Raw genomic sequence first — 72,089 nt, forward strand, 5'->3', positions numbered from 1 at the left:
GCAAGACCAACCCCAAGCTTTGCCTTCTCGGAGTTTAGCACACGAGACACAACAAGAGCATGATCAAGATCTTTCTTTAACTTAGCATGATCATCGTTGTATGACTCCTCAAGAGCCAAACGAAGACCACGCTCTTCGTCAAGAGCATTGGAGAGATCCAAAATCTCATCGGCATAGTCATGACTATGCCCCTCCATCTTAGAGATGGTGTCTTCGTGAGCCTCGATCATGTCATTGGCTTCACCAAGTTGTTCCAAGAGAGCAACGAAGTGCTTCTTGGATTTGCCCTTGAGTTTACCCATAAAGGTCTCAAACTCATTTTCCTCCACATTTGTCCCCTCATGTTCATCAATGCTATCCGTCGAAGAAGGATGATTAATGATGGTAGTTTTGATGTTGGGGGTTACCTTGTTGGCGGCTTTAGCCATGAGGCACTTGGCGGCGATGTTCTCATTGGGTGAGTCGAAGAGAGACATCCGTGGAGTCATCGCAATGGCCACAGAGGCCATGGCAACCGACTCACCATCTTCATCATCGTCATCATCCTCGTTGTACTCTTCTTGTACGACTAATGCCTTGGGAGGAGTCTTCTTGGTGAAGTTGCTCTTGTTGGGGAACGACTTGGCCTTGTCCTTTCGGATGAGCTTGCCACCATTGTCTTCCCTCTTCTCGTAAGGGCACTCCGCAACAAAGTGGCTCACATTGCCACAATTGAAGCAAGTCCTCACCCATTGCTTGCCCTTTGCGCCACTTGAATTGTTCTTGTTGAAGTTTGGCCTTGAGTTCTTCTTGCTCCAAAATTGCCTTGAAGCAAGAGCCATGTGTTCATGATAGGCATACTTCGTATCTTCGAGGTTACCCTCCTCTTCTTCCTCTTCATCCTCTTACTCCATACTAACCTTGGCCTTTAGAGCAAGGTTGGGCTTCTTTACTCTTTGAAAGCGAAGGACCGCATTGTCGGCGGTCTTGTCCAAGATGCTCATAGCAACGAACTCATCCAACACTTCACTTGAGGACAAGGTGTGGAAGTCCGGCCTTTGACGAATGACGGAGGACATGGCTTTGTGGTAGGGCATCATTGCCTTGAGGAATTTGTGCTTGATCCAATTGTCATCCGTGTCTTTACTTCCATGATCTCGGAGAGATACCTCGAGTTTGGTTACTCTCCGAAAAAGCTCACGAGGTTCTTCATCTTCTTTCATTGCAAACTCATCGGCTTCATCTTGCACCACTTCATAGTTGGAGCATTGAATGCTTGCGCTTCCCCGATAGAGGGAAACAACTTGGAGCCAAGCATCTTTGGCCACGGTGTAGGGCCGGAGATGAGGAAGATCTTCGGGTGGGATTGCTTCTTGGATGATGAAGAGAGCATTCTCATTGAATTGATGATCCACAACTTCTCTAGGAGTGAAGTTACTTCGGTCATGCGGATAAAAACCTTCTTCAATGATTCTCCAAAGGTTAGTGTTCACATGATTTAAATGACGCTTAAAACGATAGACCCAAGAATCAAAATCTACATTCTTCTCAATCTTCGGAGCCGGGCCGGCATGATTCAAATGAGTGGAAGGGAGCGGTCCACCATAGACAAGTGGAGGCTCCACATGGGCAAAGATGCCGGTGCCATTTTTACCACTAGAAGAAGGAGCTTTCTCGCTAGTAGCTTCCCCTTTGTCGGAGGTAGCATCCGTCACCTTGTTGGCGGGATCACCCACTTTCAACGGTGCGGTGGAAAGTTTAAGCCCTTCTAAGTATTTATTAAACATGCTTTCGACCTCGGTAGTCATGGAGGTTTTCAATGTCTCCAACGCCACATTTAATTCCTCACGAGAGACCGCGGTTCCCCCATCTCCCGTAGACGAGACCGGATTCACACCGGAGTGCTCCTCCACACCGTCTACGACGTCAACCATACTCTTCGGACGGCAAAGTCCTTAATAAAGAGACGAGGCTCTGATACCAATTGAAATGATCGATATAGTTGACTAGAGGGGGGTGAATAGGCAACTAACAATTTTTAGCTTTTCTTAACCAATTTAAACTTTGCATCAAAGTAGGTTGTCTAGATATGCCACTAGGTGAGCAACCTATATGATGCAACAACAATAAGCATAGACGCAAGCAAGAGATAAGGCACAAATAAACTTGCACAAGTAAAGGCACGAGATAATCAAGAGTGGAGCCGGTGAAGACGAGGATGTGTTACCGAAGTTCCTTCCCTTTGAGAGGAAGTACGTCTCCGTTGGAGCGGTGTGGAGGCACAATGCTCCCCAAGAAGCCACTAGGGCCACCGTATTCTCCTCACGCCCTCACACAATGCGAGATGCCGTGATTCCACTATTGGTGCCCTTGAAGGCGGCGACCGAACCTTTACAAACAAGGTTGGGGCAATCTCCACATCTTAATTGGAGGCTCCCAACGACACCACGAAGCTTCACCACAATGGACTATGGCTCCACGGTGACCTCAACCGTCTAGGGTGCTCAACACCCAAGAGTAACAAGATCCACAAGGGATTAGTGGGGGGGATTCAAATATCTCTTGGTGGAAGTGTAGATCGGGGCCTCCTCAACCAATCCCTAGAGAATCAACAAGTTTGATTGGCTAGGGAAGGAGATCGGGCGAAAATGGAGCTTAGAGCAACAATGGAGCTTGGAGGTGGAAGAGGTGGTCAACTAGAGGAGGAAGACATCCCTTATATACTGGGAGAACAAATCCAACCGTTATCCACCAACTCAGCCTGCGCAGCGCGGTACTACCGCACCTGAGACGTGGTACTACCGCAGGGGCACGCGGTACTACCGCACCTGAGGCGCGGTACTACCGCAGGGGTACGCGGTACTACCTCAGAGCCCCGCGGTACTACCGCCCACGCAGCAGAGACCAGAACAGCCACACAGCACTACGGCAGAGGGCAGTAGTACTGCTGGCGCGGTACTACCGCTCCCCATTGCGGTACTACCGCAAGGCAGGGGCTGTCCAGGGATGGGAAGGCACGGATATAAAAAATTACATCTGTGGCTACTTCCGCAGAGTTGGAGTCGATGCAAAAACCCGACGCGGTAGTACCGTAAGCCAGCCGCGGTACTACCTCGCGAGGTGCGGATGTAAAAAATTACATCCGCCCCTTACAGCCGCATAGTTGCGGAACTAAGCAGGGACCACGGTACTACCGCTTACCAGAAGCGGTACTACCGTGGGGCCTTGCGGTACTACCGCACCAGCGGGCGGTACTACCGCAAGGTCCTGTGGTACTACTGCTCTGACGAGCAGTACTACCGCACTTCCTAGTTCGGCAGACAAGAGCTATAATTGCATAGACAAGGAAAACTTAGGATGCTCCAAAGGCAAGAGGAAAGGAGGTGCAAGGGACGATGTGTACGTGATGAATCCACCCAACCTTTCCAAAGCGGACCCCCTCTTAATAGTACGGCTTCCCTACGACTCAATACCACCGAAAAGAACCGAAGAGAAATGCCGTTTCTATAGCCTTTGAGGGGAACCCAATCATCTTGTGCCTAGTCAATATATCTGAAATATTTGATGCACATGATTAGTCCGCAAAAGCATTGTCATCAATCACCAAAACCAACTAAGGGATAAAAATGCCCTTACATTTGGGTATTTGATCTGAGTTTATCGTTTGCCATATACGCACTAACCGCCACGTGGGATGAGATATGGGCAACCGGCATCGTAGTATCAGCCGAAGCTTTCTAGACGTGAGCGACTGAGCGGCGCGCGCCCGGGTGGTCCGTGTAAAGCACCTGTCTTTGTAATGGAGGTTGCCAGGACTGATCCCGGCCGCCCTGACAACGTGTCGGAGTGCAATGGGCGATGGGCCCTACACCCCTGCGCACTTAGGATTTAGACCAGTGTGCTGGCCTCTCTGTTGAGCCTAGGTAGGGTTGCGATGTGTTGATCTTTTGAGGCTGGGCATGATCCAGGAAAGTGTGTCCGGCCAGAGTGATCGAGCGTGTTGGGTAATGTGGTGCACCCCCGCAGGGAAGTTTATCTATTCGAATAGTCGTGTCCACAGTAACAGGACGACTTGGAGTTGTATCCCGACCTATACAGCTATAACTGGATACTAAGATGTGAAATGGATATAATGGCTCTGGGGTTTCTTTCTCGCGGGGAGTCGAGAAAGGATCTCTGGGTGTTAGTGTTGTATCATACTTGTTAAATATAATATGCTACTCTTACCTCTTCTGATGCTGCAAGATGCATGAAGATGCTAATCTTCGATAGGCTAGGATTTCCCTCCTTTTCTGGCATTCTGCAGTTCAGTCCACAGATACAGCTCATTCCTTTTGATACTGATGCATACTTAGTTTAGATCTGATGTAAGTCTTGCGAGTACTTTGGATGAGTACTCACGATTGCTTTGCTGCCTCTTTTTTTCCTCATACCCGATTGTTGCGATCAGATGACGGATCCCAGGAGCCAGATGCCACCGTCGACGGCTACTACTTCCCCGAGGGTGCCTACTACTACGTGGAGACGCCGACAACCAAGAGTAGTTAGGAGGCTCCCAGGCAGGAGGCCTTTCCTTTTCGATCGTTGTTACTTTTGTGCTAGCCTTCTTAAGGCAAACTTGTTTAACTTATGTCTGTACTCAGATATTGTTACTTCCGCTGCTCGTTTGTATTTGAGGTAATGTATTTGAGCCCTCGAGGCCCCCTGGTGTGACACCCCGGTTGTTAAGCTACAGTAAACCCTTGCTAATCATGCCAGGTCATCATAATTAAACTTTTGTTAAACCTCACTTGTGCAAACTAAGGACAAATTTAAATTCCAAAAAAACAAGTCTAAATTTATTTCTTCAAACTATTAAGGAAAAATGTTCGATGTATTGAAAATATTCCCTAACTATTTTTCATGAAGAAACCATGTTTTTATATAAGGCCTATATCTTTAAACTGAGCAAAAACAGAAAAGTAAATAAAGAAAAGAAAAGAAAATACAAAAGAGAAAAACTAAACTAACAAAAAAACAAAGAGGAAGCACCCCCCCACTGGGCTCATGCCCAGCTCGCCTGCCCAACTGGGCCAAGGTCCACCCCCCACTCCATAACCCCCCCACTCCTCCCGTACCCCGAACCACCGACACTCCCCCCCCTCTCCAAAATATCTCCCCCTCTCCCCCGATTGGATCGGGATCGAGGAAGGAGACCGCCGACGCCGCCGCCCGGATCGTCCATCGCCGCCCGGACCCCCTCGCCGGCCAGCTTCCGCTCCGCCCCGTCGTCCTCCTCCCGAAGTCGCTCCCCGGGCACCGCTGCCCCGTGCCCTACAAACCCCCTCGTGAGGCCCTCCCCTTCCTTCTCCTCTGTCGCGCTCCCACCGCGCCCACCGTTGCTCCGCTCCGGCCGCGACCACGCCTCGCGCGCTCCGGCCCCCCGCTCACCGCGGTCGGGCCGCGCCCTGGCCACGCGCTGCACCGACCGGCCGTGCCCGTCGTCCCGCGCCCACTACCACCCCGGGGCCGCGGCCTCCTCCCCATGCGCGCCCACCGTGGCCGCGCCTCGCACGCGCCCCGCCCCGTGCGCGCCCACCGTGGTCGCCTCCCCCGCTCTGCTGCGGCCTCATTGGCCCGCGCGCCCGCCCCCTCTGCTCACTGGCCGCAGTGCCGCTCCGGCGCCCAGTCGGGATCCGCCCGTTAACGGCGCCCAGCACCCGCACCTGTCTACCCACGCGCCTGTTTGGCCCCCTGGGGCCAATGACAGGGGGCCCCACGCCCAGAACGGTTTAATAAAAAAAGAATTAAATTAAATTAAATAATAATAATATGATTAATCAATTAAGATAATTAATTAAATTAATTAATCCCTTTAATTAATCTAAATTAAGCCTAATTAATTAACCTAATCACTTTAATTAATTTAACTAAACCTATTTAGTTAACTAAGTCAATGACCAGTGGGACCCACACATCAGCGACCCAGTCGACACCTCTGTTGACTGCTGATGTCATGCTGACGTCATGATGATGTCAGCAAATACTATTCTGGATAATGTTGAATTAAATTAATTAAATAAATTCTAAAATGATTTAAAACTTTAGAAAATCATATAAAATAAACCGTAGCTCAGATGAAAATACTTTCTACATGAAAGTTGCTCAGAACGACGAGACGAATTCGGATACGCAGCCCGTTCGTCCGCCACACATTCCTAGCATTGCAAACACGCAACTTTCCCCCTCCGGTTCATTTGTCCGAAAACGCGAAACACCGGGAATACCTTCCCGGATGTTTCCCCCCTTCGCCAGTAGCACCTACTACTACGTTAGGTAACCTCTAGCACCGCGTAATGCCATGTTACACTTTGTGATGCTTTGATTGCTCTGTTGTTTATTGTGTTTCCCCTCCGTTACTTCTTTCCGGTAGACACCGAGACCGACGGCGCTGCTACCCAGTACGACTACGGTGTTGACGACCCCTCCTTCTTGCCAGAGCAACCAGGCAAGCCCCCCCTTGATCACCAGATATCGCCTATTCTTCTCTATACTGCTTGCATTAGAAGAGTGTAGCATGTTACTGCTTTCGGTTAATCCTATTCTGCTGCATAGCCTGTCATTGTTGCTACAGTTGTTACCCTTACCTGCTATCCTACTGCTTAGTATAGGATGCTAGTGTTCCATCAGTGGCCCTACACTCTTGTCCGTCTGCCATGCTATACTATCGGGCCGTGATCACTAGGGAGGTGATCACGGGTATATACTATATACTTTATATACATGACACATGTGGTGACTAAAGTCGGGTCAGCTCGTTGAGTACCCGCAAGTGATTCTGATGAGGGGGCTGAAAGGACAGGTGGCTCCATCCCGGTAGAGGTGGGCCTGGGTTCCTGACGGCCCCCGACTATTACTTTGTGGCGGAGCGACAGGGCAGGTTGAGACCACCTAGGAGAGAGGTGGGCCTGGCCCTGGTCGGCGTCCGCGGATACTTAAAATAACACGCTTAACGAGTTCTTGGTATTTGATCTGAGTCTGGACACTTGGTCTATACGCACTAACCAACTACGCGGGAACAGTTATGGGCACTCAACGTCGTGGTATCAGCCGAAGCCTTCGTGACGTCAGCGACGGAGCGGCGCGCGCCGGATTGGACTGGAACGCCTGCTAGGCTAGGTCTGCTTCCGGCCGCCCTCGCAACGTGCAGGTGTGCAATGGGCGATGGGCCCAGACCCCTGCGCCATAGGATTTAGACCGGCGTGCTGACCTCTCTATTGTGCCTAGGTGGGGCTGCGACGTGTTGATCTTACAAGGCCGGGCATGACCCAGGAAAGTGTGTCCGGCCAAATGGGATCAAGCGTGTTGTTTATGTGGTGCACCCCTGCAGGGAAGTTTATCTATTCGAATAGCCGTGTCCCTCGGTAAAAGGACGAACCGGAGTTGTACCTTGACCTTATGACAACTAGAACTAGATACTTAATAAAACACACCCTTCCAAGTGCCAGATATAACCCGGTAATCGCTCTCTAACAGGGCGACGAGGAGGGGATCGCCGGGTAGGATTATGCTATGCGATGCTACTTGGTGAACTTACCATCTACTCTCTTCTACATGCTGCAAGATGGAGGTGGCCAGAAGCGTAGTCTTCGACAGGATTAGCTATCCCCCTCTTATTCTGGCATTCTGCAGTTCAGTCCACCGATATGGCCCTTTACACATATACCCATGCATATGTAGTGTAGCTCTTTGCTTGCGAGTACTTTGGATGAGTACTCACGGTTGCTTTTCTCCCTCTTTTCCCCTTTCTATACCTGGTTGTCGCAACCAGATGCTGGAGTCCAGGAGCTAGAGATCCCGAGGATGATTCTACACGGAGTTCGGCTTCGAGGAGTAGTTAGGAGGTCCCAGGCAGGAGGCCTTGCCTTTTCGATCGTTGCTACTTTTGTGCTAGCCTTCTTAAGGCAAACTTGTTTAACTTATGTCTGTACTCAGATAATGTTGCTTCCGCTGACTCGCCTATGATCGAGCACTTGTATTCGAGCCCTCGAGGCCCCTGGCTTGTATTATGATGCTTGTATGACTTATTTATGTTTTAGAGTTGTGTTGTGATATCTTCCCGTGAGTCCCTGATCTTGATCGTACACGTTTGCGTGCATGATTAGTGTATGATTGAATCGGGGGCGTCACAAGTTGGTATCAGAGCCAACTGCCTGTAGGAATCCCCCTTCCACACTCCTTGGCCGACGTCGAGTCTAGACATTGCAAAAACTTTTACTAACATGGCTGTGTGTCTTACGGGCCCACGTCGCCATTGGGTGGTATTAGGATCTTTTATTCCTCGACCTATACTCTGGGACTCTGACCTCTCTTCTATTCGGGTTAAATGAGTTTGCTAACTCTAACTCTAGGTTCTCGTAACTATTTCTCTTGAAGAGCCCTCATTCCGGAAGATCACTTGCTTCGTTAGAAGATTCTGAGGATATCCCTCGATATTTTCCCGAGACCCTTGTGCTCCTCCCCTTTGCAATCCACTGTCACCGATATATCCCTATGGATATCTATATGCACTTGTCATTCTCTTGATCATCCCTCGTCGCTCTTGTTGTTACAAGATTCCTTGAAATGTTCGTCGTTGTCCCGAAAATCCTTGGAGTTTACTGTCTTGCAGTTTTATTTCGCATGAAAACCCTGACGGGTTTTTCCTCACATTTAGCGAGGATCTGTTCTTCTCAATTGTTCATGTATCTCACATAATTCTTCAGAATACTTTTCGATCTTTCGAAAATCCTCTACACCCGGTTATTCTTGAAATTCTTGCCTGCTTGCATTATGGTTAATTCCATATGACTAGTAGTCCTCGATAACATCCCTTGTCTTAGTCATTTTGAGCCTATTGATTCATTATGTGCATACGCACGCAGTCATCAGATTATCCTTTTAAAATTTTCTTCCCGACTCAGACGTCATTCCGGAAATGAGTTGGTTCTCGGCAATTCAAGCCTTTATTGATTGTCCAACTAAGTGTTTTCAACTTATCCATCCTTGATCAGAGCGTCTGCTTCTGATTCTTCGTTTTGGAAACCATAAATTCTTTATATTTAAGCATCAGACTAATCAGGTGATTCTTGAATCTGATGCCTCTGCATTCTTTCTTCCTCTGAGTGAGTACCGATACTCACATTAGCTCCGTTGCGGATCGCTCGATCCATTGTTGGATTGTTATCCGACAGTGTCATTCATATTCGATCACCTTGTGAGTTCTTCCCCTGATACATAGTGCCTTTGGTAAAATTGTATCCTTTGCTTGGCCAACCATGCTTTGCTTTCGAGCTTGTGTATTTACTTTTGAAACTTGTGGTATATGTTTCTAAGATGCCCCGATGGGTTGAACCTACGCCTTCCCTAATCTGTGTGAACCCGAAAGATTTCACGGGTCATACTTATCTGGTATTGCATCAGGTAAAAACTTTCAACAACTAATGTCATTTTCGAATACGAGAGGTGAATGAAAGGTTATGCGTTGAACAAGTGGGAGTCAACCTTGAACCCTGTGTTCATGCCCATGGACACGCTGTATACCTTATCATGGAAGCTTCTCCTAAAATAATTATCCCCTTGTTATAAGTTCATCTTGTATCTGTGGACGTGGTTCCGACCATGTTTCTCCTTGATTCCATTTCTCGTGCTAGTTTGAGCACTTGTCTTCTGCAGAGCAATACCCTAGTCCAACCTCTACTTTGATCTGTCGCCGAGTATTACCCCCTGGTATCTCGAGATTATCATGGAACTGCATAACTTCTTATGAGTTCTTCATCAAGTGCTACATTCTCACTGATTCCAATATTTCACGGGCTCTGAGTTATTAAACACTCAAAGACACCGATAACTGAATCGAGTTCGCACCACGATTAAACAACTCTTGGTAACCTTCATTACTTACAAATTTTAACTCGATCACGTAAGTCCTAGCCTGCTCGGCTATATCATTATTGTGCTAAATTTTAACTGTGCTACCTGGTCCTTCTTTCCGGAGCACAATTTTCGACGATGAGCTAACCTTATGTCAATCTTCCTCGTCATATCATTTCTCCTTGAACAGCAAACTTGATTTCTTGTTTGTGTCGTACCCATGGTTCCAATAACCTTTTTGCTTCATCATTCCTTTGACTTGGTGTCATCGCCGATCGATTACATCTTCATGAAATCTCTTGACAAATGTGTCGTGATCATCATCATCATCATTCTGAGCTCTTCCAGGATATCAATTGAATTCATGATGAGAAAGACCATCCTTGCCCTCAATGATTAGTGTTATCATCGACCACTCTACTGCCTTCCCTCCAACACAAACTTGTTCGTGTTTTGTGTTATACCTTGAGATCCATGCTATCCAGCAATTGTTCTTCTTTACCTTGGAGTATTACAATCTTTTATGTCAATAATGTCGTGAGAATTTCACCACCTCTTATGCATTCTTGGTACAAGTGATACTTCCTGCCATCTCCGATCATTCCTTGGTCCCCGTGTTGTTTCTAACCGAAAAACCGACAATTGAACTATGCTGTGCGACTTCAAAATTCTAGCAACCCTATTGCTTTGAAGTTAATGGTCGACATTTCATTCTTAGACCATTTGCTATCGAATCACCATTCTAACATCGGTCATGCTACATAAGCCCATATTTCGGGTGCACCTTTCAACTGATGTTTAATTGGGTATGTTTTCCTCGAGCATATCTCATTATATCATTGATCTGACAAATGTTATCTCCTTGTTCACATAATTGTGGAAATCCATCCTTTGAAATTCTGATGAATTATTGTTGAGTCCATCAGCCACCTCGTCATCCTCTCATTGGTTTACTGATGAACTCTTGTGTCAGAACTCGCTTCCATAGTTCATTTCCCGAGAATCTTATAATGTCTTCTCGTCAATTTGTCACACCTTTTTCTTCTCAGGCATCCCGAGTCTGAGGTATCCTGACACCAATCAGATCTGAATCTCAGTTAGATATGATGGTTGGAACATACTTTCAAGAGTTATAACATTGGTCCTCTTATGACTCGGTAAGGTGATGTCATGCCTAGCACACCTGGCCGGAGGACCTAGTGTTATAGTTCCTTTTTAACAAGGTTAACCATTCTTCCATGAGGAAATTGAATGACTTGTTTAATAAGTTTTTCCTGATGGATCCTTTGTGTATCCAAGGTCTGACCTTTGCTTGAAGACCATGTCAATGCTATCTCGAAGCATGTCTGTGGTAATCCGATTTTCAATAAGAGCATTTGAAGCACAATGCTAATTTTCTTTATCATTTATCCTAACACCGTTGTATGGGTAATATCATGAGGTTCCTCCCCCTTACCAAAATGGTTTTCTACTTTCTATCCTGTCATGGATATCATGCTCCGCTTGTCCTTGGGAAGGATATACCCCCGAAATATGTCTGTATACACATTTTCCCTTCCATTGTTCTGTTTAAACCTGATAACCACTTTTCCTTTCCGTTGGTTTGTTTAAACCTTCTTGTGATCTAAGCAGTAATATTCTCCTGCTTATGTAAACACCTCGGTGTGCAATTCTGTCAGTAAGACCCTGTTACTATTGTTGATGACATTCCGGTAACCACCGATGGACGAGTACTTTGCCTATTGGTCCGCCTCGTTCAACGAGCAGGAAGATGGTTCTCTTCGTCCCTCGCCCTTGGTACCGATGTTGTTGCCGACATAACCGACAGACAATCCTCTGACATGCCTTGCTTACATGATCGTGCAAGACGACGCCGCCCTTCCTGCTTTTAACCCACATTGTGGGCCCATAACACACAGGTCCACTGGATCGAAACCTGACTCTTCTTTACAACCCGGATTCTAATGTATCCTTTGCACTTGGCTTTGTATGTGATTCCCGAGCTAAATGCTATACCATTATTCATCCTGGAATCAAATACCATGTTAGTCTCGTTGTTCAAACCCCATTCCAGCTTCTATCTAGTCATCAAATGATTGCCTACCCATTTGAAACTTTGGTACCATCGTATATTGCACTCAACGAATTCACTGAAATACAACTCGTGGGGTACCTTTTGTATTTCCCATTGAGTTCACCGTCAGATGCCCAACTTTGTGGAGATGCGTTCTTCCGGAGTTTTCCCCCTTGGTCGCGTTCGTAGGAAGATGGAGATCCCGAAGGAAGGATGACGACTTGATCATGGTGACTTGAAGCAGAGAAATGAAGACATGAACGAAAGGGATCAACCTCTTCGAAAGGGCATCCAAGACCGAGAAGACTCGTTAGGTTTTTCACTACCAGCACCTCCCCCCCCCTTACTCCACCGCTTAAATCTCGGGACGAGATTTCTTGTAGTGGAGGAGATTTGTGACACCCCGGTTGTTAAGCTACAGTAAAGCCTTGCTAATCATGCCAGGTCATCATAATTAAACTTTTGTTAAACCTCACTTGTTCAAACTAAGGTCAAATTTAAATTCCAAAAAAAACAAGTCTAAATTTATTTCTTCAAACTATTAAGGAAAAATGTTCGATGTATTGAAAATATTCCCTAACTATTTTTTATGAAGAAACCATGTTTTTATATAAGGCCTATATCTTTAAACTGAGCAAAAACAGAAAAGTAAATAAATAAAAGAAAAGAAAATACAAAAGAGAAAAACTAAACTAACAAAAAAACAAAGAGGAAGCACCCCCCCCCCACACTGGGCTCCGGCCCAGCTGGCTTGCCCAACTGGGCCAAGGTCCACCCCCACTCCATAACCCCCCCCCCCACTCCTCCCATACCCCGAACCCACCGACACTCCCCCCTCTTCAAAATATCTCCCTCCTCTCCCCCGATTCGATCGGGATCGAGGGAGGAGACCGCCGCCGCCAGCCGGACCCCCTCGCCGGCCTGCTTCCGCTCCACCCCATCGTCCTCGTCCTCCTCCCCAAGTCGCTCCCCGCGCACCGCTGCCCCGTGCCCTACAAACCCCCTCGTGAGGCCCTCCCCTTCCTTCTCCTCTGCCGCTCTCCCACCGCGCCCACCGTTGCTCCGCTCCGACCGCGACCACGCCTCGCGCGCTCCGGCCCCGCGCTCACCGCGGTCGGGCCGCGCCCTGGCCACGCGCTGCACCGACCGGCCGTGCGCGTCGTCCCACGCCCACTACCGCCCCGGGGCCGCGGCCTCCTCCCCGTGCGCGCCCACCGTGGCCGCGCCTTGCACGCGCCCCGCCCCGTGCGCGCCCACCGTAGTCGCCTCCCCCGCTCTGCTGTGGCCTCGTTGGCCCACGCGCCCGCCCCCTCTGCTCGCTGGCCGCAGTGCCGCTCCGGCGCCCAGTCGTGCTCCGCCCGTTAACGGCGCCCAGCACCCGCACCTGTCTGCCCACGCGCAGAACGGTTTAATAAAAAAAGAATTAAATAAAATTAAATAATAATAATATGATTAATCAATTAAGATAATTAATTAAATTAATTAATCCATTTAATTAATCTAAATTAAGCCTAATTAATTAACCTAATCACTTTAATTAATTTAACTAAACCTATTTAGTTAACTAAGTCAATGACCAGTGGGACCCACACGTCAGCGACCCAGTCAACACCTCTGTTGACTGCTGATGTCATGCTGACGTCAGCAAATACTATTCTGGATAATGTTGAATTAAATTAATTAAATAAATTCTAAAATGATTTAAAACTTTAGAAAATCATATAAAATAAACCGTAGCTCAGATGAAAATACTTTCTACATGAGTTGCTCAGAACGACGAGACGAATTCGGATACGCAGCCCGTTCGTCCACCACACATTCCTAGCATTGCAAACACGCAACTTTCCCCCTCCGGTTCATTTGTCCGAAAACGCGAAACACCGGGAATACCTTCCCGGATGTTCCCCCCTTCGCCAGTAGCACCTACTACTACGTTAGGTCACCTCTAGCACCGCGTAATGCCATGTTACACTTTGTGATGCTTTGATTGCTCTGTTGTTTATTGTGTTTCCCCTCCGTTACTTCTTTCCGGTAGACACCGAGACCGACGGCGCTGCTACCCAGTACGACTACGGTGTTGACGACCCCTCCTTCTTGCCAGAGCAACCAGGCAAGCCCCTCCTTGATCACCATATATCGCCTATTCTTCTCTATACTGCTTACATTAGAAGAGTGTAGCATGTTACTGCTTTCGGTTAATCCTATTCTGCTGCATAGCCTGTCATTGTTGCTACAGTTGTTACCCTTACCTGCTATCCTACTGCTTAGTATAGGATGCTAGTGTTCCATCAGTGGCCCTACACTCTTGTCCGTCTACCATGCTATACTATCGGGTCGTGATCACTAGGGAGGTGATCACGGGAATATACTATATACTTTATATACATGACACATGTGGTGACTAAAGTTGGGTCAGCTCGTTGAGTACCCGCAAGTGATTCTGATGAGGGGGCTGAAAGGACAGGTGGCTCCATCCCGGTAGAGGTGGGCCTGGGTTCCTGATGGCCCCCGACTATTACTTTGTGGCGGAGCGACAGGGCAGGTTGAGACCACCTAGGAGAGAGGTGGGCCTGGCCCTGGTCGGCGTCCGCGGATACTTAAAATAACACGCTTAACAAGTTCTTGGTATTTGATCTGAGTCTGCGCACTAACCAACTACGCGGGAACAGTTATGGGCACTCGACGTCGTGGGATCAGCCGAAGCCTTCGTGACGTCAGCGATGGAGCGGCGCGCGCCGGATTGGACTTGAACACCTGCTAGGCTGGGTCTACTTTCGGCCGCCCTCGCAACGTGCAGGTGTGCAATGGGCGATGGGCCCAGACCCCTGCGCCATAGGATTTAGACCGGCGTGCTGACCTCTCTATTGTGCCTAGGTGGGGCTGGGACGTGTTGATCTTACGAGGCCGGGCATGACCCAGGAAAGTGCGTCCGGCCAAATGGGATCGAGCGTGTTGGGTTATGTGGTGCACCCCTGCAGGGAAGTTTATCTATTCGAATAGCCGTGTCCCTCGGTAAAAGGACGACCCGGAGTTGTACCTTGACCTTATGACAACTAGAACTGGATACTTAATAAAACACACCGTTCCAAGTGCCAGATATAACCCGGTGATCGCTCTCTAACAGGGCGACGAGGAGGGGATCGCCGGGTAGGATTATGCTATGCGATGCTACTTGGTGAACTTACCATCTACTCTCTTCTACATGCTTAAAGATGGAGGTGGCCAGAAGCGTAGTCTTCGACAGGATTAGCTATCCCCCTCTTATTCTGGCATTCTGCAGTTCAGTCCACCGATATGGCCCTTTACACATATACCCATGCATATGTAGTGTAGCTCTTTGCTTGCGAGTACTTTGGATAAGTACTCACGGTTGCTTTTCTCCCTCTTTTCCCCTTTCTATACCTGGTTGTCGCAACCAGATGCTGGAGTCCAGGAGCTAGAGATCCCGAGGATGATTCTACATGGAGTTCGGCTTCGAGGAGTAGTTAGGAGGTCCCAGGCAGGAGGCCTTGCCTTTTCGATCGTTGCTACTTTTGTGCTAGCCTTCTTAAGGCAAACTTGTTTAACTTATGTCTGTACTCAGATAATGTTGCTTCCGCTGACTCGTCTATGATCAAGCACTTGTATTCGAGCCCTCGAGGCCCCTGGCTTGTATTATGATGCTTGTATGACTTATTTATGTTTCAGAGTTGTGTTGTGATATCTTCCCGTGAGTCCCTGATCTTGATCGTACACGTTTGCGTGCATGATTAGTGTACGATTGAATCGGGGGCGTCACACCTGGCTTGTTTTATAAAGCTTGTATTATTTTAATTTGTGTCTAGAGTTGTGTTGTGATATCTTCCGTGAGTCCCTGATCTTGACCGTACACATTTACATGTATGATTAGTGTACGATTGAATCGGGGGCGTCACACATGGTCAAATAGAAAAGCCCAACCCTTGATCTCCCTCGTTCCATGTTCGTTCTCTTCTCTCCCATGGGTGGAAGCGGCTGCCGTTCGAAGGAGCAAGGCGTCCTATTTTTTCCAATACTAGAAATTTCCTGTGACACTTTAGCAATTTTAACACTCTCTGTCCCGTGTCTGCATGTGTGTAGAAGAAATCAATAAGCATTTGCAGGAAAATTATTTCAAACGAGAAAAAAAAATCCTAGAACATTCCCTGACAAAATGTATCGTAAAACGCTCTGTTTGGATCTTCCTGATATCCTTACTGGGCCGGGGCTCAGGGGATGGGCGTTAATAGCCACACCATTTGGACTGAGTTAAGTGAGTGGGTTGGGCCCAAAATTTGGCCGCCCCGATTTTCAGACTGGTACAGCCAAATTTTTGGGACTCACCGTATTTCGGAATTTTGAACCTTGGTAAACCACTTCAATCAACTAAATTAACTGCCAAAGTAAAAAGCTCCAAAATAAAGAATGAAGATACCACCTACGAAGTTTGCCAAAGAGAGGAGGAGAGAACGTGGCAAAGCTTGTGAATGCCACATGCATCTGTTAAAGATCACGTAGTGGTACCTACAAGCATGCGTTCCCTTTGTTCCTTTCCTTGTACTACACATAACTGCTGCCTTCATGGGGAACGCACACACATACGGCTTATAGGATTCACTGAGGGTTTTAAGCTGATGGCACGGTACTTTGTCGCCGGGCCCGCTGCCAGAAGGGTGGGGGACACAAAGTCTTCCTAATCAAGCTGCCCTGTACTCTCACCAAGTGAAAAGCTAGGCTGGTTTGCTGCACAACAAAGAAAAGGGGAGATTAAGCATCAAAACAATGAAAAATCTTTTGCTCCGGCAAGATTTTGATGTCGCCCAAGATAGAGCTAGTGATAAAACATAAACATAAAACAGTGAGGTATTACTGCATCTGCATTATGTTCTAGTTAATCGCTTATGTTGACTATGGCATGCTATTGATTTTAGTTTTCTGCTAGCTAGTTCCAAAGTTAAGTCGGCCAGGTAAAGTATGGTGCCTTTTGCGGGGAATACCCTTTGGTTCTTGGGTGTATGTAAGAAAAAAAATAAAAATATCAAAAAGGTTTACGAGTTTTTGTTGAATAAACTTGACTTTTTTTTGCACTGGCATATAAAGTTTTACGAATAAAAAATCAGCGTTTACTCAAAAGTAAAATTTATTTGCTATTATATGTCACTACTCATATTATTTTGGCCATTTTTTTGTTTTTTAAGAAGTCAACGGTTTTTTTTTCTTTTTGTGACTTTTTTCAAGTACAATGAGAGGTCAAGTTTATTTCAAATATATTATCAGAATTTTTGAAGTTTTTATATAATTACTATTTTTTCATATAGAGTGTATATGCATCCATAGACTAAACGTTTCTGACATTTTTTACGAGATCAAAGTAGTTTATTCCAACAAGATAGAGTTACAACCCAATGGCAAGAGTTCCTCAATACATGGGGGTCCTCTACCGAGCCACATAGTTATAGCTCGCTCAGAGCGACTATACCTTGCCAGACAATCTGCAACGCTATTCCGAAATCTATGTAATTTATAGGGATAAACACTCTATCGATCATGAGGCACTTAATCTCGGCTACTAAATGACCATAAACTGAACGATCTAAACTAGAACTGGAAAGACAGGAAATAGCAGATAATGAATCAAATTGAACCATGACCGGTAGCTCCGTGTGCTAACGAGCAAGCGCCATACCAATCATCAATGCATGAATCTCAGTCTTCATTGCGTCACTGTAGTTGAATAAATAGCGATACGCTGAGAAGATGACAGATCCGTCGTGTCTTCAAAGAATCATTCCCACCACCACCGTACCATTTTCCTCCAAGAATGCTCTATCAAAGGAGATAGCAGCCATATCACGTGGCGGTGCAGGCCACGGATGAACCTGCGGCGTAGTAGCTGCCTCTAGTCTTTCCCATGTTTCTCCGTCTTTTGCGGCAACGGCGGCCTCACAACGCAGTCGAACCAGTGAACCCTCGTACTCCTCTTCGCGTGGGCTTCCACTGCCGCGTCTTCCTCGGCTTCGTGTCGTCCCCTTCCTAGGCCTCGCCGTCGTCCACCGCCCTGGTGCTCTCGGCGCAGCGTGGTCAACGTGGTCAAGGAACAACTTCCATCGGAAGAGTACTGTACGTGGAGAGGCTGACAGCTGGGTCCACGGCCGCAGCAAGGAAGTGCCTCCTTATTACGCGCAAAATAATGATTCCTCCACCTGACAACAGGGACCCACCGGACGGGCCACCGTATTTTGCGAAAAATGTTTCCCCCTGACTGTTGGGACCCACCAGCCACATCTTCGCATGCAAGGAAGGCCAGACAGTCGGGACCCACCTGGTCGAAGCGTATGTAGCGTTGTCATTCTGGTCGTGAACTTGTACGTACATACTGGTCGATTGGTCTGTCTGCAGGCTGCAGCGATGAACCGTGGCCGTGTAAGGAAGGGCACGTGTCGTAGTAGAGGCGTGCATGTAGCATGTACACGTACGTACAGCCAGGGTGCAATAAAGTACATATGGCCACGTACGCACATACGGGCGGGGTCTCGAACGCCTACTCGTGCATACGTACGGCCAGGGCTCGTGTACATGGCTGAGTCGGAACAGAGAAACTGCGTCGTCGTCGTGTTCATCGGGAGCAAACCGACTTAGACAGAACAGTCGATCAAAACGAGGCCTGGCGTACCGCAGAACAGAGGAAACGGCCTTGTGTTCAACCGGCCACAGTCGAAACGGGATCCTGTTCATCGGGAGGGGTCCGGCGTACCGCAAAATGGAGGAAACAGACTTCTCTTGTACCTCCTACGGTCGAGATGGGGTCCTGTTGATCGGGATGGTTGTGGCATACTGCAAAATGGAGGAAACGGACTTGTGTTGGAGCGCTACAGTCGAAATGGGGGTCCTGTTCATCGGGAGGGGTGTGGCGTACCGCAAAACGGGACTCCATGGGATATTGTTCATCTCCACTGTCGACTGCCTCCACGGGCTACTGTTCATCCACCGTCGACCTCCTCCAGCCTCCACCTACGACTGTTCATCCACGGCGTCTCCCCTCCTGCCTCCACCAGCCACTGTTCATCCACGGGCTCCTGTTCATCCAGCCTCCACCGCTCCTCCACCGGCTACAATTCAACCAGCGATCTCCACGGGGTCCTGTTCAACCACCCCTCCATGGGCTACTGTTCATCCAGCCCTCCACGGGGTCCTGTTCATCCAGCCCTCCACATGGTCCTGTTCATCCAGCCCTCCATGGGGTCATATTCATCCACCCCCAACAGGCTCGATCGATCGGGGTCATGTTCATCTAGCGGCAACACCACGGGGTCCTGTTCATCCAACCCCCCCCCACTGGGAACTGTTCATCCAAACCCCCCCCCAACAACGCTCGCTGTTCATCAAGGGAAGGAGGAAGCAGGGTTCAATCGGCTTCAGTTAGGAGCAGTAGCGAAGGAATCGCTCGATCAGCTTCAGTTAACAGCCAGATCGACCGATCGCTCGGGTTCAGTAACGCGTAGCCTGCAGTGCAATCGCTCGGGTTCAGTAGGTGAACGCCTCGCTCGGGTTCAGTTAGAGCCCAACGCCTCGCACCCACGCGCGTACGTGTATGAGAGAAACGCGCATCACTAGGCCCCCGATCACCCACCGTAACCGGAAACTCCCCGATATTTTCCTCGCCCTCGCTTCTACCACGGTTTTTTCCGTCATGGAGCCCAAAGAATGTCATGCAGCTGCGTCTCCGGCCCGCCAAGGACGAAAAGGCCATTTTCTATCATGATTTTTTGTCATAGAAGTAGGAGCCCACCACATCTATGATGATACCTGGTTTTGTCACAATTATCGTCATAGAAGTGTCATAAGCATGACAGAAAAAAACTCGTTCGGCCCAAAATGTCACGGATGTGTCTTTTTTTGTAGTGTATCGACGGTACCCGTGGATACGGCTAGCCGTGGAATGTGAAAGAATGTTGGAAAAAGGAATAAACTTTATTTTATGTTTGGGAACCGCCTATGATATATCTAGCATGGAGTGTGTCCGAAATTAGTCGGTCGTTTTCGTTGACGGGAAAAGTATGCCTCTCAAAAAATTTACCTCTCAATTTAAGCTTTTAGCTCTGGCACCTCTACAAATCCCTACTTCCCTCGGCGAAGGGCCTTTCTTTTTTTACTTTATGCAATTTTTTTATTTGAGTCTCCATCTTCTCTTATAAAGCACCAACTAAGGGGCACCACGATCGTACTTCAGCATTGGATGTAGCTAATATGCGAGTGTGTTTCATGAATGGATCAATGATTGAGCATGATGGGCCAGGGATAACTTTATTTAGTGTTGATATTTTGAAAGACATGGTTGCTTGTTGATATGCTTGAGTATTGAAATCTTCATGTCAAACTAGACCATTGCTTTGAATCATATAAATTCCAAATGTCCATGCTACAAAAGAAAAGAATATGTGATGAACATGTTAGGCAGCATTCCACATCAAAAATTATGTTTTAATCATTTACCTACTCGAGGACGGGCAGGAATTAAGCTTGGGGATGTTGATACATCTCCAATGTATCTATAATTTTTTATTGTTCCATGTTGTTATATTATCATTCTTGGATGTTTTACAATCATTTTATAGCAACTTTATATCATTTTTTGGGACTAACCTATTGACATAGTGCCTAGTGCCAGTTGCTATATTTTGCTTGTTTTTTACATGGCAAAAAATCAATACCAAATGGAGTCCAAATGCAGCGAAACTTTTTGGAGAATTTTTCTGGACCAGAAGACACTAGATGGGCCAAAGAAGTACCAGAGGGGTGCCCCGAGGGGGACACAACCCACCTGGGCGCTTGGGGGCCCATGCGCGCCCTGGTGGGTTGTGCCCACCTCGGTGGCCTCCCGCACAGCCTCTTTTCCCTATAAATACCCAAATATTCTAGAAACCCTAGGGGAGTCGACAAAACATAATTCCAGCCACCGCAAGTTCCAGAACCATGAGATCCAATCTAGACACCATCACGGAGGGGTTCATCATCCTCATTGGTGCCTATCCGATGATGTGTGAGTAGTTCATTGTAGACCTACGGGTCCGTAGGCAGTAGCTAGATGGCTTCCTCTCTCTCTTTTGATTCTCAATACAATGGTCTCTTGGAGATATATTTGATGTAACTCTTTTTGCGGTGTGTTTGTTGGGATCCGATGAACTTTGAGTTTATGATCAGATCTATTTTATCCATGAAAGTTATTTGAGTTTTGATCTCTTATATGCAGGATTATTTATAGCATCGTATTTCTTCTTCGAATCTTTGGTTTAGTTAGGATGACTAGATCAATTTTTCTTGCCATGGGAAGAGGTGCTTTGTGATGGGTTCGGTCGTGCGTGTTCTTTCCCAGTGACAGAAGGGGCAGCAAGACACGTATTGATCGTTGTTATTAAGGATAAAAAGATGAGGTCTATTCCTTTATGAATAGATCTTGTCTACATCATGTCATAGTTCTTACTGCATTACTCCATTTTTTCATGAACTTAATACACTAGATGCATGTTGGATGGCGGTCGATGTGTGGAGTAATAGTAGTAGATGCAGGCAGGAGTCGGTCTACTAATCTTTGACGTGATGCCTATATATTGATCATTGCCTAGATATCATCATAATTATTTGATGTTCTATCAATTTCCCAACAGTAATTTGTTTACCCACCGTGTACTATTTCTTGAGAGAAGCAACGAGTGAAATCTACGGCCCTGGGTCTATTCTTTATCATATTTGCTTTCCGATCTATTATTTGCCTTTTAGATCTATTTTTATTTGCTTTTATTTTCAGATCTATTATTCCAAAAACCCAAAAATACTTTGCAACACTTTTTAATTGCATCTTTTATTTCGCATTTATTTGAGATCTATTTATCCAATCTATCACAATTTTATCCCGTCAACTTGACAATTTCCTACGTCGTTACCTGTAAGAGGGATTGATAACCCCTCATAAGCATCGGGTTGCAAGTATTTGTTCTTTGTGTGTAGGTGCCGTTTACATAGTGTTGCTTGGTTCTCCTACTGGATTGATACCTTGGTTTCATAACTGAGGGAAATACCTACAGTAGTTGTGCTGCATCATCCCTTCCTCTTTGGGGAAATACCGATGTAGTTCAAGCGACATCATGTATTAAGTTAACAAGAATGGAGTAACGCTTTAAGCAAGATGACATGATGTAGAGGGATAGATCCATTCAATATGGTAAAAACCCCATTTTTTAATACTTAATGGCAACAGTACAATATGTGCCTCGCTACCCCTACTGTCACTTGGTGAGGACACCGCAAGATTGAACCCATCACAAAGCACCTCCCCCATTGCAAGATAGATCAATCTAGTTGGCCAGACCAAATCAATAGATCGGAGAGAAATACAAAGCTATCTTAATCATGCATAAAAGAATTCAGAAAAGACTCAAATAATATTCATAGATAATCTAATCATAAATCCACAATTCATCGGATCTCAACAAACACACCGCAAAAGAAGATTACATCGAATAGATCTCCAAGAACATCGAGGTGAACATTGTATTGAAGATCAAAGAGAGAGAACAAGCCATCTAGCTACTAGCTATGGATCCATAGGTCCGTGGTAAGCTACTCAATAAGCATCATCGGAAGGGCAGCAAGGTTGTTGTAGAGCCCCTCTGTGACCAAATTCCCCTCCTGCAGAGGGCCAGAAAAGGCCCCAAGATGGGATCTCACAAGACCAAAAGCTTGCGTCGGCGGAAAAGTATTTTTGGTGTGCCCTTTGGTATACGGGGAATATTTGGATATTTATAGAGCTGGAATTAGGGTTAGGGGAGCCTCGAGGGGACCACAAGCTTGCAAGGCGCGCCCTGTGAGCTTGTGGCCCACTGGTGGCTCTCCTGGCCTCCTCCCAAAGCTTCGTGGTTGTCTTCTGGTCCAAGAAAAATCCGCAAAAAGTTTCATTCCGTTTGGACTCCGTGTGGTATTGATTTTCTGTAAAAGACAAAAACAAGGAAAAAAACAGCAACTAGCACTGGGCACTAGGTTAATAGGTTAATCCTAAAAATGATATAAAATAGCATATTAATGCATATGAAACATCCAAGATGGATAATATAATAGCATGGGACTATCAAAAATTATAGATACGTTGGAGACGTATCAATCAGCATAGTGTCGATCCTGGGGATCTATATAGAATCTTTTAGATGGTACACCTAGCATATTCTGGTGCAGTAAACAGAATATCTAACAACCAGGCCTGGCTAGATGGGCCAGCATGGCCCGCCCTGGCATAAACGGGAAATGCACGCCTAATACGCGGGCTGTGTCAGGCCGGAACTCGTGCTGTGTTCCCTGGCCCAGGCAGGACACAAGAAGGAAATGGGCCAGTCCACCGACATGTTTAGCCCACCAGACCACCCGTTTTGGGAAGTTTTGGGCTTATCTAGGCCGTTTTGGGGGCTAATACATTAAAAAAATCTGAAAAATAAAAAATAAACGGGTCGTGTTGTGCCGACACTCATGGCCTAGGTGCCGCCCTAGGCGGGCCACGTGCGGACATGGCCCGATTATAAACGTGTCGGGCCAGGCTCTCCATTGGTCGGGCATGCGAGCTTTCAGGCCGGCATGCTAAGAACGACCCATTTGGCCACCTTTGCCGGCAACCAACACTACTCGGATTAGCCACTTCTCAATTGTTGGATTGGGTTCACCCAACAACTGACATTCAAAGTTACTCACACAGACACACACACACACACACACGCACATGCATGTATGTATGTATGTATGTATGTATGTATGTATGTATGTATGTATGTATGTATGTATGTATGTATGTATGTATGTATGTATGTATGTATGTATGTGTGTGTATGTGTGTATGTATGTATGTATGTATGTAAACTACAACATGTTATTCTTGGTGTGCAATAAGTGTACATCCATGATGGTAATTGACTGGCTACAATAAGTATTTCACAGCTCCTTGATTGGAAATTTTATTAGGAATAGTAGTATAAGAATTTATAGCTTACAGATAAAGTATGTGAAGTGAGTAATTTCTAGGTTATGCATGTGAGTTGTTGCCCAGTTGTCTAGCCTTGTACGTGGAAATGTCACTCACATTCAGACCTGGCGCAAAGCAAGCGCCTCGTGGCACATAGGAGTGTCACACATGTCATACCAACCACCCGGGGGAGAAAATTCCTTCAAAATAAAAGCAATTGGTCAATTATATAATTTAATGTGCTAAAAATCCAAAACCAAAATGACATAATGTATCACTAAAGAATACACTACATAGCACTAGAAATAAATGCATTGAGATCGTAAGTGTGCATGTCGACTCCTTCTCATTGAATCGTAATCTAATATTCAAAAATTGCTCCTAATAAATGAAGGAACGCCTCAAGCTTATCTATAAAAACGCTAGACATATTTCATCAGTACCATGGGCTTGTCTTGGTGATGAGGTGAGTAGAAAATTCTCTTGTACTCTTGCCCTCTTTATAGTGTTGCTCCCGCTGGCCATGTTTCAGGAAATGTGGTCCGGGACTTTGTTCTTGGAAGTTCCCCCTCCTGATTTTTTGTGTTGTTATGCTTGATTTGTTCATGAGAAATCTATTAGATCTCATCTATTTCTTATTATGCTCTTTTGGTACGCTCTTCGCAGAAAGGTATGGGGACCCAGTGAGATTGTTCTATTTTTCCTTGCTAGTAGGTCCTTCCTTGATCCCTCTTCTTATGTATTTAATTCATGCGAGTTTGTTTATGGAGGTGAAGATTCACGGAATTTCTTTGTGAAGTTATGTTATTTTTAAAATTTTCTTCTTGGAATCGTTCTCCCATCACAATTTGTCAGAGCTCTTGATCTTGTTTACCATTCTTCCGTTGCATTTTTTGCATCTTCATATTATGCATGCGTTCATACTTTTCGTAAATGCCAAATTTGAGGTCTATTGCTGACATAGCTTATCGTTTGTCTGCTTTAGATAAAGAGGAATTGATCTAGCAGCAGACAACAACCAACTTCTTGCTGGCTAAGGACTCTAGTCTGGAGAAAACTCCATATACAACATTGCTTCGCACTGAGATCTTTGTAAGTATGTGATATCCTTTCTTGTTTTTTATCACTTGTTGATCATAATTATCCAGGTGTTTATCGAGTAATGCAATGTTTTCTGTGGTGCAAAGTCATGTTGGTTGGGTTCCTAAAGCCTTAATCACCATGGTTTAGTATGAGTGTACAATTCACACATGCATGAGTACTTCCAGAGTCCACAAGTAGAACTATTTTAATGCTTTGAATGAGAAGATATCATAATCAATAAAAAACAATAATAATACCAAGTTAATGTATTCCCATTATATATACATATATTATATATGATGATGATATTATAATAAGCCATCATTTATTTGTTTATATTTATTAGCTTTGGGAATGGAAGTTGAAGGCAAGATCTATCTTGCAGGATAATTGGCCATTACATATTCTTATGTACACTTGAAAGGCAACTGGTTATCATAACACATGGAGAACAAGCCAAGCGAGCATCTCAATAACATATTCACAATAACACCCACAAATGGATCTGGATATCTTGACAATGATACGATAAAGCAGACCATAATTGCACAAGAAGCTACATTCCGGGAACAGGTAGGTTGTGATTTTAATATGCTTTGAGTAGTCTATGGAGGAAAAAAACATTGCTTAGATATGTAAACAATGTGTGTTTTTCTTATACTTATCCATGGATGTAGTTGTTTCTCATTTCTTATAAAGTTTTGATATCTTTATAGGTCATAGAACTTCATCGTGTGTACAACGTTCAAAAGAACCTAATGGAATTAGAATGCCAAAGAGGTGAATTAAGTAAGCATTCTCAAGAGAAAATGTATTCATCACCATATGGGCGTATAAGAACAGTCAGGCAAGTTGAGCCTCCTGCTGGACATGATATGAAGAAACCATCCAAAAAATTCATGAAGGGAAAAGATTTAGTGTGTAGTTCAAACGGAGTTTCTATGAGGCATAGCAGTAGTAGGCCCACACAAGAAAAACTGGCCTTTCAGGTTTCAGATGATGCACATGCCAATAATACTGATGATGATGTGGTGATACTATCGGAGAAGCCTGCAAATAGTTCAGTAAGAAATAAAAGTTCATCTCCTGGTACAAATGTGAAGGACCTTCAGGTTCCAGCTGATGCACATGACGATGACAATGATGATGATGATGTGGTGATACTATTAGAGAAGCCTACAGATAGGTGGCCAATAACTAATGGTTCAATTCTTGGTACAAATGCGAAGGACCTTCAGGTTCAAGCTGATGCACATGCAAATGATAGTGATGATGATGTAGTAATATTGTCAGAGAAGCATGCAAAAAGTTTGCCAAGAAAGCATGGTTCAATTCTTGGTACAAATTTGAAGAACATTCTGGTTCCAATCAGTGCACATGTTTATGATTGTGATGATGATGTGGTGATACTATTAGAGAAGTCTGCAAACAATTTGCCAAGAAATAATGGTTCAATTCTTGGTATAAATGTGAAGCTTAACAGTGAGGGCTCCTCACGCGTGAATAAGGAGTGGACCAATAGTTTACAACCATCAGATGTATCAACAACGAATGTTTTGAACAAAGAAGTTGTAGGGCCATCTAGTAATATGGAAACAACAAACTTCCCAAGTGTGGGAAGTTCAAGTTCTCAGAACCAGGTCTATTCATTCGCAGGAGTGACCCTGAACCTCCCAGATGTGAAGCTTGAAATTGAGCCATCCTCGCATGTGAAAAAGAACCATGTTAGTGGTTTACAACAATCACATGTCTCAACATTGAATGCTTTCAATACAAAAGTGGTAGGGTCATCTAGTACTATGAAAATAGAAGACTTCCCAAGTGTGGGTGCCTCCAGTTCCCAAAACCAGTGTTATTCATCGCTAGGATTGGACCTGAACCTCCCAAGCTTAGAAGATACCTTGAATGGAAAGCATGTGGGTGCAGCCATTGATTCAAACTTCTTGGTTGCAAATGAGGAAACACAACATAACAATTCATACATCCACAAAAAATATGGTAAGATTTTCTTAATTTATTTTGCAACTGTAATAGCTTTATGTAAGCATCAATGCATAGTAAGTGTAACATTTTTTCCTTTTATAGATCGAAGCAATGTCATGGAATGCTTCACACATGAGAAAAAAAGTGTTGATTCCTCAACCACAAATGATATGTCCAGTTGTAGCATCCGCAATCCAAAAACATTTGTAGCATCCAGCTCCAATGCTACATCCAAATCTCTACGGAAAAGCAACACTAAAGATTACAAGAATGGTTGCCTTCCAACATTACAAGAATATTGCCGCCTTCCAACACCAAAGACTACACAACCTGGAGGGGGTCAATATCAAAAGCAATCCCGGTTCTATAATTGTGTAGAGGACATGAATCTGAGCAATGGTCCTCGAGATGCAACTGCCACTCCGGGAGAAGCAAGAGAGGATACCCCAATGGAAATCTCGTGGGTCAAAAAGAAGTTGCTAAACATGAGGAAGGGAATCTCCATGAAAAAGTCACAAGTGCCATCAAATTATGCAACTGGGCATTCCCATATTTTGCCTAGTTCCATGGCTTACTCAGAAGGTAGTTCAAAAATTCTTGGTTACCCTATTAATACAACCACTGAGAAAGATCCTCAACTCTCATGCATTATGCACAAGGGCACAGACGACATGTCCTCGAGTAAGGGTGTAGCTAACATGGAAATGCAATTCCATAAAAAGGATGACACCAATGCCAGGAATCCCATTGACCTGAATGTTGCACTACCATTCATGGATGAAATGGAGATAGATGCCCACGCGCCAGAAAGCAACACTATTCCTCAAGAACCAGATGATTCTTCTAATGAAGATCATGTTGTGACTGCTGCGAAGAATCTTATGGCCATGCATAAGGTTGAGTTCCAAGCAGGATTACCTGGAGGTAATAACAATGATGATGACTCTGAAGCTATTGAACAACATCTGTTTAAAACCAAACACCACATTAGCAGCTCAACTCTATTATCCAAAGAGAATAAGAGGAGCAAAGACCATGGTGTTGCTTCAGCTTCAACCTCGAATGTCCAATTCAAGCGCATCAACACCTCCAGAAGGACGTTATGCCAGGTACCCAGGATTCTAGATGATGCCTACCATAGGTCAAAGAGAAATTAAGATTTCTTCACTCATGAGAACTTCATAAAAGTAGTTTTTCGGTGATGAATTTACTGAGAATTAAGGAACTAGTAGCTTACAATAATTAGGAACATCGTGTATGGTTCGAAACTCTAATATGGTCTCTACAAACCTACATTGGATCAAAACATCTTGTCATGTTTACTTCAAATCGAACTCTTGTTTGAGATTTATTTTGTCAAAGAATGTTGTAAGATCACTTTTGATTGATTTGATAATTTCATTTAGAACTCATGAGCATGCTGATGTTCTTTGATGTCTTGAATTGTTTGAGAACAAAGGTCAGCAAATGCTATTTTAACTCACTGATGATGTCAAATTGTCATTTTAGTACTTTTCATGGTAAACATGCCATAGGTAAGGTCTACTGGAGGTGGTTCATTTTGAAGACACTATTTGATTCATGGGATAGCTAATTTTAGAATGGCTGGCGAGAAAGGGTGTGGAGGGATACGAGCAACCATATTCACAAATTATTCCCTAAGATTTTGTTTACGCTAGTCTGCCAAAAATTGAAGTACGAAGCCAACCACCTGAGCACATGCACCACGATAGGCTCACCCCTGGATCAAGTAGAAAACTCCAATCGTATTTTAACACACTGATGATGCCAAGTTTCCATTCTTAGTACTTTCCATCTTCATCATAGAGATACGGTTTGATACACGGACCCCCATTAGAAAAGTTTGTAGTAACCGAGACAGATCTATGGTCTAGATTAAAAACTTACATCTCACTTCAAAGGGAAAGTTATAGACGATTTACATGTTAAAAAAGTTGCATCCCCAAGCAACAAGCGCTGCTATGTAGACGATGTTTTGCTGAGAATTTGTGAACCGGCAACTTAGATCCAAGCAACTGTAGCCCGACGCAATGTCACAGAAATTCGCGTGTGGTGGTCCTTGTCCGGTTGCTGGGCGTGCTGGGAGTAAATGCCACGACCTACTAGCATGCGTCACTAGACAACCTACTGATGGTCTTGATCGATAGCCAATTCACACTCATCTAGCCATCCACCGTGAAGTGTAGTTTTTCGGCGTCGTGCTCAAGGTGGTGTTCTTATTCAAATTTAACTCTAGATTTTTCTTATATTAACTGAGACAGGAGAATTTCAATCAATTAGGAAAATAGAGAGATCATTGGTTCAAGAAAGTATTAACTTGACACCTGAATTCATGTGTAATAATCTGCTCTAGAATCTGGATGTTGTTAAAAGCAGCGCGGGGTTCTGCCTGTTTCAGAGCTTCTTGTTCTTGGCTGGAGGACTCCTGAGCCTCCTCAAGGTATTCACGGGGCCAAAGCGGCCGAGCATTGGCGCGCATGTGTGAATCCACAAGGAGAGGGTGGGTAAGGTGTGGTGGTGAGCGGGTAGGGAATGTGTCGTGCAGGGATGCGTGGGTGGCGTGTGGTGGGATGGGGTAGCAAGCCGGAAACGGGTGCAGGCCACCCGGCCGGTGGGAACCAGCAAGTACGACGTGACATCAAACTAGTAAATCACGCATGAAGGTGTGATTTTTTCTAGGAGAAGATTGTAAGCCCTGATAATTGCCTAACAAATCAAATGATTAACTGGATGGATGGAAATACCCTTTACAAGTTTTAAGGGGGAAGGGGTATGGAAGCACATCTCTTCATGGTAAACATGTCGTAGGCAAGGTCTACTCTAGGTCGTTCGTCTCGATGGCACGTTTGGGACATGGGATAGCCAATTTGGAATAGTTAGTGAGAAGGGTTGTGGCGGGGATATTGACAACCAGATTCCCATTGTATTCTCCAAGTTTTCGTTTTCACTTGTCCGCTGTAAATTCATATACGAAACCAACCACTCTTGCACGTACCCCAAGACCCTCACAATGTTTTACACCCGTCCCTCACTTGCTCACCCCATGGTGTAACACCCGAGAATCTTGCTACAGTAATCTTCCACTAATATGCCATGTCAGCAAGTTTAGCTAAGCCAAATTGCCACCTGATAAAAAAATCAAAGCCTTTTTCAATTTGAAAATAAAGTAAAATAACCTTTCTTCAACCAGTAAAACTAAAATGTTTGTAATATTGAACAAATTTCTAAAGATATTATAAAAACAAAACCAACATTAACTGAGACTCCAAAAATGCCCCTAGCTATTTTTGAATGACCCAACAACACCCTTCCATCACTTTTAAATTCAAACCAAAAATCAAATGAATTCAAATGAGGTTCAAACCTTTTGTGGCAGTGCCATTTAATGCAATTTGAAATATGTGGCAAGTTAATTTTTTTTACAAAAACCAATTGGTGGCTCTACTTAATGCAAAACAGTGTAGAAAAACTAAACAGAAAAAGAAAAGATAAAGAGGTAGAACCTACTGTGCACTTGGGCTTAATTCTACAGTATAAGGCCCAGCCTACCATCACCCTTGTCTTCTCCCCCGCTACAGTGGGGGTGCAGGAGGCAGCCGTGGCGGGCATCCATGGTGCCCCCGCCCACGTGCGGCCATCCCCCCGGCTCCCCTGCTGGATAAGGGTGATTCCCCCTGCCCCTCTCATCCTCCCCCGAAGCTCTAGCACCCCAGATCCCCTCTCCCTCGCTCGATTTCTTCTCCCCGAGCTCGTCCGCCCGCTACACCCACCGTGTCGTCGCCGTTGCCGTGACCTCGTCCACTCTCTCGCCTCGTCTTCATGTCGGGAAGCACCACCGTCACCTGCTTCGCCTCCCTCGTCGCTGGATCGGAGACGGGAAGCCTCTACGCGGACGCCCGCGTTCGTTCCCCTCCGTCGGTGTCCGCCTCGGCCACCACTCCGACCTGCTGCTCCGTCGCATCCCCGGCCCCCCTCGACCTCGTTGTTGACTCCCCGGTGAGCCCCTTATCCTCTCCCCTGCCTTATATGTTCGCTCGCGCCCCCTGCGCCATTTTTCCCCCGTGGCCGAGCTCCCTGGAGCTCGCGCTCACGACCCCGCGCCCGAGCTCCGGCCCCGTGCTCCGCCACGCCCTGGTCGCGCCCGTAGCTCGCTTTGCCCGCCCCTGGACACGCCCTCTCGCACCAGCCCTGTCCCGCGCCGCGCCCACCCTCCCTGGCCTCCCCCCGGCCGCCGCTTCCGCGCTTTTCCACCCGCAGTCGCTGCCGCCTCACGCGCGCTCGCCTTGGTCTCGCCTCCTCCCGCACCCGTCACCGTCACCTGCCGCTGAGCTCGCCGCGTCCGTGCAGCCGCTCGAGCTCCTGCTACCGCGCCCTGGCTGCGCCCCGCCCGTGCCGTCGCGCCTTTCCCTTGCGTACTGCCTCCCTTGCCGACGCGCGCTATTGCTCGCCGCCGCCTGATGTGCTGCCGCTCGCGGCCACCGCCCGCTGCCGCTGCCGTGCCGACGGCCGGCCCTCCCGCTCGTCCGGCCGGCCACGCTGTGGCCGCCGGTGCGCCCTGGGAGCCCGTGTGCAAGCCCAGCCGCACCGAGGACGGATGGGCCACTGCCAGTGGGGCCGCCCACATACAAAAAAGAATAGGAAAAATAAATGTAAAAAATATATATTAGGCACTTATAGGTGGGCCCCATGAACGCTAGCAGTTGACCAGTCAACCTTTGACTGGGTCAACTCTGCCACTGGACCCCACTGTCGGTCACACAGCCTTTCTGCTGGGTGCATTCCTGGGTACCCATAGCAAATTTTCTGTTTATTTCCAAATATAAATAAATTCAGGAAATACTTAAACCTTTAAAAATTCATATAAAATAAACGTAACTCGGATGAAAATAATTTATATATGAAAATCGACCATAAAAATATGGCGAATCCGAATTTGCACTCCGTTCATCTGTCACGTGCCCCTAGCATAGCGAACATGGAACCGTCCCCTCTCTTTCATATGTTCGAAAAATGCCAAACACCGGGAAAACCCCTCCGGATGTTTTTCCTCTTCGTCTGTAATGTGTAGTACCACATTAGAACACCCCTAGCACTGCTTACGGTCATGTCATGCTTTATGTTGCTTTGTATGCCTATTATTTATTGTTTGTTCCCCCTCCTTCCTCTCCGGTAGACCCCAAGACCATTGATGCTTCGGTGTTCGACTACGGCTACGCTTCTGAAGATTCCTTTAGTCTGTAGAGAAACCAGACAAGCAACCCCCCCTTGATCATTCCGATATCGCCCATTCCATTCTCTCTCATGCTTGCATTAGATTTTGCTACCGTCCTTGATTGCTCCTATGCTGATGCATAGCCTGCTTTTGTAACCTGCTCTTGTATCTTACCTGCTTATCCTAAACTACTTAGTATAGGTAGGTTAGTAATCCATCAGTGGCCCCTCACCTTGTCCGTCTTGCCCCCGCTGGATTACCAGGTGACTCCATCAACGTGATCAACTTCCAGAGCCCGACATATCACATCACACCCCCTTAGTTGTACGACTCTGCAGAGTTACTATCGAGGGCCGAGGGTGATAACTCGTATGGCACTTCTGATGTTAGCTCCGTAGTGTAGCTAACCGGTCGTGGTCTTCGAGGGTGATTCCTCCTTCACCACCCCCGATAATGACTCTGTCATGCAACCCCTCAAGTGTGAACCATCGAGGCTGATTCCTCCTTAGTTCACCTTGACGATTACATCAGGTGGATTCCATTGAGGGTGATTCCTCGGATTCCCTTTGGTGTTTTGGACACAAGGTTACTTTGACTTTACCATAGAACCATGTTGAAGTTAGGTCGGCCCTGAGGGGTACCCGCGAGTTGATGCGCAGTCGGGTTGACCTAGAGGGTACCCGTGAGATCTCTACGTGGCACGGCTGGGCATTCCGGGCCCTTGCCGTAAGTCCATGAGTCAGGGCGACGGGGTCACATGATCGTGAGTCTCTACTCTTTATCGCGTGCTCCCAAGACACTAAAGGATTTGGGTATTTGATCTGAGTTTATCGTTTGCCATATACGCACTAACCGCCACGTGGGACGAGATATGGGCAACCGGCGTCGTAGTATCAGCCGAAGCTTTCCAGACGTGAGCGACTGAGCGGCGCGCGCCCGGGTGGTCCGTGTAAAGCACCTGTCTTTGTAATGGAGGTTGCCAGGACTGATCCCGGCCGCCCTGACAACGTGTGGGAGTGCAATGGGCGATGGGCCCAACACCCCTGCGCACTTAGGATTTAGACCAGTGTGCTGGCCTCTCTGTTGAGCCTAGGTAGGGTTGTGATGTGTTGATCTTTCGAGGCTGGGCATGATCCAGGAAAGTGTGTCCGGCCAGAGTGATCGAGCGTGTTGGGTAATGTGGTGCACCCCCGCAGGGAAGTTTATCTATTCGAATAGTCGTGTCCACAGTAACAGGACGACTTGGAATTGTGTCCCGACCTATACAGCTATAACTGGATACTAAGATGTGAAATGGATATAATGGCTCTGGGGTTTCTTTCTCGCGGGGAGTCGAGAAAGGATCTCTGGGTGTTAGTGCTGTATCATACTTGTTAAATATAATATGCTACTCTTACCTCTTCTGATGCTGCAAGATGCATGAAGATGCTAATCTTCGATAGGCTAGGAATTCCCTCCTTTTCTGGCATTCTGCAGTTCAGTCCACAGATACAGCCCATTCCTTTTGATACTGATGCATACTTAGTTTAGATCTGATGTAAGTCTTGCGGGTACTTTGGATGAGTACTCACGATTGCTTTGCTGCCTCTTTTTTTCCTCATACCCGATTGCTGCGATCAGATGACGGATCCCAGGAGCCAGATGCCACCGCCGACGGCTACTACTGCCCCGAGGGTGCCTACTACTACGTGGAGACGCCGACAACCAAGAGTAGTTAGGAGGCTCCCAGGCAGGAGGCCTTTCCTTTTCGATCGTTGTTACTTTTGTGCTAGCCTTCTTAAGGCAAACTTGTTTAACTTATGTCTGTACTCAGATATTGTTACTTCCGCTGCTCGTTTGTATTTGAGGTTATGTATTCGAGCCCTCGAGGCCCCCTAGCTTGTTTTATAAAGCTTGTATTATTTTAATTTATGTCTAGAGTTGTGTTGTGATATCTTCCGTGAGTCCCTGATCTTGACCGTACACATTTACATGTATGATTAGTGTACGATTGAATCGGGGCGTCACACATGGTCAAATAGAAAACCCCAACCCTTGATCTCCCTCGTTCCATGTTCGTTCTCTTCTCTCCCATGGGTGGAAGCGGCTGCCGTTCGAAGGAGCAAGGCGTCCTATTTTTTCCAATACTAGAAATTTCCTGTGACACTTTAGCAATTTTAACACTCTCTGTCCCGTGTCTGCATGTGCGTAGAAGAAATCTATAAGCATTTGTAGGAAAATTATTTCAAACAAGAAAAAAAATCCTAGAACATTCCCTAACAAAATGTATCCTAAAACGCTCTGTTTGGGTCTTCCTGATATCCCTACTGGGCCGGGGCTCAGGGGATGGGCGTTAATAGCCACACCGTTTGGACTGAGTCATATAAGTGAGTGGGTTTGGCCCAAAATCTGGCCGCCCCGATTTTCAGACCGGTACAGCCATATTTTTGGGACTCACCCTATTTCGGAATTTTCTGAATTTTGAACCTTGGTAAACCACTTCAATCAACTAAATTAACTGCCAAAGTAAAAAGCTCCAAAATAAAGAATGAAGATACCACCTACGAAGTTTGCCAAAGAGAGGAGGAGAGAACGTGGCAAAGCTTGTGAATGCCACATGCATCTGTTAAAGATCACGTAGCGGTACCTACAAGCATGCGTTCCCTTTGTTCCTTTCCTTGTGCTACACATAACTGCTGCGTTCATGGGGAACGCACACACATACGGCTTATAGGATTCACTGAGGGTTTTAAGCTGATGGCACGGTACTTTGTCGCCGGGCCCGCTGCCAGAAGGGTGGGGGACACAAAGTCTTCCTAATCAAGCTGTCCTGTACTCTCACCAAGTGAAAAGCTAGGCTGGTTTGCTGCACAACAAAGAAAAGGGGAGATTAAGCATCAAAACAGTGAAAAATCTTTTGCTCCGGCAAGATTTTGATGTCGCCCAAGATAGAGCTAGTGATAAAACATAAACATAAAACAGTGAGCTATTACTGCATCTGCATTATGTTCTAGTTAATCGCTTATGTTGACTATGGCATGCTATTGATTTTAGTTTTCTGCTAGCTAGTTCCAAAGTTAAGTCGGCCAGGTAAAGTATGGTGCCTTTTGCGGGGAAATACCCTTTGGTTCTTGGGTGTATGTAAGAAAAAAATAAAAAATCAAAAAGGTTTACGAGTTTTTGTTGAATAAACTTGACTTTTTTTTTGCACTAGCATATAAATTTTTACGAATAAAAAATCAGCGTTTACTCAAAAGTAAAATTTATTTGCTATTATATGTCACTACTCATATTATTTTGGCCATTTATTTTTGTTTTTTTAAGAAGTCAATGGTTTTTTTTTCTTTTTGTGACTTTTTTCAAGTACAATGAGAGGTCAAGTATATTTCAAATATATTATCAGAATTTTTGAAGTTTTTATATAATTACTATTTTTTCATATAGAGTGTATATGCATCCATAGACTAAACATTTCTGACATTTTTTACGAGATCAATAGTAGTTTATTCCAACAAGATAGTTACAACCCAATGGCAAGAGTTCCTCAATACATGGGGGTCCTCTACCGAGCCACATAGTTATAGCTCGCTCAGAGCGACTATACCTTGCCAGACAATCTGCAACGCTATTCCGAAATCTATGTAATTTATAGGGATAAACACTCTATCGATCACGAGGGACTTAATCTCGGCTACTAAATGACCATAAACTGAACGATCTAAACTAGAACTGGAAAGACAGGAAATAGCAGATAATGAATCAGATTGAACCATGACCGGTAGCTCCGTGTGCTAACGAGCAAGCGCCATACCAATCATCAATGCATGAATCTCAGTCTTTATTGCGTCACTGCAGTTGAATAAATAGCGATACACTGAGAAGATGACAGATCCGTCATGTCTTCGAAGAATCATTCCCACCACCACCGTACAATTTTCCTCCAAGAACGCTCTATCAACGGACAGAGCAGCCATATCACGTGGCGGTGCAGGCCACGGATGAACCTGCGGCGTAGTAGCTGCCTCTAGTCTTTCCCATGTTTCTCCGTCTTTTGCGGGCCATCTGAATGTTTTTTTAGTTACCATCTGAGTGTTCAGTGATAGCAGTACATACACCAATGGTTTCTGGCGACACGCCATTAGGTAGCTCAATTAGCTGCAGCTAAACCAAAACGACAGCATTACCAAATACAAGCATATCAAATGTAGCATGGCATAAAGCAGGAAGGAAAGACCATCTTATGATATGATCCCGTGCATCTCGATCCCCATCCATTTGTACCTGCATGCATGGTCATGCCTATGAGCGACTACTTTAGGGAAATTCTTTTCTTAAGTCATAGATAACCGGCCCCCTTGTCGGCCACCGCCCACTTGTATTTCAGATCAACTTTAACCATCTATGTAATTAACAAATAGTAAGTATATGCTACAAAGGGAATACTATTGGATTTGTGTTCGAAAGATGTTTTCCATGGTATGATTTTTTATCCCATAGTTCATAGTTTATTAGCTAAATTTACGGTCAAAATTTGATCCAAAATACTAGCTGGCCCAATAAACCTTGATGGAGCACGTGAGAACTGATATGCAACAAAACATTACCCTGATTGCTAGGAGAAAAATCCAATGCACATAACACAGACCACAAAAGCAAACAAACAATCACATCTTAATACCTCAAAAGACTGAACCACTTCCTACAATGAGTGGACTTTTTTGCTATGCTAGTTTAATTTTTTTTCTTTCTCTCACAAATGCAGGTGTACTTTGTGTCTTGGGTGCAAAATATAAGTCCTAAATCTTTCATGGCTCGTCATGCGGTCCTATGTAGTGCACCTATTTATGCCAGTGGCGTAATTACTTAGTGCCTTTTCTAGGCATAGGATAGGATAGGGAGCAACATGGTACTAATTAGTGGCAGTCAACAGCAAATAAATCTCTTTCTACAGGAAGAATGAATTGGTTGCCTAGTGAAAGCGAACCAGCCATGAATGCGCAGTCCATTCGCAACGTATTGATCACAATTCATACTCCCATGTGTAGTATGAGCTGCCTCTAATTTGTTTTTAGTAACATCCGTATGTTGGAGTAAGTACATAATCTAGCCTAACGATTCGAGTTCAATTCGTAGAATTGACAGGTGATGCACAGATGGTTTTCTCCCATCTATTGAGGATCAAGTTTGGTGTGTGGTGAAACCGCTCACGAAGAAATATCTTGATACTCATTTAAATAATTCTGAGGACCGTGTTTATCTTGCTACTCGTACTAAAATGTCCGTATGCATCCCTAGTCGGTGCAGAGGCTGAGAAGTGACCATCTCTCCCACTTTAAATTGGCCGCCGCGTCCAGGACATGTCGTAACGTCCTCCTCTCGCGTCGGCCCCCTCGCGGGTGACACGGGAGGTCGCAGCTGTCGCCGCCTAGTCCTCCCCCAGCGCTCACCTCCCCCTCCGCCGCTGCCGGTGGTCGGCGCCAGGCAAAGCCCGCGCGTGCGATGGCGGTGGCGGAGGGCCTCTCCTCCCACCGCGGATCCGCGGACAGCGCGGGCGCCCAGATGCGCGGGGTATGGCCCTCCCGATGGCGCGGCGATTCCCGGCGGCGGCGGGCTTGCGGCGGTGCACAAGAGCCCAGATCCATAGGGTGTGGGTCCTCCGGCAGCGTGGTGGCACCCGGTGGCGGCGGGCTCGGGCGGCAGCGGGCTTGGGCGACGACGTGGGCCGCGTGGCGACGGATCTCGTCGATCTGGTCATAGTGGAGGAATCAGGACCTAGGGTGGTGGCCCCGGTAGGTATGGCAACGGCGCCCTTGACTGGCGGCGATTGCGGGTTGTGGATGGACGGCGTCTTGACCGCGTGGGGGTGAGTTGCTGGTGGATCTCCTCCCCGCTGCACTTGGTGGCTTGCAATCCCGGTCGCCAGCCTCGGTGTGTTCGCGGGGGCTGGTAGATGTGACATTAGGCCGGATGAAAACTCTGAATGACTCGCTCATCCCGAAAATGGCGATGAACAATGTCCCCATTCTCCTCCTTGTAGGCATCGTCGAGGTCCCTGCCCTCCACCGTGACCCCATGCCCGGGTGAAGACCCAAAATCTCCTCGGATTGGGCGGCGGCGGCACTGCATGTGTCATGCCCTTCTTGGAGGCGCCGCCTGGGGCGTTCGGGTGCTCAGTTAGAGAAACCGCGGGCGGTGGCGATGGGACCAGTGGCAGTGATAACCCACAAGTATAGGGGATCGCAACAGTTTTCGAGGGTAGAGTATTCAACCCAAATTTATTGATTCGACACAAGGGGAGCCAAAGAATATTCTCAAGTATTAGCAGTTGAGTTGTCAATTCAACCACACCTGGATAACTTAATATCTGCAGCAAAGTATTTAGTAGCAAAGTAATACAGAAGTAATGGTAACGATAGCAAAAGTAATATTTTTGGGTTTTGTAGTGATTGTAACAGTAGCAACGGAAAAGTAAATAAGCGGAGAACAATATGTGAAAAGCTCGTAGGCATTGGATCGGTGATGGAGAATTATGCCGGATGCGGTTCATCATGTAACAATCATAACATACGGTGACACAGAACTAGCTCCAATTCATCAATGTAATGTAGGCATGTATTCCGAATATAGTCATACGTGCTTATGGAAAAGAACTTGCATGACATCTTTTGTCCTACCCTCCCGTGGCAGCGGGGTCCTAATGGAAACTAAGGGATATTAAGGCCTCCTTTTAATAGAGTACCGGACCAAAGCATTAACACATAGTGAATACATGAACTCCTCAAACTACGGTCATCACCGGGAGTGGTCCCGATTATTGTCACTTCGGGGTTGCCGGATCATAACACATAGTAGGTGACTATAGACTTGCAAGATAGGATCAAGAACTCACATATATTCATGAAAACATAATAGGTTCAGATCTGAAATCATGGCACTCGGGCCCTAGTGACAAGCATTAAGCATAGCAAAGTCATAGCAACATCAATCTCAGAACATAGTGGATACTAGGGATCAAACCCTAACAAAACTAACTCGATTACATGATAGATCTCATCCAACCCATCACCGTCCAGCAAGCCTACGATGGAATTACTCACGCACGGTGGTGAGCATCATGAAATTGGCGATGGAGGATGGTTGATGATGACGACGGCGGCGGATTCCCCTCTTCGGAGCCCCGAATGGACTCCAGATCAGCCCTCCCGAGAGGTTTTAGGGCTTGGCGGCGGCTCCGTATCGTAAAACGCGATGAATCCTTCTCCCTGATTTTTTTCTCCCCGAAAGTGAATATATGGAGTTGGAGTTGAGCTCGGTGGAGCGTCAGGGGGCCCACGAGTTAGGGGGCGCGCCCCCACCCTCGTGGATAGGGTGTGGGCCCCCTGACGTGGATTTTTCTTCCAGTATTTTTAATATTTTCCAAAAAGATGTTCCGTGGAGTTTCAGGTCATTCCGAGAACTTATGTTTCTGCACATAAATAACACCATGGAAAGTCTGCTAAAAACAGCGCCAGTCCGGGTTAGTTCCATTCAAATCATGCAAGTTAGAGTCCAAAACAAGGGCAAAAATGTTTGGAAAAGTAGATACGACGGAGACGTATCAACTCCCCCAAACTTAAACCTTTGCTTGTCCTCAAGCAATTCAGTTGATAAACTGAAAGTGATAAAGAAAAACTTTTACAAACTCTGTTTGCTCTTGTTGTTATAAATATGTAAAGCCAGCATTCAAGTTTTCAGCAAAGATTATGACTAACCACATTCACAATAACTCTTAGGTCTCATGTTTACTCATATGAATGGCATAATCAACTAGCGAGCCATAATAATAAATCTCGGATGACAACACTTTCTCAAAACAATCATGATATGATATAATAAGATGGTATCTCGCTAGCCCTTTCTGAGACCGCAAAACATAAATGCAGAGCACCTTTTAAGATCAAGGACTGACTAGACATTGTAATTCATGGTAAAAGAGATCCAGTCATAGTCATACCCAATATAAATTAATAGTAATGGATGCAAATGACAACAGTGCTCTCCAGCTGGTGCTTTTTAATAAGAGGGTGATGACTCAACATGAAAGTAAATAGATAGGCCCTTCGCAGAGGGAAGAAGGGATTTGTAGAGGTGCCAGAGCTCGGTTTTAAAGCAGAGATAAATAATATTTTGAGCGGCATACTTTCATTGTCAACATAACAACCAAGAGATGGCGATATCTTCCATGCTACACACACTATAGGCAGTTCCCAAACAGAATGGTAAAGTTTATACTCCCCCTCCACCAACAAGCATCAATCCATGGCTTGCTCGAAACAACGAGTGCCTCCAACTAGCAACAGTCCCAGGGGGAGTTTTGTTTGCAATTATTTTGATTTAGTTTGCATAAAGCATGGGACTGGGCATCCCGGTGACCAACCATTTTCTCGTGAATGAGGAGCGGAGTCCACTCCTCTTGAGAATAACCCGCCTAGCATGGAAGATACGGACAACCCTAGTTGATACATGAGCTATTCGAGCATACAAAACAGAATTTCATTTGAAGGTTTAGAGTTTGGCACATACAAATTTACTTGGAACGGCAGGTAGATACCGCATATAGGAAGGTATAGTGGACTCATATGGAATAACTTTGGGGTTTAAGGAATTGGATGCACAAGCAGTATTCCCGCTTAGTACAAGTGAAGGCTAGCAAAAGACTGGGAAGCGACCAACTAGAGAGTGACAACAGTCATGAACATGCATTAAAATTAATAAACATTGAGTACAAGCATGAGTAGGATATAATCCACCATGAACATAAATATCGTGAAGGCTATGTTGATTTGTTTCAACTACATGTGTGAACATGTGCCAAGTCGAGTCACTTAAATCATTCAAAGGAGGATACCACCCCACTATACCACATCACAACCATTTTAATAGCATGTTGGCACGCAAGGTAAACCATTATAACTCATAGATAATCAAGCATGGCACGAGCAACTATGATCTCTAATTGTCATTGCAAACATGTTTATTCATAATAGGCTGAATCAGGAATGATGAACTAATCATATTTACGAAAACAAGAGAGGTCGAGTTCATACCAGCTTTTCTCATCTCAGTCAGTCCATCACATATCGCCATAATTGCCTTTCACTTGCACGACCGAACGATGTGAAAATAATAAGAGTGCACGTGCATTGGACTAAGCTGGAATCTGTGAGCATTCAATAAACAAGAGAAGACAAGGCAATATGGGCTCTTGGTTAAATCAACAATAATGCATATAAGAGCCACTTCAACAATTTAATTATGGTCTTCTCCTATCGACCCCCAAAGAACAGAAAAGAAATAAAACTATTTACACGGGAAAGCTCCCAACAAGCAAAAGAAGAACGGGAAATCTTTTTGGGTTTTCTTTTTAATTATTACTACTACAGCAAGAAAAGTAAACTAACTAAAAGTTACAACTATTTTTTTTTGGTTTTTCTGAAGGTTTATCAAACACACAAGAAGAAAGCAAGAAAAATAAAATAAACTAGCATGGATATTACAGTGAAAGAGTATGAACACCGACATGTAGCAATGAGTGTGTGAACATGAATGTAATGTCGGTGGGAAATACGTACTCCCCCAAGCTTAGGCTTTTGTCCTAAGTTGGTTTATTGCCACGGATGGCCTGGCGGATATCCATAGTTGTAGCTGGAGTCGTACTGAGATGAAGAAGACTATGATTGCCACTGGTTGGAAATCATCTCCGGATCCCACTGGTAGTTAGACTGTCTTGGAGGCTCAAATTGTGGTTCCGGCTCCGTGGCTGGTGTAGGGTTCCGGTAGGCGTAGATGGCCGCCAACGGAACGAGATACATCCCTGTAGATAAATTAAACAAGGAGGGAACAGGCAAGGTAATAGTCTCAGGGTGATGTTTATCAAAGAACAATTTGTATTTAAGAGCCCCTTCCCCATTCTTAACAATAAAGTCATGTGGTACCATACTCTTATAGTCTAAATAAGCATTGGGCAGCAATTTTTCTTCTTTTTCATAGTGCCTAATAGGTATGTTATAGTGTGCAGCGAGGCATGAAGCATAAATACCTCCAAAGATGGGGCCCTTTGTACGGTTCAGACTTAACCGTTTGGCAATAATACCGCCCATACTAACAGTGTTATCGCAGAATAAACCATGGAACAAAATGATAATATCAGGAACACTAAGGTTTCCACAGTTTCCGCGACCAATTAAGCAACGACTAGCAAATATGGCAAAGAAGCGTAAAACAGGAAAATGTATGCTAGTGATTCTTGCATCGGAAACTTTCCTAGTTTCCCCTACAGTAATAGTGTCAATAAACCCATCCACATCTTTACGATGTGGTTCATCTAAACTACCCTCAAAAGGTATTTTGCAAACCTTGCAAAATTCGTCTAGTGGCATCTTCTTAACAACATCATATAAATGAAACTCTACTTAAGGAGGTGTTTCCTTAGGATAATAGTAGAAGTTTTGCACAAAAGTATTGGTGAGTAAGAGATACTGTTTGCGTTGATCGCGGAGGAAGTCGGTGAGGCCTGCATTCTCAGCCAATTCATAAAAATCATTGTAAATCCCGGCTTCTCTCAAGAAATCATCGGAAGGCCATTCACACGGCCGAACCTCCACGGTGCGGGGCAGATTATATTTGGGCCTCTGTGCTTCTTCATTTTGCTTTTCCTTCGAGCTTCGGCTCGATGAACCCCTCAAAAATCTATTCATTATTTTCTGAAAATTTCTGAAATTTTTAGCAACTTCAAACAAAAGTGAACCAAGCTCAACAAAATTGATAGCAACTTCTCCTACAAGTGCCTAGAGCCTATATCATGCATTAGAACTACTTAGAACCATATAAATTTGACATGCAAGCTCAAGAACATGGTCACCTATGCAGCACAAATTTGCAATGAATAAAGCACTAGAACAAAAACTAATTGGACCAATGGAGGAGTCACATACCAAGGAACAATCCCCCAAGCAGTTTTGTGAGAGGTGCTTTGAGCAAGGAGATCGAAAATCACAGCAAAATGAGCTAGAACTCGTGCTTGAGCTGGATGGTGATTTTTTGGGAGGAAGGAGTGTGTGGGTGCAGGAATAAGTGGAGGGGAGCCACCGTGGGCCCACGAGGCAGGGGGCGCGCCCTGGACCCTCGTGGCCAGGTGCTTGCTCCCCCTGCTGTGTTCTCGGTGCCAGATATTCTCAAATATTCCAGAAAAAATCATATTTCATTTTCAGGGCATTTGGAGAACTTTTATTTTCGGGGTATTTTTATATTGCACGGATAATTCAGAAAACATACAGGAAAATACTATTTTTACTTTATTTCAACTAAGTAACAGAAAGTAGAGAGAGGGTACAGAAGGTTGTGCCTTCTAGTTTCATCCATCTCATGCTCATCAAAAGGAATCCACTAACAAGGTTGATCAAGTCTTGTTAACAAACTCATTCCGAATAACATGGAACCAGAGAAATTTCGAATGACACTATGTTACCTCAACAGGGATATGCACATCCCCAATAATAAGAATATCATATTTCTTCTTGATAGTAGGAAGAGGAAATTCAAAACCTCCAAAAATAATCGATGGAATTTTTCTAATAGAATTGATACTGTGGATTTGAGGTTGTTTCCTCGGAAAGTGTACCGTATGCTCATTACCATTAACATGAAAAGTGACATTGCCTTTGTTGCAATCAATAACAGCCCCTGCAGTATTCAAAAAAGGTCTTCCAAGAATAATAGACATACTATCGTCCTCGGGAATATCAAGAATAACAAAGTCCGTTAAAATAGTAACGTTTGCAACCACAACAGGCACATCCTCACAAATACTGACAGGTATAGTAGTTGATTTATCAGCCATTTGCAAAGATATTCAGTAGGTGTCAACTTATTCAAGTCAAGTCTACGATATAAAGAGAGAGGCATAACACTAACACCGGCTCCAAGATCACATAAAGCAGTTTTAACATAGTTTGTTTTAATGGAGCATGGTATAGTAGGTACTCCTGGATCTCCAAGTTTCTTTGGTATTCGACCCTTAAAAGTATAATTAGCAAGCATGGTGGAAATTTCAGCTTCCGTATCTTTCTTTTATTAGTGACAATTTCTTTCATATACTTAGCATAAGGATTCATTTTGAGCATATCAGTCAAACGCATACGCAAGAAGATAGGTCTAATCATTTCAGTAAAGCGCTCAAAATCCTCATCATCCTTTTTCTTGGATGGTTTGGGAGGAAAAGGCATGGGTTTCTGAACCCATGGTTCTCTTTCTTTACCATGTTTCCTAGCAACAAAGTCTCTCTTATCATAACGTTGATTCTTTGATTGTGGGTTATCAAGATCAACATCAGGTTCAATTTCTACATCATTATCATTACTAGGTCGAGCATCATCATTAACATTTTCACTAGGTTCATGTTCATTACCAGATTGTGTTTCAGCATCAGAAATAGAAATATCGTTTGGATTCTCAGGTGTTTCAGCAATAGGTTCACTAGAAGCATGCAAAGTCCTATCATTTTTCTTTTTCTTCTTTTTAGAAGAACTAGGTGTGTCAATATTATTTCTCTAAGAATCCTACTCAATTCTCTTAGGGTGTCCTTCAGGATACAAAGGTTCCTGAGTCATCTTACCAGTTCTAGTAGCCACTCTAACAGCATAATCATTATCCTTACTATTTAATTCATTGAGCAAATCATTTTGATCTTTAAGTACTTGTTCTACTTGAGTGGTAACCATAGAAGCATGTTTAGTAATGAGTTTAAGTTCACCTTTAACATTAGCCATATAATCACCCAAGTGTTCAATCATATAAGCATTTTGTTTTAATTGTCTACCAAAATAAGCATCGAAGTTTTCTTGTTTGACAATAAAATTATCAAACTCTTCTAAGCATTGTCTAGCAGACTTATAGTGAGGAATATCACCTTCATCAAATCTATAGAGAGAATTTACCTTTACTACCTGTGTCGGGTTATCAAGACCATGAGTTTCTTCAATAGGTGGAGGATTAAGATCATATGTTTCTTCAACAGGCGGTAAATCAAGACCATGTATTTCTTCAATAGGAGGTAAATTCTTAACATCTTTAGCATTAATACCTTTTTCTATCATAGATTTCTTTGCCTCTTGCATATCTTCAGGACTGAGAAATAGAACACCTCTCTTCTTCGGAGTTGGTTTAGGAATAGCCTCAGGAATTGGCTCAAGAACTGGCTCAGGAGCTGGCTCAGGAAGTGTCCAATTATTTTCATTTGTCAACATATTATTCAATAGAATTTCAGCTTCATCCGGTGTTCTTTCCCTGAAAACAGAACTAGCCCAACTATCGAGGTAATCTCTGGAAGCATCGGTTAGTCCATTGTAAAAAATATCAAGTATTTCATTTTTCTTAAGAGGATGATCAGGCAAAGCATTAAGTAATTGGAGGAGCCTCCCCAAGCTTGTGGGAGACTCTCTTCTTCAATTTGCACACAATTATATATTTCCCTTAAAGCAGCTTGTTTCTTATGGGCAGGGAAATATTTAGCAGAGAAGTAATAAATCATATCCTGGGGACTACGCACACAACCAGGATCAAGAGAATTAAACCAGATCTTAGCATCACCCTTTAATGAGAACATAAATATTTTAAGGATATATAGGTAGCGAGATTTCTCATCATTAGTGAACAGGGTGGCTATATCATTTAATTTGGTAAGATGTGCCACAACAGTTTCAGATTCATAGCCATGAAAAGGATCAGATTCAACCAAAGTAATTACATCAGGATCAACAGAGAATTCATAATCCTTATCAGTAATACAGATAGGTGAAGTACCAAAAGCAGGGTCAGGTTTCATTCTAGCATTAAGAGATTGCTGCTTCCATTTAGCTAATAACCTCTTGAGCTTGTATCTATCCTTGCAAGCTAAAATAGCTATAGCAACTTCCTTTTCAAAAACATAACCCTCAGGAACAACAGGCGATTCATATTTATTAGGGGGAGAGTCTTCATCATCACTTTCATCTATGGTATCAGTTTCAATAATTTCATTCTCTCTAACCCTAGCAAGTTGTTCATCAAGAAATTCACCAAGTGGCACAGTAGTATCAAGCATAGAAGTAGTTTCATCATAAGTATCATGCATAGCAGAAGTGGCATCATCAATAACATGCGACATATCAGAACGAATAGCAGAAGCAGGTTTAGGTGTCGCAAGCTTACTCAAAACAGAAGGTGAATCAAGTGTACAGCTAGATGGCAGTTCCTTACCTCCCCTCGTAGTTGAGGGATAAATTTTTGTTTTCTCGTCTTTCAAGTTCCTCATAGTGACCAGCAGATATAAATCCCAAGTGACTCAAAGAATAGAGCTATGCTCCCCGGCAATGGCGCCAGAAAATAGTCTTGATAACCCACAAGTATAGGGGATCGCAACAGTTTTCGAGGGTAGAGTATTCAACCCAAATTTATTGATTCGACACAAGGGGAGCCAAAGATTATTCTCAAGTAATAGCAGTTGAGTTGTCAATTCAACCACACCTGAATAACTTAATATCTGCAGCAAAGTATTTAGTAGCAAAGTAATACAGAAGTAATGGTAACGATAGCAAAAGTAATATTTTTGGGTTTTGTAGTGATTGTAACAGTAGCAACGGAAAAGTAAATAAGCGGAGAACAATATGTGAAAAGCTCGTAGGCATTGGATCGGTGATGGAGAATTATGCCGGATGCGGTTCATCATGTAACAATCATAACATACGGTGACACAGAACTAGCTCCAATTCATCAATGTAATGTAGGCATGTATTCCGAATATAGTCATACGTGCTTATGGAAAAGAACTTGCATGACATCTTTTGTCCTACCCTCCCGTGGCAGCGGGGTCCTAATGGAACCTAAGGGATATTAAGGCCTCCTTTTAATAGAGTACCGGACCAAAGCATTAACACATAGTGAATACATGAACTCCTCAAACTACGGTCATCACCGGGAGTGGTCCCGATTATTGTCACTTCGGGGTTGCCGGATCATAACACATAGTAGGTGACTATAGACTTGCAAGATAGGATCAAGAACTCACATATATTCATGAAAACATAATAGGTTCAGATCTGAAATCATGGCACTCGGGCCCTAGTGACAAGCATTAAGCATAGCAAAGTCATAGCAACATCAATCTCATAACATAGTAGATACTAGGGATCAAACCCTAACAAAACTAACTCGATTACATGATAGATCTCATCCAACCCATCACCGTCCAGCAAGCCTACGATGGAATTACTCACGCACGGTGGTGAGCATCATGAAATTGGTGATGGAGGATGGTTGATGATGACGACGACGACGGATTCCCCTCTCCGGAGCCCCGAACGGACTCCAGATCAGCCCTCCCGAGGGTTTTAGGGCTTGGCTGCGGCTCCGTATCGTAAAACGCGATGAATCCTTCTCTCTGATTTTTTTCTCCCCGAAAGTGAATATATGGAGTTGGAGTTGAGGTCGGTGGAGCGTCAGGGGGCCCACGAGGTAGGGGGCGCGCCCCCACCCTCGTGGACAGGGTGTGGGCCCCTTGACATGGATTTTTCTTCCAGTATTTTTAATATTTTCCAAAAAGATGTTCCGTGGAGTTTCAAGTCATTCCGAGAACTTTTGTTTCTGCACATAAATAACACCATGGAAAGTCTGCTGAAAACAGCGCCAGTCCAGGTTAGTTCCATTCAAATCATGCAAGTTAGAGTCCAAAACAAGGGCAAAAGTGTTTGGAAAAGTAGATACGATGGAGACGTATCAGGCGGCAGGTGTGTTTGCGAAGGAGGGGCGGCGTGGCATCTGGCATGTCGACAACGGCGGGTCTCGGCGGAATGGAGCAGCGAGGTCTCAGTGATGGGTGCGTGATGATGGATGAGCGCAGGATGGTAGCATTGTCTGGCATTGTGGTGGCGTTGATGACAACTTAGGCTTGGCAAGGTCGATGCATCAATACAACACTAAAGATGGATCGGTGGAAGATGACGGCGGCAACCTTTGAGAGTGCGCCGGACCAGTGTGTGCCCCATACCTGGCAATGTGGCTTGGTTGGGACCTCCGGTTTTAGATGCTAGGCTATGGTGCGAGGTCTGTTTGGTATTCGGCTCGGACTATCGGCATCCCTTCATCAAGTGGATTGAAGTGCCGACAGATGTTGCCAATATGGTGGCTTCAGGCATACTGATGTATTACTTTGTAAGGTCTATGTAAATAATTAATAAAATGGTTGCATGCATCGCCCAGATGCAGAGGCCGAGGGTCTTCCTCCTTTTCTAAAAAAAGTATATATGCTAGCCTGTTTAGGTTGTTGTTTCTCCAATCGAAGTTGTTGTTTCTGAGTTAATGCAAGACTTGACCAGGCAAACAAAAAGATTTAGGAGGTAGATGAAACATGAAACCTCTTTAAGGACTCGATTTTTAGAGAAAAGGCGGAGGCCGGTCCCGAGGAAAGGCTCGAACCTTGCCTCACTTGAATTAACAAAGACATTAACCGGCCTGGATTACAAAAGCAACACAATAAAAGCAAAACCGAAGCAAATGGATTGGGATTACAAGTGCAAACCACTTTAAGGACCCATTCAGCTTACAAGATTTTAAAATCAAAGAATAGGACAAGTAAAGATTGGGATACCCTCCCCACTATAGTTCTTAGGAATTTTCCATGATGTCTTACCTAATGATAATAATTCTTAGGGCCTCCAAAACACCTCCTACCCAAGAGTAGCTCCAACTAGGGTTTCCCGCCTCCTGTCGGCGCCACCGTCGATCTTCTGTGGCCTTAGGGCCATGGAGGCATGTTGGATCCTGGCTTTTCCGGCGGAGGGCTCCTTCTCCCTTCTTATGTGTTGTTTTCGGGTTTGTACAGTGTCCTGCTCAAGAACGCGAGGCGGCAGCGGCTCCCTAAAGATGGAATTAAGTTCTCCCTGCCTAGCCCCTGTCTCGGTGATGCGTCTACTGTCATCGGAGGGCATGTGGAGTTGTGCCTCCGGTAGATCTAGCAGGATTCAACCGGTGTTTGCCTTCGATGGATTTCTTTCGATTCGTTCTTCGTTCCTCTACGTACATATGTGTATAGGTGGATCCTTCCAATCCACACTTCTTTTCATCAGCGATGATTGTTGTTTTGGTGCACTAGTCCTTTGGGGTTTTAGCACGATGACCTCCCAACTGTCTACTACAACAAGGTTTATCCGGCTTTCGTGAGGGAGGGGTGATGACAGTGGTGCAAATTTGACTCGCTCCAGTGCTTGTATTCGTCATTAGGTGGTCTACGAACATGGATGTAATTTATTTTACTTTTGGTGTTCATTGTACTTCCATGATGTTTGATGAACATATTTGTCGGGGATATCATGCAATATATGCCAGGGGGTGGCTTATCATGGATGGGGACAAAAGTACGTCGCCGGGCTCTAGAGGCGGGAGTGAGCGAGACCGCATACCCCTACAAATCTTACCCAGGTTCGGGGATCTCCTAGGAGATAACACCCCAAGTCCTGCTCTGCGGGGTCTCCGCATGATCACTATCTCAGCAAAGTAGCTACAAGCTTGCTCCTTGAGCTGTTTGGCTAGAGGAGGAGGAAGAAGAACAAGGCTAGCTCTACTCCACTCTCTCTACGTGGTGTGTGTGTCTACTAAGGTTTTGAACCCTTTGCATGGGTGGCCTAGGGGGTTTATATAGGCCTACCCCCAGGGGTACAATGGTAATCCGGCCGGGTGTAGGGCCCAGCCGTCAGTGTCTACGGGCGCCAGCTTCTCCGCCGGCTACTGGGCCCACCTCTTGGTGGGTCCCGCCGGCTGCCGGAAACTCGGCCGACAGGCCGTGCCCCCCGCTTGCGGGTCCTGCCGGCTGCTTGGTATTGTAGTCGTGCTACTGATGATGGAGGCTTTGTCGGGGAGGGCGTGGCTACAGTCCCACCGCCTGGCGGGCGATCACTGTAGCCACTCCCTGTCTCATCTGGTTAATGGCGCACAGATTCTGAGGAGGGAGGAGGCCGCGTGCTAGAAGGTGGCCCGCTCCCGCTGCCGCTTGGTGGGGCAATGCCGCCTGCTGGGGCTCGCCGACAGGTAGGGCCCGCCGCCTGCGGGCCGTACCGACCGGCCGGCGTGGGGGCGCCATCCCCTATGCAGTAGGTGATGTCACGGGGCACATGGCAACAGTGATGCGCCGAACAAGGGATGTCCGCCTGGCACGCCGCACTGTGGCCACGCTCCGACCTAGATTCGGGGGTGGCATGCCGTACTGTGGCCACGCCCCGTCCCGTCGTAGTTATGAGGGTGCAAACTTTGACGGCACGAAGGGTCGCCTGCTAGGAGCCGGCCTCTTCGTGGCCGCCTTCTGTGATCTCGCCGCCTTCTAGCAGCCAGCCTCCTAGACCAGCCGGCCCAAGAAGCCGGCCGTCCATCCAGGAGGTGTGAGGGGCGTAGCTCGCCCCGATGTCTTGAAATACCATGGGGGTTGATGAGGCTACCCGTGGTGATTTACTACGACAGTAGTCCCCGAAGCTGGTGGGGCACTGCGGCCGAAAATCGAGGAGCCTCAGCACCTTCCTACTCTGAGTGGTTGGGTAGTTCCGCTCCGTCCGCCTTTCGGAGGCGCCGACAACTAGGAGCCGGCCGTGGCCAGGCTGGCCGCCTGGTGAATTCGAAACGTCGGGGTGAGGGCCGGGTGGCTCACCAGTCGGATGACAGGCTTGCCGCCCGTTGCTCACCGGCCATGCGGCGCCAGCAGGCCAGACTGACCTGCCAGCCCACGCGCGCGACAGGACGTCGCCGCAGGTCGGGGCCCGCCTCTGGAGGGCCTCGGCACGCGCGCGGATCTGCTGCGGCCGAGGCGGGCAGTTGGGCTTCTGTGGCGCATTAACTGCATGCCGTTAAGGCGCGAAAGGTGCGGGTCTTGGGGGTAGTGGGCGCAGTTAATCCCACGATCCCCCATGTCTCACCCCCTCGGCTCTACCGCCAGGGGGCTATAAGTAGGGGAGGAGGGGCGGCAGACGCACGCGCGCCCTTATCTCCCTTCGTCTTTCTTCTTTCTCTTCTCCTCGCCGCCGCCGCACCCCTCCCTCTTGCCGAGGCGCTGCAGCAGCCCGCCGTCGCCGGGCCTCCTCGCACCGCGGCTTCCTCGCTCCGTCGCGAATTCGCCCGCTTGCCGCCGCGCCGCGCCCCCGTCGAGCATCCATTTCCATGGCGTGCGAACGGGCCGGCAATTGGGATGGCTCCATCGTCCATGAAGACCACCTCACTTTCCTTCGCCAGACGCGGTGGCTGCCTCGCGAGACGCACGTAAAGGTGCGTGTTCCTCCCGAGGCGGAAATCTCCCCGACGCCAGAGGACGGTGAACATGTCGTCTTCCGGTCGCACTTTCTTCGCGGCTTCGGCCCGCCGGCGAGCAGCTTCTTCCGCTCCTTCCTTACTTTCTACAAGGTCCAGCCGCACCACCTCACGCCGAATACGGTGGTGCTGCTGGCCGCCTTCGTCACCCTCTACGAAGGCTACCTCAGCACACTCTCCACCCTTAAGCTCTGGGGGGAGTTCTTCTACCTCAAGCTCGGCACCGCCGCCAAGAACGAGGCGGCCCAGTGCGGAGCCTGCGTCGCAGTGCGGCGTTTGGGTACCGGGGTCCGCTTCCCGGCCCTCGCCTTCCTGCAGTCAGCCAAACTGTGGCAGAAATCTTATTTCTACGCCAAGAACATCCATCCAACGATGGACTACGTCAACCTACCGGCTTATACGGCCGGCCCGCCGGTCGAGCCCCGCACCAACTGGCAATTTTGGCCGAAGACCCTGTCGGCCGCCTCCTCTGCTGCTCTCGCCCGACTTCAGGTGATGACGGAGTCGGAGGGCCTCAAGGCCTCGGATGTGCTGACCGCCTTCGTGGCGCGCCGAGTGCTTCCCCTCCAAGCCCGGCCCCACATCATCAGTCGCATGAGCGGGCTTCGGGACCCATGCCGGATGAGCACCAAGGAGCTGCTGGACGTGGAGGTGGTCCGACCGGTGAATTACTTCTCCAACTGCAAGCTCTCGGAGAAGGAGTGGCGGTTCGGCAAGCCGCCGTACAGCCGCGCACACCCGCCGCCTGCAGTGAGTCTTTTAATTCTTTTTCCCTTCATTTGTCCAGGTTCTTTTTGCCGCCTGAGCAGTCGGCCATGGTGCAGATCTTCTCGACTCAGTCGGCAGCCAACGCCCTGGAGCCAGGTCGTCAGTACCTGTCGGACCGGTCGGTGAGCGATGTGGACGACCCCGACTTGGGGGCGACCGCCATGGAAGAGGACGACGCTACAGGCGGTGGTGGTGATGGAGCAGGCGGCTCCTCAGGAGGCAGCCTTGGGGATTGGCCGGATGATGAGGAGGGCGACGAGCTGCGCCGCTCTCACGGCGCCGACAAGGCGGGCGCGAGCTCTTCGGCCGCGCCGACTGCAGCAGGCAACGCGCCGAAGCGCCGAGCCGACGCCGGGTTGTACGGCAGCTGGCCCAAGAAGCCCAAGTCTTCGGTTGCCGTGACCAAGCGGTAGGAGGCTGCCGCGAAGGCGGCCCAGTTCCAGAAGGCCCCGAAGCAGCGCCCGACGGTGTCCCCGTAAGGATTTTAGTCTTTCTGCTGTTGCTTTGTGTTTGCTTTTCTTCTGTTCTCGCAAACTTTTTCTTAGTTCTTCTTGTTTGGCTCGAACAGGGCCCCGCTCTCTCTTGAGAGGGCCCCGTCTGCTTCGGTGATTGGGGCAGCGGACGGCTCTGCAGAGCCCCGCCGCGTGGACCCGCTCGCCGACCTCGAGGAGGCGATGGAGAGGAACGCGTGGGAGGCACGAGAAGAGCGGGAGGTCGCGGCCCGGGAGAAGGCGACGGAGGCCGATGCGGCGGCCAAGGCTCAGGCCGACATAGTGGCGAAGGAGTAGGCGGACGCGGCCGCCAAGGCGCGGGAGGAAGAGGCGGCACGCGGCCGTGCCCCGGAGTCCTCCGTCCCGCAGTATGCGGAGCCAAAGGTGCCGGATGGCCAGGCGCCAACTGGAGGAGCCGGCGGCGACCAGTCGGCCCTGGAGAGGGGACCCCGTCATCTTGGAGGCGGAGGTGCCCCCGCACACGTCGACTGGAGAAAAACAATGCGGTCCGCCTGACGCGCCGTTGGCGCCGCCAGTCGGTGGCGAGTTGGTGGTGGGTCCGACACCTGCGGTCCGGACCCCGGTGCGCCGTCGTGCGGAGAAGGCAGCCTCAACGCCATGGCCGCTGGAGATCAGGGCCGCTAGCTCATCGGCCCCCGATGCCGAGGCTACTAGTGCCGCCCCACCGGAGTGGACGCCTGGGGGTGGAATGGGTGTTCTGAACACAACCGCGCAGGACGTTCAGGCCCGGTTCCAGGCCCAAGGTGCCGCTCTCCAGCAGTACACGCATGCGTTCTTGGCGACGCGGACGGCTGTCCGGGTATTGTCAGGACCGGTTTTTCAGGATATTAATTTTCCAGAAAATGGCCCTTGTGCTCACGAGCCCCAGGATTACTGTTAGCTGATGAGGCACCAACTTGATACAGAAATTCCAAGCAAAGTACAAAATATGTAGTACAAGACCATTGTGGCCTACGAGTACAACACTTGGTTTCTAGTGGTTGAAGGCGGAAGCGGTTTGTGGTTCATCTGCGTCTATGGGACTCCATTTCCCACAAGAACAGCTGATCAGGATAACTCCTATCTTCGCGAGGCTGCTATCACCTCTGCATGGGTTCCGGGGCTGTCGTCGCAACGCTCCTCTCCACGCAAGAAAACTGGCCAAGACAATAGCCAGGGACAAGCCAGTGAGTACTTTGGAATGTACTCGCAAACATTATGAACACGGGTATAATATAACAAGGGATAATCATGCTCCGAAGTATTCTATGATCATAACGTCTGTCATGAAATAAACGAAATCCATGATGCACGCATGCGGGAAAAATATGAACATGCAATACGGGAGTAGAAATAGAATGCACCGATCGAGTGTCTGAAGCGACGCCTCGGAAGGATAAAAGATAAATCATGCCTCAGTCGGGCGTCTGAGCGACACCACAAAAAGGGCTTATAGATAAAAGAAATAACAAGCATGCCACAGTCGGGCGTCTATGCGACACCACATAAAGGGCTTATAAATAATAGAAATAACAAGTATGCCACAGTCGGGCGTCTATGCGACACCACATAAAGGGCTTATAAATAATAGAAATAACAAGTGTGCCACAGTCGGGCGTCTACGCGACACCACATAAAGGGCTTATAATATAAAAGAAATAGCAAGCATGCCACAGTCGGGCGTCTATGCGACACCACATAAAGGGTTTATAATATAAAAGAAATAGCAAGCATGCCACAGTCGGGCGTCTATGCGACACCACATAAAGGGCTTATAATATAAAAAAATAGCAAGCATGCCACAGTCGGGCGTCTATGCGACACCACATAAAGGGCTTATAAGAGAATAGTCGCAGTGAGTATCCAGGAGGTGGAACCGTCCCAGAGATACTCAATAATTCAAATAATGTAAATGGTTAGTCCACAATAATAATAATAATCATAATCCTCATATGTCACAGGTTATAATCAAAGTTCTGGTCTAGCCGTTTCTCCATCCGAAGACCGTCACTAGACCCATCTCAGACTGTAGTCCTCACCCATGGACATGGCTATCCGAATAGATTTAACCTCTGCAGAGGGTGTACTCTTTACCCACGAGTAACGGATTTATTTAGTCCATCGGGACTAATTCCGCCTACGGTCTTTTAATTGAAAACACACCTGACCCGCACACACTAGCTTAACTTACCGGTGTCTGGAATCACCCACGGCACCTGTCAAGAAAAACTCTAAGTGGGGAGGCTACAACCTCGACTTAGCATGGGATCAAATTTATATCGCGCGCTCTAAGGGGTGCCCCCCTCTCGGTCCCAACCTGAAACACCCATGCCCCCGGACCAGGTGGCATGCCTACCGGATGCATCCGGTATCTTCCACCATGGCCTCTCTGTACGGTGTGTGCTAGGAAGGGGTTGACAACCTACTGAACCGTACCCTACCTACGGCAGGGACAAGTGGTAGTACGAAACAAGTATGGGGTTTTACTGGAACAAGACTCGATCTATGGCCGACTCAGGAGGTTCAAGTATTCCCTGTATGATTAGCATAACAAATATATTTCAACTAACAGACAGAATCACCGCTCATCATACCTCATCATGCCATACCGGACACACTCGTCTCGACGAGGAACTAGGGACAAGCTCGTGTCTACCCAAGACCACGACTTTCCCGGCTTTCTTCCGGTATGCATGAAAAGCTCACGAGGATGATCACTATCACCAGCATATCCATTTCTAATCGCAAAGAATCTCCATTGTGCACTCATGCGTATGATTTTATCGTCACATAAAATAACGTACGCTCCAAGTCAAGGTGGTGTTGTAACCGTATCAACAACACACAAAAATATTATGCCAGAGTTCAGAATGCTTGCCTTCAAGAGTATGCAAGAGGGAGTGCATTTTTTGAAAGTTGCCTTCTTCTTCAAAATCCTATTTTATGAAAATTTAAATTAACACATAGCTTTAAAACAGTACAAAAAAGTTGTTTGGAAAATTTTCAAATAAATATTAAAATAAACTAGACAGAATTTGAGAAACAACAGAAAAAGAATCAGGTCATTTGGACTTATATTTAAAAAGTTGTAGCCAGTCAAAGTTTAGTCAAAGCTCTGTTTTTAATAAAATCAGAAAAAGAAAACGTTTCGGGGGAAAGTACGTTTTCGAAGCAGAGGAGACGTACTTCAGGGGGTTTTATGCGTCCACTCAAACACGTGGTGGCGGGGTTGGGTCACTGATAGTGGGTCCAGCGGGCCCACTGGTCAGGTTTGACTAGTCGTTCTCTCCCTCCTCTTCCCTTGCCCGAACAGAGGCGGGACTCCGGCGATCGACGCCGGCGAACGGCAGCTCTTCGCGGGCTCCAGAGGGCAGGGATGGATCCGTGGTTCCAGGGCGGTCCTCCCGGTGGTCGAGAGGGCCGTGGGGGTGAAGGGAGTCGCCGACGGTGAGCTCCGCGGCGGAGGAGGTTTCGGGTGGTTTGGGGGTTTCGAGCTATGGTGGTTCTTGGTCGCGTTTGAGAGGCTGGGCGGCTCCGTGAGGTCGAGGGGAAACATGTGGTGGTGTTGGATGAACGGGGGAGGGTCTGGTTGCGATGAACGGCAACGGAAGGTGGCGGCGGCCGAACCGACCGGAGTCGAGGAAGACGGCTACCATCCGCCGATTGCTGGCTGAGGGGGTGCTATGGGGGTGGCCTGGGTCGCCTGAGTGCTCGGAGGAGCTCGGGGGCCTCCTTTTATAGCGCAACGAGGCTGGTTCCGCGGTGGTGGATAAGAACGACGGCGAGTCGCCGTTCTGTAGTGGCCAGGGCGACGTGGCGGCGACGAGCGCGTGCCGACGAGCTTGTGGATGAGCTCGGGCTGTTCCAGGGGGCAACTGGCGCGCGCGGGTGGCTTGGGCGGCACCGTCCATGGCAGAGCCTGCTGTGGCCGGCCGCTAGCCGCCGTGGCCGACCTGACGGCGGTGCTGTAGGGCGGCTCTTCGGCGAGGGAGGGGGCGGGGCACGTCGGCTGTGAGCGGGAAGGGTCAGCACGAGCGCGGGGGTGGGCGGCAGCGAGACGTGGTGGCACGGTGCACGCACGTGCAAAACGTGCGCTCTGGGCGCGCCCAGAGCGTGCACGCCAACTGTTCGGCAAAATGCCAAAGCATGCCACAGGGCTTGGGTGCGGCTGGCAGTTAGCAGACCTAGGTTAGGAGTAGCTAGGATCTTAGTGGACAAGGTTACTGGGCCAATGGATTAGGTACACAGTGCAAACTAAAAATCATGTCAAAACTGACTATGCACACCAAGTGTTTGACAAAATGACAAGGGCTTCTAGACAACTCTTGGAGTGGCCAAAATCTCTAGATCAGGGTCTCCCTAGATATAGGTGATGATGGCAAGATCATTTGGGCAAAACCAGAAACTTGCTAGTGCAAGTTTTGCAAAACTTCAGTTTTGGACAGCAAGAACAAAGCTCCATTGCATGCACTAAAAATACTCCAGTGGGTCCACTCTCCTGGACTTAAGGGTTTTGTAGGGAGGACTACAAGCAGGAAAAAGCTCATGGGCACTAGAGCAAAAATAAATTAGGGTTGCAGTACAAATCACCAAACTGGAGCAGAATGAAGATGAGGATGATTTTCTCAACTTTTTCAAAGAACACCAATGGGTTTTTGCATAAAGTTGAATTATGTGCATCTACTGACATCTCCAAACACTTGGAAGAATTTTTAAAGGAATATTTAAATAGGTTGTAGTGCAAAAATACCTACTGGACCAGATTTGAAAAGTGGATGTAGAGCTCAAAATCTCCAATAACCAAAAGATATTTTTGCATAAAAGTGATGTGGAAACATCACATGACATCCCCAAATTTTGGTGAAAATTTTAAATGCATTAATCAAATGGTTGCAGTGCAACAGAGGCTCCAAATTTATGAAAAATCATTTTAAAAGAATAAAGCTCAGGAAAAGAAATTATGCAATTAAATCCACTGATAAAGAATTGTTTTATAGAGAGAGTATACAAGTCCAATAATACTTTTGGAAAGTTTCCACTTGAGGTAAAAACTCCACAATATTAAAGAAAAGAGAGGTTCTGAAATCAAGAGATAAATCCAGACAAATGGAAAAGTTTAATCTCCTGGCAAAATTTTTAATTAATAAAACAAGGTTAAAATTTTGGGGTGTCACAGGTATGCTTCTTCCTTTTGATTCTTGTAATCTTCCGTGGGGGCACGCCAGCGCACCCACTGGGTGTAGCCCCCGAGTTACGGGCCGGCTGCTGAGCAGGCGGCTCGGAACTTCAAGGTAAGTTCTTAGTGCTAACTTATTTTCTCTTCTTTTGTCTTTGTTGCAGGATTACCACAACATCTGCGCAGCCGCCTTCAACTCCCATGTCCAGTAGCTGGCCAAGCGGACCACTGACTTAACCGAGAGCCGAAGTAAGCACTCTGTCTTCTCTCTCGCAGGGGCGCGTCAGCGCACCCGCTGGGTGTAGCCCCCGAGATTCGGGCCCACTGCTGAGCAATCAGGCCGGATCTCCTGGCAACCACTTGTCTTCTTTGTTGATTGTTGATATCCTTTCTTTCTTATCTTTGCAGGGGCAGCCGCCGAATTTCAGCAGCGCCTGGGCGAGGTCCAAACCAAGCTGCGCACCAAGGAGGAGGAGCGCAGCAAGGCGGCTCAGGAGTGCGACCGCCTGACCAAGGAGCTGGCGGACTAGGTGGAGCGACACAAGGCGGAGCTCCGAATGCTGAAGGAGAAGGAAGACTCCCTCACGGCCGAGTTCGAGAGTCAACGCTCGAACTGGGTCGAGAAGGAGAAAATCCTCACCGACGGCTACGGCGAGATCGAGGACATGCTCGATGGTAAGTCCATTTTTCCTTTGAACAGCCGTCGACTGCAGCACTGGTCGGCTTCTGGCTTCTAAATTTTGATATTCTTCCTAAGCAGAATACTTCCCCGGTTACTCCGTCGCTGTGAGCGAGGCCATCGAGGCGCGACGCGAGCGGCGTAGGAGGGTTGGAGTGGAGATTCTGCCCAATGCGCCTCGGAACCTCAACGAGCAGCTTCTGGCCGTTAGGACGCGCCTACAGCCGGCCCACCGCCTGCTCCGTCGCCTTCAGCGCGCCGGGGCCCAGGTGCTGACCGCCCTCCGGCCAAATCCTCAAGTGCCGCGCACCCCCGGTCAGACTGCCGACTTGCTGGAGGTAGCAGTCGGCCGCTTCGAGGCTTGGAAGGGCGCCGCAACTCGGGCGGGTGCGTGGATGGCCTTGGAGTTTGCCAAGGCGTGGTACCCCGGGCTGAGCCTGGCCCAACTGGCCACCTTCCGGCAAGAGGCCGGTTCGGAGCTGGCGGCGGTGGACCGCACGCTCTCTCAACGTGCGGCGGTGCTTGCTGAGTACGCCGACACCAATGTCTTCGTCCCTGAACTGGATGAGCAGGGCGCCGAGGGGCTGCCCGACTGGTTCGGGCTGAACCCGGACGATGGGGAAGACTCGTCGAAGGAGATCGCCTCCAGCGACGAGGGCTAGGACGAAGAGGGCGAGGATGGCGAAGACGACGCACAGGAGGACGGAGCGGACGACCAGCCTCAGCCCGATCGAGCCTCGAGCAACGAGCCGCGTGGGGCTGCGCCGACTGCAGCTGACACTGACCAGGCTGAGACTCACCAGTCGACTGCTCCACCAACCGGCGCTGCTGCCTCCACCAACCTGCCGGACCCGCCTGCTGCTCCTCTAGCCTAGGCGGCCAGTTTTATCTTATCTTTTCCTGCTCTTGTAATCTTTCGAACAAGCTTGTTAAATTTGCACAGTTCCACCCATTGGGGGTGTATTCAAACTTTGTTGAATGCTGCCCGAGGGCCTTTTTCTTATGTAAATTAATTCTGGCACAAGTCTGTGCTCTGCCGAGTTCTACTTTGCCTTGCTTCTCTATTCTATTTTGGCTTTTTCCTTTGCCGCTTTCCCTTGGTTGCCGCCCTGCCAGCCGGACAGCCGCTCTGCGGTCTATGGCTGGGTCAGGGACTTAGCAGTTTTGTCAGGGTAATTGACCACGGGTACCCCGAAGATAGCGAGACAATATTTCAAGACATCGGGGCTAGCAAAGCCCCTCAGTCCGGCTGCTCCGGTCGGCTCGCCACCGGGCTCCAGACGACAGTCGGACGGGGCGCCAGCCCGCCTTGGCCGACTGCTCCCCCGGCCGACTACTCCAGCCTCCCTACTACGGGGAGTCAACTGCAGCTCTGACCCGACACCGACAAGACGGCCATACCGCAGACCTGACGGTAGTACCCGACACTATTAGCGAATAGTGGCACACTATAGCCTGCGCAGCATGTCACCTCGCATGACATCTGGAATAGTGTCGTTGGTGGGTGGGCCACCACCCACCATACCCACCTAGCTTTGGATGTAAGCTACCATCACATTATACGAGTGCTCATACACGCACACAAGACTAGCCGGTCACAATGGCTCCCTGGCTCTCACGCCACACACTAGCTAGCTAGCTCCTCGCTACTGCCTTCAGTCCAATACAGCTCCAGAACCACTCTGTACTGCAGATATGCCACATACATACAGATATGCAGCAGTAGGGGTATTCTCTCTCCGGAGAGCCCCGAACCTGGGTAAACCCCCACGTGCTACTCGCATACCCATCCCCGGATATTCCACGACCGTATTGACCTCACCTTAAGCCACCCTGTGGCATCTGGCATTTCGCAACCTCCCTATGAGAATACCACGACAGTTGGCGCCCACCGTGGGGCAAGCTGTTGCTGGAATCGCAGTCCGGGTGGGACCATCTTCGTCTTCACCGCCACGGCATCGCGCCGTCTATCTGATAGCGCTCGGGGCCCGACATCGACATGCCCCCGGAGCGGCCGCGAGGGGCGGCGTGTCCTCGCCGTCGGCCTCTTCATCATCACCACCGCAACATCGGCCGTCTATCCGCGCCGTGCGCGGTGCCTCGCTTCGGTCGACCGCATCCATCCACGCGCCGCTCGCGTCTGCTCCCCTCCATGTTGTGCCTTGCTCCGGCCGAAACACAGGTTCGCTATCCCATATATCATCTATACAAGCTAGTTGGATGCAAGTCAAACGATGGTCAAACCATTAGCCAAACACGCATAAGACAATGACCATGCAATAGTCAGATACGCCCCAGACAATGGAGTTTTTTGCCCATGCTTAGTACGTCTCCGGCCGCCCCCGCGCCTGGCCGTGACGGCTTTCCCCGCATCTGCTCCAGCCGCGGCATGGCGCGCCGGCGCCCGCCCCTTCGTGGCTCCACACTGCTGCCTGCTGCTGCGACCATTGTTGCCGCTGGCCAGCAGCATGGCTTCCCGACGGGGCATGGCCCCCAGGCTCGCGCTCCCCCCCTTCGCCCTACGCCTGTGTCCGGATCCGCATGCCGCGCCCGGCCCCTGCTCCGCCTCGTGCACCGCCGGCCTTGCCTACCGCGCGCTTCAGCCTGCTGTGCTCCGCATGCGGCTCCGTGCGCCGCAGCCGGCTCCTGCGCTCCAGCCAAATCGGCGCCGTTTCACTCAGGTCGCCTGGCCTCCGCGCCTGCGCCGCGCCGTCCGACCCCTGTGGCCGCCTCGCCCGTGGCCGGGTGTTCCGCCTGCCGGCTGCTCGTCGGCCTCCCGGCCGCCGGGTCCGCCCCGCCTGTGGCCGCCTGCTCCGAGCCGCCTCTACCACCCGGTCTGCGTCTGGCCGGCTTCCGCTCGCCCTGCGGCCGGCCTCCATCCTCGCCGCCTGGCCGTCCGGCTCGCGACGCCCGCGTGCGCCGGCTCCGCACCCGAGCCGGCTTCCCTGCGCCTGCCGGCCACTGCCGCTCCCCCTGCTCTGAAGAAAAGAAAACAGAGAAGAAAGTTCCGGTGAAGAAAAAACACCCAGTGAGCCCCGTTCGCCGGCCGGTCACCTGCGCTCGGCCTCTGCCCTTCCGGGGCTCCCCGCTGCTCCAGGCCGCCTCCTGGTCGCCCCCAAGCAGCTGGCTTCTGCCCGCCACCCGGCCTCTGCCAGCTCCGCGCCTGTGGCGACTGCTCCTCCGCCTCGCCAACCCGGCCGCGCCGCTCCACCGCCGCGGCTGCACGCTGCAGCCGGCCTAGCCCCCTCCACGCTGGCGCCGCCAGCCGCCACACCAACACCCGGCGCGCGCCAGGCGGCCCCCGCTGCTCGCTGCTACCGCCTTCTGCTAGCAGAGAAAGAACAAAAGAAAAAGAAAGGAGTGGGATGCCGGCTGGAGAAGAGTCCGCGGGCCGATTGCTAGCCAAAAAAAGGAAGAGAGAGGCCGGCCGGGACAAGAAAGAAAAGAAACAAGAAATGTGAGCGCACCCGGCTGCCCAGGGCCGGTTGAAGAAAGAAAAAAGAAAAGAAGAGGCCGACTGCCTGCCTGCCAGCCGGCTGAAAAAAAGGGGCCGGCTGCCCATGAAAAGAAAGAGAAGTGTCCGGGTGAAAAGAAAGAAAGAAAAAGAGGCCGGCTGCCAACAGCCAGATAAAAGAGAGAAGCATCCAGCTGCCAACAGCCGGTGAAAAAGAAGCATCCGTCTGAAAAAGAAACGTCCTGCTGCCAACAGTCGGTAGAAAAAAAAGAGTGTTCGACCGGCTGCCAGCAACCGGTAGAAGAGAAAAATAAGAAAAAGGGCGCTTCCAGACGCCTCGACGCCTGTCCGGTCAAGCCTAACCAGCCGGGACCCCCTTCGAGCACCCGGAGGCTCAAAGGCTACACCCAGCGGGTGCGCCGGCACGCTCCGCGAGCACCAAGCCACGTCGGCTATCTTCGTCAACCCCCGTCTGCGTCAAAGCAATGTGAGCTTCTCACCCGCATATTTTTGCACCGCGCAAAAACGGACAACCCCGAGCGATGCTCGGGGGGCTATCTCCGCATTTTATTACAGTTGCATCACTGTTTGCCCCGACGCCAGCTAGAGTTGGCCCGGAGGCTAGCCACTTGGGCTGAGACGTTCGCTCCCACAGACGGCTTAGTAGCATGCACGGTACCAAAGGCTCACTCTTAGTCACAGACCGCAGAGCGGCTATCCGGCTAGCGAAGAGCGAACGCTGGAGGCCACCCACGCAAAAAACGTCTCAGGAGAAAAAACGGTTCGGGCGACCCGGCTGTTTGCTTTATGAGTATCTGCTCGGTTAAATCTGCTCCTAGAGTCTGAGTACTGTACACTCCATCCTACGGCCCACTCTTAGCCACAGACCGCAGAGCGGCTGTCCGGCTAGTGAGAGCACAAGCCAAAGAGCGAAGGGGACATGAAATAGATTGAAGGGGGCTTGGACGAAACCGAGTCATCACCCTCCGCATAAAACTTGCAATGCTAAAAGCAAACATTTGATATATCTGCGCGGACTAACTTTGTCTTTTGCATGATCATTTCCATGGGGAAACCCCCCTCCTCACTCGGAGGCTCGGAGGTTACACCTAGTGGGTGAGCTTGCACGCCCCTACTGGAAGCAAGCCGAGCCGGCTGCAGCCCGTAGCCGCTGTCAGCAATAGCATCAGTCAGTGGACCCCCGCGTCCGCACCCGACACCATCAGTCGGCGGACCCTGCGTCCGCGCCCGACAGCTTCAGTCGGCAGAACCCGCGTCCGCGCCCGACAGCACCAGCCAGTGGACTCCGTGTTCGCGCCCGGCACCCTCGACGTCGCCGTCGGCTTCATCATCAACAACAAGAGCCGGCCAACTTTTCCAAGTTGCCCAGAGGCTCGGAGGCTACACACAGCGGGTGCGCTCGCGCGCCCCAACCGGAAGCAAGCCGCACTGGGTGCGGCCTGCAGCCGGCCGTCATCAAGCATCTTCTACATCAACACCCGCTAAAAAACCTCCGCCCAACTTTGTCAAGTTGCCCGGAGGCTCCAAAGCTACTGTCGGGGTAATTGACCACGGGTACCCCGAAGACGGGGAGACAATATTTCAAGACATCAGGGCTAGCAAAGCCCCTCAGTCCGGCTGCTCCGGTCAGCTCGACACCCGGCTCCAGGCGGCAGTCGGACGAGGCGCGTGCCCGCCCGGGCCGACTGCTCCCCCGGTCGACTGCTCCAGCCGGCCTGCTACGCGGAGTCAACTGCAGCTCCGACCCGACACCGACAAGACGGCCATACCGCAGACGTGATGGCAGTACCCGACACTATTAGCAAATAGTGGCGCACTATAGCCTCTGCAGCATGTCACCTCGCATGACATCTGGAATAGTGTAGTTGGTGGGTGGGCCACCACCCACCATACCCACCTAGCTTTGGATGTAAGCTACCCTCACACTATAAGAGGGATCTAGCCAGCCATCCATCCCCTCCACTCTCTTACGGGCATGCATGCCCAAGTGCTCACACACGCACACAAGACTAGCCGGCCACAATAGCTCCCTGGCTCTCACGCCACACACTAGCTAGCTCCTGGCTACTGCCTTCAGTCCAATACAGCTCCAGGAGCACTCTATACTGCAGATATGCCACATACATACAGACATGCAGGAGTAGGGGTATTATCTCTCCAGAGAGCCCCGAACCTGGGTAAACCCCCGCGTGCTACTCGCGTACCCGTCCCCGGATATTCCATGTCAGTCTTGCCCTCACCTCAAGCCACCCTGTGGCATCTGTCTTCTCGCAACCACCCCCCCGTGAGAATACCAAGACAAGTTTTTTGGAAGACAAGTACTTAGGCCGCTTAGAACATAGCAAGTCAAATGAGAAGCCAGCCGACCGGCTGCAAAGCAGCCGAACGGTAAGGCAAGGAGCCGGTTTGGCCTATGCTAGCACGTTTTTCCTTAGTCATTTTTCGTGTGGACACCGTTTCCTGCCTTTAGCTCTTGCCAGCCGAACAGTCGCTCTGCGAGCTGCGGTTTAAGGCTAGAGAGGGCTTTTAGATGTCGGCACATGACAAGGCGGCGAGCCCCCGGGCCGATTGGTCGAACCCGGTACTAGGTGGAGGAATGAAAATAATACATTCACAGGTAGAATCTTATCATATAGATAAAAAAGGGTAGCCCCCGAGTGCTCCTTGAGGGACCCGATGTCTTTGCTGCTTAATACAAAAGGTAGCGTGGTACATACTGCATTAACTATAAAATCTTCGGAGAAGATTTGCGTTCCATGGGCGCTCTGTTTCCTTGCCAGAGTCGTCCCTCTTGCACGCCCTGGGCTTCTGCGCGTCGATGAGGTAGTAGGAGTCGTTGCCCAAGGCTTTGATGATGATGAATGACCCTTCCCAAGGGGTTGAGAGCTTGTGCTGGCCAGCTGTCCGCTAGACCAGTCGGAGCACAAGGTCCCCCTCTTGGAAGGATCGAGGCCTGACCTTCCGACTGTGGTTACGGTGCAGACCTTGCTAGTAGATGGCAGACCGGCTGAGTGCTAACAGCCGGCTCTCTTCTAGCAGGTCGACGCTGTCTTCTCGTGCCTCCTTTGCTTCCGCCTTAGTGTACATGGTAACGCGAGGTGAGTCAAACTCGATGTCAGTTGGGATGACAGCCTCGGCCCCGTACACGAGGAAGAAGGGAGTGAAGCCGGTTGATTTGTTCGGCGTGGTCCGGAGACTCCAGAGGACGGCCAGCAGCTCGTCAATCCAGCAGCCGGCCGAACGCTCCAGCGGCTCGATCAGTCGGGGCTTGATGCCAGACAAGATGAGGCCGTTTGCTCGCTCGACTTGGCCGTTGGACTGCGAATAGGCAACGGACGCTATGTCCAGTCGGATGCCCTGCGTCGCGCAGAAACGGGCCAAGGCGCCTTTCGCAAAGTTGGTGCTATTGTCGGTGATGATGTTCTGCGGTACACCGTACCGGACGGTGATATCTGCGATGAATGTCACAACAGTCGGACCATTCAGCTTCTTGATTGGCTTCGCTTCAATCCACTTGGTGAACTTGTCCACGGCGACCACCAGATGGGTCATGCCGCTGCGTGCTGTCTTGAATGGGCCCACCATGTCCAGTCCCCGGACTGCAAATGGCCAAGTGAGGGGGGAGGGTCTTGAGTGCAGAAGCCGGCAGATGTTGCTTGGAGCCGAATTTTTGGCACCCTTTGCACTTCTTGACCAAGTCCTTGGCATCATCCAAAGCAGTCGGCCAGAAGAATCCATGGCGGAAAGCTTTGGCGACAAGGGATCTGGAGGCCGCGTGGTGGCTGCATTCGCCTTGATGTATGTCTTTCAGGATTGCCTTGCCTTTCTTTGGCTCAACGCAGCGCTGGAAAACGCCAGCACTTGCCGGGCCAAGATCTCGTCGGCTGGTAGCTCTCCGCTCACCAGGAAGTTGAGGATGGGCTGCGCCCATGATGGTGCTTCGACCACTGTCATCACGGCCACTAGTGCCAGGGTGGTTGGGTTGGGAGGCGGTGGGTTGGAGTCGGCCGCCGCTTGCTGCGTCGTTGAAGTCCCCGGGCCAGCTGCTGTAGCCCCTGGGCCGGGTTCTGAAGTCCCCGGGCCGAGTGCGACTGCTGCAGTCCCCGTGCCGCCTGTTAAAGTCCCCGGGCCGACTGTTGCAGCCCCCGGGCCGGGTTCTAGTCCCCGGGCCAGGTGCGACTGCCGCAGTCCTCGAGCCGCCTGCTGCAGCACCCGAGTCGGATCCGATTGTTCCGGGAGCAGCCGGCACAAAGATGGACTCTGGTTCTGGTGAAGGCTTGATAGACGGCTTGCGGAGGCACTGAAGGGAGATGCCGGTTGGTATTGCTTGGTGGGTGGAGCCAATCCGTGCCAGGGCATCAGCTTGCTCGTTGTCGGCCCATGGCACGTGAAGGAACTGGCACCCGTCGAAGTATCCGCTGATCTGCTGGACGAGGAAGCGGTAGCTTGCCATGTTTGCATCCTTGGCGTCCCGGTCACCAGACGGCTGCTGGACTACCAAGTCCGAGTCGCTGTAGCACAGAATCCGGCAGATGCCAATCTCCTTGGCCAACCAGAGTCCGTGTACAAGCGCCTCGTACTCGGCCACATTGTTGGAGGCGGCAAAGCGAATTTGCAATGTGTATCTGAGCTTGTCGCCTTTGGGAGAGGTGAGGACGATGCCAGCTCCCAAACCGGTTTGCATCTTCGAGCCATCAAAGTGCATCCGCCAATGGGTGGAGTCCGGAGCTGGCGGTAGGTACTGGGTCTTGGCCCAGTCGACGAGGAAGTCGGCCAATGCTTGGGACTTGATGGCGGTGCGTGGCTGGGCCAGCTCGATGGCCCACTTGGCCACCCGGCTTGATGCATCTCTGTTGCCTATGATCTCGGGAAGTGGGGCAGTGCAGATGACTGTGATGGAGTGCTCTTGAAAGTATGGCTTGAGTTTCCTGGCAGCAAAGTGCACGCCATAGCACATCTTCTTGTAGTGGGGGTAATTCTTCTTGGAGGTCGACAACACCTCACTCAAGTAGTACACGGGCCTCTGGACCGGCTGTGCTCTGCCGCCTTCTAGACGCTCTACCACAATGATAGTGCTGACCACTTGGCTGGTGGCGGCGATGTAGAGGAACATGGGCTCCTTAGCAGCCGGAGCCGCCAGGACAGGCGGTGTAGTCAGCATTTTCTTGAGCTGGAGGAAGGCCTCGTCCGCCTTGTCGTTCCACTCGAAGTGAGTGGTTTTCTTCATTAACTTGTACAGGGGAATAGCCTTCTCACCCAGCCGACTGATGAAGCGGCTGGTGGATGCCAAGCAGCCAGTTAACTTCTGGACGTATCACTGTTGGGTGGGTCCCTCCATCCGCTCAATGGGCTTGATCTTCACAGGGTTGCACTCGATGCTGCGCTCTGAGACAAGGAAGTCAAGGATCTAGCCGGATGGGACTTCGAAGACACACTTCTCTGGGTTGAGCTTGATTTGAAAATGGCGCAGATTATCAAAAGTTTCCTTGAGATCTTCCAGGAGGGTGCCGCGCTTCTCCGTCTTCACCACAATGTCGTCTACATAGAGATGGGCATTTCTGCCGAGTTCCTTGAGGAGGCACTTCAACATGCAATGCTGAAACGTGGCACCGACATTTCTCAAGCCGAATGTCATGGTCAGGTAGCAGAAGGCTCCGAATGGTGTGATGAAGGCGGTCTTTAGCCGATCGGCCGGGTTCAGCTTGATCTGGTGGTAACCAGAGTAGGCATCCAAAAAACTCAATAGCTCGCATCCGGCTGTGGAGTCAAACACTTGGTCTATCCGAGGCAGAGCAAACGATCTTTGGGGTAGGCCTTGTTGAGGCTGGTGTAGTCAATGCACATGCACCACTTGTTGTTCTTCTTCAGTACAAGGACTGGGTTGGCAAGCCATTCTGGAAAAAATACTTCCATGATAAACCGGCTGCCAGCAGGCGGGTGATCTCTTCACCAACAATTCCTCTCTTCTCTTCTGATAGGCGGCGGAGGGGTTGCTTGACTGGTTTTGCATCTGACCTGACATGTAGCTTGTGCTCGGCGAAATCCGTTGGAACACCTGGCATGTCTTTGGGAGACCATGCAAAGATGTCCCGATTCTCATGGAGGAAATCGACGAGCTCGCTTTCCTATTTGCTATCGAGGTTGGTCCCCACGATAGCGTGCCTCTCCGGGTGGTCCGGGTCCAAGTTTATCTTCTTTGTTTCTTTGGCCGGCTAGAAGGAGCCCTGGGTCTCCGACTCCTTGGGATCTGGTGATAGCTCCGGCTGCTTGCTGGCCATGGCCACAACCTGGTCAAGGAGCTTCTTCTCGGCAGCAATCACCAGGGACTCTGCCAGCCGATTGCTAGCAGCGGCACAGGCGGCCGACTTGTAGTCGCCGGCTATAGTGATAATGCCCTTGGTACCCAGCATCTTCATCTTGAGGTAGGCATAGTGCGGCACTGCCATGAATTTGGCTAGAGCTGGCCGGCCTAGGAGTGCGTGGTAAGGGCTCTCCAGGTCAACCACCTCAAACCAAATTGCCTCGCGGTGGAAGTGATCTTTGTCTCCAAAGAGGACATCTATCTTCATCTTGCCGATTGGTGAGCAGGAAAGGCCAGGTACAATGCCATGGAAGAAAGTCCGACTGGGCTGAAGTTGTTTTTCTTTGATGCACAACTTCTCCATGGTGTCGCGGTAGAGGATGTTGATGCTGCTACCGCCGTCTATCAGGACTCGGGAGAAGCGAGCAGCTCGCCTCTCTGTTGAGAAAGTGGCATCCAACACCATGGCGTAGGAACCGGGAGAAGGCATCACCTCCGGGTGGTCTGCACGGCTCCAGCTGATGGGCCTCTCGGGCCAGTGCATAAACTCTAGAACTTCTGAAGCAACGGCGTTCACCTCACGGTGCTGCTGATGCCGGCTGTGCCTGTCGTCGGCCACACTGGTGAAGACGACGTAGGCTCCGTGTTCTTCGGGGAATTCATCTTGGATGGCGGCGACCGGATGGGCCGCCGGCTACTGAGGAGGCGTAGCCAGCGGGCCAGCAGGCAGAGGCGGCAGTCCTTCGCGCTTGGCAATGCGGACGAGCCAGTGGCACTTTCGGGTTGTGTGGTTGGACGGCTTCGCACCGCTGTGGAACTTGCAGGGAGCATCAAGAGTTTGCTCGAAGGAGAAGGCGGGAAACCAACGGGGTTGCCGCCTTTTTGGCGCTTCGGACCAGGCTGACCCTTCAGCTGCTGGTCTTCAACTGTTGCCACCTGTCGGCTGGTGGAAGCCGGTTGTGGGGCCATGCGCTTTTTGTCGTTCTGCTGCTGGCGCCGACTGTTGTCACCAGCCGGCGTTTGAGGAGCCGGAGGGAGCACCTTTCCAGATGCGTCCACTCGGAGCTCCGACTTCATGGAGGAGTCGGCAGTGGCATACTTGTCTGCTATGATCAGCAGCTCGTCGAGTGTGGCCGGCTCGTCGCAGAGGAGTCGGTGCTTTAGTAGGGTGCCCTCTCGGCACCCGGCAGTGAAGTACTCTATGGCTTGCACCTCGTGCACCCCTTCGCAGGAGTTGCGGAGTTCGGCCCACCGCATCAAGTAGTCGCGGGTGGACTCGGTCAGGCCTTGGACGCATAGAGAGAGCTGGCGGGGCTTGGGCGGCCGCTTGTAGGTGCTGGTGAAGTTGCGGATGAAGACTTCGGTGAAGTCCAATCAGCTGTTGACGCTGTAGGGCTTGAGGCTGTTCAGCCATGTCCGGGCCGTGCCCTGGAGCATGAGCGGAACGTACTTCATGGCAACAGGCTTGTTGTCGTTTGCTATGCTGGCGGATGTGGAGTAGTCAACTAGCCAATCCTCCAGCTTCACGGAGCCGTTGTACTTGGGAGTGTCTCGAGGGAGCGAGAACCCTTTGGGGACGGGCTCGTCGCGAATGCGGGGGCCGAAACAAGGCGGGCCGATTGCATCTTCTTCTTCTTCTACCGCCAGGGATCGAGCTAGGCGGTCGATCCGGTGGCGGGCGTCATTCTCTCCGACTCCTTCACGGCGGCCTAGCTGGTCTCTGAGAGTCAGATGCTCAACAGGCGGTGGGGAGGCGCGCCTCTCCCTGCGCGGGGGAGGCGGACGATCGCTCCGCCGTTCCACTGCTCGTGGGCGGCCGTCTTGGTCACGGTCGATGGTGATGCGTGTGCGGCCGCGACTAGCAGCCGGCTCTTGGTCTCTTCGGTTGCGGGCGCCGCCTTCCGGGGACCAGGAGGTCGCACCGTGTTCACGGGGGAGGGGGGTGGAAGGTTCTCGGCGTGCAGGTCGGGTTCTACCACACGGTGGCCGGCTTCTTGCTGCACGACAGCCACATCGAGGAGCTGCTGGACGCGCTCCATCATGCAGCGACGCTCGTCACCCTCCATGTGATCCAGCTCGTCTGCCGCCGCCTGGGCGGCGCGCAGGTTCTCTATAGGCGTGGCGTAGACAAGGCGGTCGGACCCCAGCATGCTGGCGATGGCGGCGCCTGATACGTCTCCAACGTATCTATAATTTTTATTCTTCCATGCTATTGTATTATCCATCTAGGATGTTTTATATGCATTTATATGCTATTTTATACGATTTTTGGGACTAACGTATTAACCTAGAGCCCAGTGCCAGTTTCTGTTTTTTCCTTGTTTTTGAGTATCGCAGAAAAGGAAAACCAAACATAGTCCAATTGACCTGAAATTTCACGAAGATTTATTTTTGGACCAGAAGAAGCCCATGGAGCATTGGAGATAGGCCAGAAGAGTCCCAAGGCACCCACGAGGGTGGAGGGTGCGCCCTACCCCCTGGGCGCGCCCCCTACCTCATGGCTGCCTCGGGGACCCCCCCTGACTTGTTCCCGACGCCAACACCTCTTATATATACCCAAACTTACAGAACATAACCTAGTTCGGGAGTTCTGCCGCCGCAAGCCTTTGTAGCAACCGGAAACCAATCTAGACCCGTTCTGGCACCCTGCCGGAGGGGGGGAATCCCTCTCCGGTGGCCATCTTCATCATCCCGGCGCTCTCCATGACGAGGAGGGAGTAGTTCATCCTCGGGGCTGAGGGTATGTACCAGTAGCTATGTGTTTGATCTCTCTCCCTCTCGTGTTCTTGAGGTGGTACGATCTTGATGTATCGCGAGCTTTGCTATTATAGTTGGATCTTATGATGTTTCTCCCACTCTACTCTCTTGTGATGAATTGAGTTTTCCCTTTGAAGTTATCTTATCAGATTGAGAACACTTGATGTGTGTCTTGCATGTGCTTATCTGTGGTGACAATGGGATATCACGTGATTCACTTGATGTATGTTTTGGTGATCAACTTGCGGGTTCAGTGACCTTGTGAACTTATGCATAGGGGTTGGCACATGTTTTTGTCTTGACTCTCCGGTAGAAACTTTGGGGCACTCTTTGAAGTTCTTTGTGTTGGTTGAATAGATGAATCTGAGATTGTGTGATGCATATCGTATAATCATACCCACGAATACTTGAGGTGACATTGGAGTATCTAGGTGACATTAGGGTTTTGGTTGATTTGTGTCTTAAGGTGTTATTCTAGTACGAACCCTATGATAGATCGAACGGAAAGAATAGCTTCATGTTATTTTACTACGGACTCTTGAATAGATCGATGAGAAAGGATAACTTTGAGGTGGTTTCGTACCCTACAATAATCTCTTTGTTTGTTCTACGCTATTAGTGACTTTGGAGTGACTCTTTGTTGCATGTTGAGGGATAGTTATATGATCCAATTATGTTATTATTGTTGAGAGAACTTGCACTAGTGAAAGTATGAACCCTAGGCCTTGTTTCAACGCATTGCAATACCATTTGTGCTCACTTTTATCATTAGTTACCTTGCTGTTTTTATATGTTCAGATTACAAAAACCTATATCTACCATCCATATTGCACTTGTATCACCATCTCTCCGCCGAACTAGTG

The 72,089-nt window shown here is 48.8% G+C and overlaps 1 protein-coding gene and 1 long non-coding RNA gene across 2 annotated transcripts; both read left to right on the forward strand.

Annotated features, from left to right (window-relative positions):
- The first annotated feature begins 24,441 nt into the window (after nucleotides 1–24,441).
- Nucleotides 24,442–28,359, forward strand: LOC120964376 (uncharacterized). Its single transcript, XM_040389002.2, has 4 exons — nucleotides 24,442–25,034; nucleotides 25,411–25,598; nucleotides 25,742–27,023; nucleotides 27,111–28,359. The coding sequence occupies exons 2-4, from the start codon at nucleotides 25,470–25,472 to the stop codon at nucleotides 28,163–28,165; spliced, it is 2,466 nt and encodes an 821-aa protein (XP_040244936.1). The 5' UTR covers nucleotides 24,442–25,034; nucleotides 25,411–25,469; the 3' UTR covers nucleotides 28,166–28,359.
- Nucleotides 28,360–30,603: 2,244 nt separating this feature from the next.
- LOC120964377 (uncharacterized) lies at nucleotides 30,604–34,152 on the forward strand. Its single transcript, XR_005756366.3, has 2 exons — nucleotides 30,604–31,025; nucleotides 33,862–34,152. It is a non-coding gene; the product is annotated as an uncharacterized lncRNA (long non-coding RNA).
- The last annotated feature ends 37,937 nt before the right edge of the window (nucleotides 34,153–72,089 follow it).

The sequence above is a fragment of the Aegilops tauschii genome, chromosome 5 (genome assembly GCF_002575655.3).
Source record: "Aegilops tauschii subsp. strangulata cultivar AL8/78 chromosome 5, Aet v6.0, whole genome shotgun sequence".
Classification (NCBI taxonomy): domain Eukaryota; kingdom Viridiplantae; phylum Streptophyta; class Magnoliopsida; order Poales; family Poaceae; genus Aegilops; species Aegilops tauschii.

Coding starts and splice junctions, on each gene's coding strand:
- LOC120964376 (XM_040389002.2), top strand. CDS start 25,470: ATGGAGAACAAGCCAAGCGAGCATCTCAATAACATATTCACAATAACA. Junction 25,599..25,741: donor AAGCTACATTCCGGGAACAG/GTAGGTTGTGAT, acceptor ATATCTTTATAG/GTCATAGAACTTCATCGTGT. Junction 27,024..27,110: donor ATACATCCACAAAAAATATG/GTAAGATTTTCT, acceptor TTCCTTTTATAG/ATCGAAGCAATGTCATGGAA.